This window comes from Lactuca virosa, chromosome 2 (genome assembly GCF_052849685.1).
Source record: "Lactuca virosa cultivar CGN04683 chromosome 2, Lactuca_virosa_CGN04683_v6, whole genome shotgun sequence".
In the NCBI taxonomy this organism is placed as follows: Eukaryota; Viridiplantae; Streptophyta; class Magnoliopsida; order Asterales; family Asteraceae; genus Lactuca; species Lactuca virosa.
In genome coordinates, this window is record NC_136427.1 from 189,352,419 (window position 1) to 189,424,507 (window position 72,089).

The 72,089-nt window shown below is 42.1% G+C and overlaps 1 protein-coding gene across 1 annotated transcript; it reads left to right on the forward strand.

The window, feature by feature from the left end:
* The first annotated feature begins 25,008 nt into the window (after positions 1–25,008).
* Positions 25,009–25,911, forward strand: LOC145158043 (uncharacterized). The gene has a single exon (XM_079077002.1). It carries the CDS (start codon positions 25,009–25,011, stop codon positions 25,909–25,911), a length of 903 nt encoding a protein of 300 aa, XP_078933128.1.
* The last annotated feature ends 46,178 nt before the right edge of the window (positions 25,912–72,089 follow it).

Sequence of the window (72,089 nt, forward strand, 5' to 3'; positions counted from 1 at the left end):
AGAGGTGTGGGGTGCAGTACTTATGCTGAGGGGGCATGTGATAGCATATGCATCAAGGCAGCTGAAGCCTCATGAGACGAGATATCCCACCCACGATCTGGAGTTGGGGGCAGTGGTGTTCGCCCTCAAGATATGGCGTCATTATTTGTATGGGGTTCGGTGTACCATATACACGGACCACAAGAGCTTGAAGTATTTGATGGATCAGCCCAATCTGAATATGCGTCAGAGGAGATGGTTGGACGTGGCAAAGGATTACGATTATGAGATCCTGTACCACCCGGGCAATGCTAATGTTGTAGCTGATGCGCTGAGTCGTAGGTCGGAGAGTGCCCCGATTCGAGGCACTTGTATGAGATTGACAGTGATGACTCCGGTGTTGGACACCATTCGGGAGGCCCAAGCAGAGGCTGTGATACCGGAGAACCGCAAGAGGGAGCGGGTGATCGGGCAGGTGCCCTAGTTCGTTACCGATAGTCGAGGGTTGATGACATTTCAAGGTCGGATTTGGGTGCCGTATGCAGGCGGGGCACGTACCATTCTGATGGAGGAGGCGCATAGATCGAGGTTCTTGATCCATCCCGGGGCCACGAAGATGTATTTGGACCTGAAGAAAGATTATTGGTGGCCCTGTATGAAGAGGGATGTCGCGTGGTTTGTCGAGAGGTGCTTGACCTGTCGCAAGGTGCAGCCGCTTGAGGTTCCCCAGTGGAAGTGGGAACAGATTTCCATGGATTTCATCACCAAATTGCCGAGGACCGCGAGGGGTGTCGATGCAATTTGGGTGATCGTCGACCGGCTGACGAAGAGCGCACACTTTCTTGCTACAGTGAGAGCTCTTCTGCTGAGAGGTTGGCAGAGTTGTATGTGAGGGAAGTGGTATCGCGTCATGGGGTACCGATCTCGATTGTGTCAGATCGAGATGTACGTTTCACTTCCAGATTCTGGAAGAAATTCCACGAGGAGTTGGGTATGAGGTTGCATTTCAGTACCTCCTACCACCCACAGACGGACGGGCAGAGTGAGCGGACGATTCAGACACTCGAGGACATGCTTCGAGCATGTGTGTTGGACTTCGGAGGAAGTTGGGACACGTACCTGCCGTTGGCTGAGTTTTCCTACAACAACAGCCACCATTCTAGTATTGGTATGCCTCCCTTCGAGTTGTTGTATGGGAGGAGGTGTCGGACTTCCATTTGTTGGGGAGAGGTAGGACAGCGCGTGATGGGTAGCACTGAGATAGTGCTTCAGACGACAGAGCAGATACAACAGGTTAGACAGAGGTTACTGACGGCTCAGAGTCGTCAGAAGAGTTATACGGATCGGCGGCGATCCGAGCTGGAGTTCCAGGTGGGGGACTTCGTACTCCTGAAAGTATCTCCTTGGAAAGGAGTGATCCGATTCAGGAAGAGGGGCAAGCTGGGGCCCCGGTACATCGGTCCGTTCAGGGTGACCGCGAGGGTGGGCAAGGTAGCATATCGGTTGGAGCTACCTGCGGAGTTGAGCCAGATTCATGATACCTTCCACGTATCTTAGTTGAGGAAGTGTATAGCCGACGAGTCGGCGGTGGTACCGCTGGAAGATATTCAGGTAGATGCGAGCCTGAATTATGCTGAGAGACCAATCGCGATCCGGGATCGGAAGATCAAGGTTCTGAGGAACAAGGAAGTGTCCCTGGTGCAGGTCCAGTGGCAACATCGGAAAGGGTTCGAGCTGACCTGGGAGCCGGAGTTGGAGATGCGGAAGCAGCATCCAGAGTTGTTTGCCGAGCAGGACTTCGAGGGCGAAGTCTGATTCTAGTGGGGGAGAATTGTAACATCCGGATTGCCAGGTATCTTATTTTAAGTATTTATATTGAATTTTAGAGAGGGACTCGGCGAGTAGGCGCTCAGACTCGCCGAGTGGGATCACGCATTTTTTGTCTGATTTAATGAAGGACTCGACGAGTCCATACGTGGACTCGGCGAGTCCGCGCTGTTTAGTGAAACCCTAATTCTCGGGGCCTGAGCCCTATTTAAGGACCTTTATAGCCACCATTTGCGGCTACCAGACCCTTGAGAGAAACCCTAAGAGTGCTTGAGCGTTTGTGAGAGGGAAGAAGCCATTATTGGATCTTTGTGGGTTGGTTTTGCAAGAAGAAGGTGATTCCAGCTTAGAGGAGGCCAAGGAGGTTGCATATCTGTGGATTTCAAGCAAAGGACATCATCCTTGAGGTAGCATATCGATCCTTTTCTGTTTTGTTAAAGAATCCATGGATCTAGGGTTTTCTATACCCTTTATTGGGTTGATTTGTTGGGAATATGGTCCCTTATCATGTTTAGACTTTAGATCTGGACCCATAGTGGTCCAGAGAACTTTATCTATCTTGCTTTATGATGAGTTATGGAAGGAATGGACTTAGGATGTGGTATTTGGGGCTAATTCATCAAATAGAGTTATTTGGACATTGCATGAGTATCAAGATCGAACCTTTATGTGTTTATTGAGCTTGGGAAGGTCAGATTTATGGATTAGAGGAACAGATCTGACCTCAGAAGGTCATTTGAGTATGAGCATGGTGGCAACTCGCCGAGTCCATAAGTGGACTCGATGAGTCGAGTCGGGGTTGCCCCGCGATTCGTGTCAGGTGTAACCCGTCGAGTGGAAGGATGACTCGACGAGTCAAGAGAGGCTGAAAGGATTCAGAGGACCCGTATGGACTCGCCGAGTCGCCCATGTGCACTCGACGAGTCGGGTCAAAGTTTGACCGTTGACTTTCGTTGACTTTAGGGTTCTGGTCAAGACTGATTCAGGAGAGTTCAGGGAAGGGTAGAATGGCCTTCTACCCAGTTTGTAGAGATGAGATCATGAGAGAATATTGATCAGGATGTTATTTGAATAATAGGAGGAGGCTAAGTTGGGACGTTGAGCACGAGAGTTTATCCGACTTCATTGAGGTGAGTCTTCTCACTATACTGTACCTGGAAGGGTACTTATGTGTGACCGGAAGGTCTTGTATGCTATGAGATGTATGTGCTATATGTGATTATGTGATATGTATGTGCTATGTATGTTATGTATGGAAGGGACCGGAAGGTCAAGATGATGTGGACCGGAAGGTCAAGATGATGTGGACCGGAAGGTCAAGAGGTTACGGACCGGAAGGTCGGCACGGGTAGGACCAGAAGGTCTACCGGGATTTGGGACGGAAGTCCCCTGAGACACATGGATCGGAAGATCCTATAGAGTTATGGCCTGGAAAGGCGTATGTGTGGTATGTGGTATTTTGGGGAACTCACTAAGCATTTATGCTTACAGTTGTTATGATATGTGTTTCAGGTACTAGCGAGGACCGTGGGAAGGCGCCGGCATGATCCGTACACACTTGTGGAGTTTATGTTATTGAGATTCTGGGACATGTTTTGTTATGACACAGTGATTACATTATGTTTTATGATTATCGTGTGAATGAAAGTATGTTTTAAAAATGAAAAATTGTTTTGGAAATTTACGTCGTTACATAAGGTAAGTGGTGCTTGGGGAATAAGTAACTTGGAGGGAATTTCCGTCCAACTTTTATGCTTCATATTCAAGGCCGATTTTGGATAAGATAAATACCGAATTAGCAAAAAGGCCATCTCACATAAATCGTAGGAAATTTCGTCTAGTTTTCAAAACATTTTGAATCTCATCAATCGGGCTTATGAGTCATCAGATATACCCACAACACCGAAGAGGGGTCAATCTGCCAGCAATATTCTTTTTGCGTCTTTTTATCTCATTTCTCCTCCTTTTGCATTCCAACTCCCATTTTAACTGTAATTGAACATTTCAAAGCGTATTAAGTATCTTTTAGTTCTGAATAACTTAAAACATAGTATAAAATAATAAGAAAACGTCAGAAATATATGCATAAAATAGACGTTATCAAAGTACCCCACACTAGTCTTTTGCTTGCCCTCAAGCAAAACTAATTTTTAATTTACCAATGTCACATAAAACAACCCATTTGAAACCCAACCATTATCCCAAGACTGTAATGCATGTATTTGTGTCTATAATTCCTAAAAACTTTCCATTCCTAAATACTCACAATCCTTATGAACCTTCACCCCTTAGTTTATACGACACTCATTTTTGAAACCCTCCGAATCCATCCTCAGAAATCTTTCTTAACCTCAAGGTATTTTTGGTTAATCTACCCAAGCATACATAATATCTAGAAAAATTACAAATTTGATACCACATTGGAGCTCTTGGAATTCTTCACTTCTTTGATATTTGCTTTTTGATTTCTTTGAATTCACCACCTTTTTGTTTGATTTTTGGTATCTTTAACTTTTTTTTGATTCTTCAGAATTTTTGATCTTTTGATCTTCATACTTTGATAGCTCCAAAATTCTTACACTTTTTGAGAATTTCTCTCTCTCTCTCTCTCACTCAAGTCCTACATGCTTAAGCAAGGGAGCTTAACTTCAACCTTTATTGGTTAGATGTATTAGTCTAAGTGCAATGACTACATAAGCTCTCCGGGATAGATTTCAAGTACAGGATGCAAAACATATTATGCCATATAAACTACTAGATTCTCTTTCATATCTCATGGCTTTTCACTAAGAAGGGGAAGCCACAAATATACTATAACATGTGTTGGCTTGGGTAAACATTTGGGATCTCATCAGATCATCCCACACAATACTAGCAAAATTTTTAATTATCATCACTATATTTTCCTAAATTAAACTATTATTTCAAGTTTATAAAATTTTAAATTTTCCTGATCTAACAATTTTTAATTTTACAATTTAAATTCTTTTTTTGACCCCCTACCCCACACATATTTCATACGATGCCCTCATATTATGCACAAAACTATTTAAGCACATACAAACAATAAAAATGGAGAAAAAAGAACAGACTCCCCTGGGGTAGTAGTGGCGAGATCGAATGAGGCTGCTAAAAGTTGCTTCATAAATTAGTTGGAAGGCTGGAAACTGGAATTGCTGCTTCAAGAACACTGACTTCTGAAATGTGGTGCAAAGGATTTCAAACTAATGCAATGTATAGTGACCATGACATGGGAAGTGTCGACCACGTCGTTTCGTCGAGTGAGGAAAAATTTGTATCGAAAATAACAGTGTGGCCACTACGTGGTAAGTGTCGACCACGTCATGGTATCTAGAATGGCAGCTTCCTTCTTGCGATGAAAAACTCCCCCACGACATAGGAAAGTGTCAACCATATCCTGGCAGCCGGGACAATAATTCAGCTTCGCGTCGAAATAAAACTCCATTGTATGGGAACAGCCCATCCATGTCATAGGAATCAATGTATAGTTAGAAACACCACTCTTTGAAAATAATAATCTCTCATGAAATCAACGCGCACCCCCACACTTATTGAAAGTCGCGATTCTCGATTGTCAACTTCAAACTCTCTCACGGTTTTTTTCTCTAGTGACAAGTCAACATTCGACCCTAATTGTTGAAATTTCTGAAAGCATCTGAAGGGAAATTTTTTTGCAAAGATCTGAAACATCAAGAGCATCAAAATAGAAAACAAAAATTAAATAAACTAAAAATAAAAACTCACTAAAATAACTAAGAAAATAGCAAACCAAAATAACTAAAAAGGATATCACGATCACTTGTCTTCGTCGAAATCAAGCTACAATTGTTGATTAAATCCTTTGCATGTAAGAGGTGGTTTGTGAAAACAAAAACTTTCGGGACCTGTCAGACTATTTCCTTTGTTTTCTTTGCACCATTAACTAATAAGTAGAACACGAGTTGACCCAACTAGTCATGAGTAGCAACAGTTCGGTCTTCCACTTAACCACCACGATACGCCTTGCTATACTACGCCTCGTTGATTAAGTTGGACAAATGACCAAAGTAGTAGACTAAACAAGTCAAGAATTCCCTAATCGCTTGCAATCTCGAAACCCATGCAAAAAGTAAAACAAAGCAATGCATATGATCACGAATTCCTGCACCAATAAAAACCTTCCCGACAAGTGACATGATATCAACGGAAATAAAATAAAAATAAAACTAAACATGAAAAAATAACGAATAATCAAATAAACTCAATTAATTGAAAACCGTTCCCCGGCAACGGCGCCAAAAACTTGATGTGTATTTTTATTGCACTAGTTTTTTTATTTATAATTCCTAGTTTATTATATCTAAACCACACCTTACAGGCAATGAACCCGATCGAGTATAATATAGCTTTGATAAGCAAGGGTGTCGAACACAAGGGGAACGGTAGTGAATTAATTTAGAATGTTTGATTATAGGTTACACAAAACACACGAAAGCAGTAAAGAAAGGTTTTTATGGAATTAAATCTCAAACAAACGAATAAATAGCAAATCTCGATAAACTGACCGAAGACAAATCTCTTTAGGTACTTTGGTTTAGAAAAAATACATCTTAAAATCATAGATAATTGCACACACAAATTTATTTATTCATGTTCACCGATTTCTAAAATGATTAGGTTCATGTTCACTATTACTAATCCTTTTAGCAAACAAGTCAATTCAAACAGTGGCCAATTGATTAAACTAACAAGTTTCCTAGTGTTCAGTTCGTATCAAGCAAGACTTGTAATATTAGTTAATTAAATTTGTAAATTCAATCAACTTATATGTGGTTGTTCATCACACATGCTCACAAATTAACTTACTTATTTTTCTAGTTAACCCTAGGTTCATGTTCACTAATAATAGGCATATAATCTTGCTTTCACAAAACTATATGATTCAAGCAATTAAGAAGATGTTCATACAACTCAATAAACTTGATTATTAATAGAAAATAATTATCATTAACACATAAGGATCTTTTAACAAGCTTAAAAAGATAAATTAAAAACAAATAAAACAATCCACATACAATTAATCCATAAATCAAGGTTTCATCTAATCAAAAACACAAAGCAAAGGGTAAACATGTTCACGTTAATAAAGTACATATAGAATCATAATGGAATGGTAAACATGTTCACGTTAATAAAGTACATGATTAACAACATGATATGCTCTCCAATCCTTCAGATCTTCGCTCCTGTCAGCTTAACGGCCTTCCAGCCGCCTTCTAGACCCTCAAAACGGCAGCTATGAAGTTTTCTTGTTGCACAAGTCGAAGTGGAATATCATAGATGATGAAAATGGTGGAATGATATGGGGTATTTATAGTTGAATGGAGATGGAATGAATATGGAATATTAGAGTTGGAATGGAATAAGGAAACTAATGGTGTCTTAGGGATTAAGCAAATAAAAATAAGGTAAGTGGTGCTTGGGGAATAAGTAACTTGGAGGGAATTTCCGTCCAACTTTTATGCTTCATATTCAAGGCCGATTTTGGATAAGATAAATGTCGAATTAGCAAAAAGGCCATATCACATAAATCGTAGGAAATTTCGTCTAGTTTTCAAAACATTTTGAATCTTGGGCTTATGAGTCATCAGATATACTCGAAACACTGAAGAGGGGTCAATCTGCCAGCACTATCCTTTTTGCGTCTTTTTAGCTCATTTCTCCTCCTATTGCATTCCAACTCCCATTTTAACTGTAATTGAACATTTCAAAGCGTATTAAGTATCATTTAGTTCTGAATAACATAAAACATATTATAAAATAATAAGAAAATGTCAGAAATATATGCCTAAAATAGACGTTATCAGCGATGTAGTCAAGCCGAGCTCTTCTCCTTGGAACCAGAAGCACCTGAAACATAAACTGAAAACCGTAGGCACAAAGCTTAGTGAGTTTCCTAAAATACCACATACCATACATAATAACATATAATGGGACCCGCCCTGTCATCGGGCCCCGCTCGGCATCGAGCCCCGCCCGGTAGACAGATTGGGCCCCGCCCAACATACATATAACATATAACATATATCGTGTAAACATATACACATGCAATAATCACAAAGATACATAGCATACAAAATGGTCATCGGGCCCTGCCTGGTAAGCATATAAGCACATAGCACATGCAAAAGTCACGCAGACAACTAGCATACTAACATAGCATAATCATGGGCCGACATTGGTGCCTTCGACCCGCTAAACCCAGTGAGGAAACTCACCTCGTACTGCTGAATCAAATAGATAATCCATGACTGTTGGTCCGATAAATCCCCAAGCTATCAATATCAAATAAAATCCAATTAACATTTAGGTTCCAATCATAACCATAAATCCATACTTAGGGTAAAAAGACTATTTTACCCCTGACCTAGATTGGTCTAGGACTAAGGCCCAATCTCACAATCTAAAAGGCCCAAAAGTCAATTAATCCACCAAGGCCCAAATATGGCCCAATTTCCAATTAGACCCAATCCTTTCTCATTGGCCTTAACCCAAAGCCCAATAATGATCTTGGCCCAAAACTCTCAAATTCAGATGGCCCAACTAAAACCCAACCTTCTAAGCCCAAAACATGGCCCAAACTCAAAGCCCAAAATCCAAAAGCCTCCTGACTGAGTACGCAGGGCGTACTCAGCTTGTATGCTAAGCGTACTGGCTCAAGGGCTTGTACATTACGCGTACGATCTTATATGGCTAAATGAAGTTCTTAAGCTCAAAGGAATATAGATCTGACTTCATTGAGCTGGATTACCATGTAAAGTTGCTAACTTTACGTCCATGCATGGCTAAATGAAGCTCTTAAGCTCAACAAGGACTTAGTAAGAGACTTAATGAATGTATGAGGCCCTATACTCCATAAAGTTGGCACCTTTATGCTTAAGTAGCCCATGATAAACCTAGATTTAAAAGGAGAAGTCCTTAGGACGTCTCAACTCAATAATGGACAAAAGCATGACAATCATCCTAAAAAGAGATCTAAACAACTAAAAGTCAAGATGAGAACTTGATACTTCAAAAGCTTTGCAAAAGGGGTGGTGATTCTGGATACAAGACCTTCTCTCCAAGCTAAACAACTTCAAGCTTCCCCAACTCCTTCAAAATGAACAAAATGAACACCAAATTCTCACCAAAGGATCAAACACTCAACAATGGAGGCCAAGACTCATTTTTAGGGTTTTGGGGCTTTAGAGGCTGATAAGGAGGCCAACCCTAATGAATAGGATGTTTATATAGGGTCAAAAACCCCCCAAATAGGGTTTCATTAAAGTCTACGTACGCCCAGTGTACGTGACCTGGCTCCCGACTCACCATCAACTCAGTACGCTAAGCGTGCCAAGTGGTACGCCCTGCGTACTACTTCAGGAACTAAAATGCACAATTCCAAAGAAAAGGACATAAGGTACATACCAGAGTATAAGTGTTACAATTCTCCCCCACTTGAATCAAACTTCGTCCTCGAAGTCCCCTGCTCCAAATAACTCTAGGTAATGCTCCCCCATATCATCTTCGGGCTCCCAAGTCCACTACGAAGCCTTGCGGTGCTGCCATTGCACCTTCACCAACTCAACTACCTTGTTCCTCAAGGTTTTCATTTTTCGATCCAGAATCGCCACCGGTCTCTCAATATAATTCAGGCGGTCATCCACCTGAATATCCTCCAATAGAACCACTGCGGAATCATCTACCAGGCACTTCCGTAGCTGAGAGACATGAAACGTGCTATGAATCTGACTGAGCTCGGCTGGAAGATCTAAATGATACGCAACCCGACCCACCCAATACAAAAGCTTGAAGGGACCAATATACCTGGGGTCCAACTTGCCCCGCTTCCTGAACCGGATGACACCTTTCCAAGGTGACCCCTTTAGGAGAACCATATCTCCCACCTGGAACTCTAAGTCTGCCCTGCGCCTGTCGGCATAAATCTTCTACCGACTCAGAGCTATCTGGAGCCTACTCCGAACCTGTTGAATCAGCTCAGTGGTCTTGAGTACCAACTCGATACTCCCCATAACCCGTTGACCGACCTCGCCCCAACAAATCAGGGTCCTCCATTTCCTCCTGTAGAGCATCTCAAAAGGAGTTCGATCAATGCTAGCATGATAACTGTTGTTATACGAAAATTATACTAACGGAAGATACGTATCCTAACTCCCACCAAAGTCTAGCACACAAGCACACAACATATCCTCGAGGGTCTGAATGGTCCACTCGGTCTGACCATCGGTCTGCAGATGGAATGTTGTACTGAAATGAAGACGAGTGCCCAGCTCGTCATGAAATCTCTTCCAGAACCTAGAAGTGAATCGGACATCCCTGTCAGAAACGACTGATACCGGCACCCCATGACGTGCCACCAACTCCCTGATATAAACCTCGGCCAACTTTTCTACAGAAATACACTCCTGGATCGGAATGAAATGCATGCTATTGGTCAAACGATCTATAATTACCCATATCGCATCTGCTCCACGCATGGTCCTGTGAAGGTTCGTGATAAAATCCATGGTGATGTCTTCCCATTTACATACAGGAATCTACAACGACTACATATTTCCGTGAGGACGCTGATGTTCGGCCTTGACCTTCTTGCAGGTCAAGCACCGCTCCACGTACCATGACACATCCCGCTTCATGTAGGGCCTCCAATAATCAGGACGAAGATCCCTATACATCTTCTTCGCCCCAGGATGGATGGAGAACCTCGACTTGTGAGCCTCCTCCATCAGTTGTTGGCGCACACCTCCCCAATACGGAACCCAGACTCGCTGATGCAGAGTCAACAAACCACGACTATCATAATCGAAGGAAGCCACCTGACCCACAATACGCTCTCTTTTACAGTGCTCTTCCTTCATAGCCTCAACCTGTGTCTCCCGAATCCACTCCAAAAGTGTAGTAATCACACTCATCCTCAAGCATATATTCCTTATCGGAGTCGCTACCGCCTTGCGGCTAAGAGCATCAACCACCACATTGACCTTTCCCGGGCGATAAAGGATTTTGCAATCATAGTCCTTTACCACATCCAACCACCGGTGCTTCCGCATATTTAGATTCAGCTGATCCATCAAATACCCCAGGCTCTTGTGGTCCGTGTAAATAGTACAACGTACCCCATAGAGGTAATGTGGCCAAATCTTGAGGGCAAAAACCACGACCCCCAACTCTAAGTCATGTGTCAGATAATTCACCTCATGAGGCTTCAGCTGCCTCGAGGCATAGGCGATCATGCGACCCCTCTGCATCAACACCGACCCTAATCCAGAGATCGAAGCATCACAATAAACCACGGAATCATCAACACCCTCCAACAGGTTCAAAATCGATGCCTCACACAACCGCTGTCTAAGAGTCTCAAAAGTTACTTGATGCTCAGTCCCCCATTGAAATGTAACCGTGTTCTTTTTCAGTAGTGTCAAAGGAACGACTATCTTGGAGAAATCCTGGATGAATTTCCGATAATAACCTGCCAAACCAAGAAAACTCCGAATCTCAGATGGAGACCTCGGAACCTCCCACTGCATCATGGCTCAACCTTGGCCAGATCGACCAGAATACCATCCTGGTTGACATGGTGCCAACCCATATTCACACTTGGAGAACTTTGTGAAAAGTCTCTCCCTCCTCAATGTCTCCAAAACTTCCCTCAAGTGCTCCTCGTGCTGCTCCTGAATCTTGGAATAAACCAAGATATCATCAATAAAAACAATCACAGACCGATCCAACATCGTTCTACACACACGGTTCATGAGATCCATGAACATAGTTGGATCATTAATGAGCCCAAAAGGCATCACCACAAACTCGTAATGACCATAACGAGTCCGGAAAGCTGTCTTCTGCACATCCTCATCCCTAACCTACATCTGATGATAACCCGATCGAAAATAAATCTTGGAGAACCAAGATGCACCCTGAAGCTGGTAAAAAAGATCATCAATCCTCGAGAGTAGATAACGGTTCTTTACCGTTACCTTGTTCAACTCCCGATAGCCAATACACATATGATGATACCTGTCCTTCTTCTTCACAAATAGAATTGGTGCTCCCCAAGGCGAACTGCTCGGCCGAATAAATACCTTGTCTAATAGCTCCTATAGCTGTGTAGACAACTCCTACATCTCGGGAGGAGCCAACCGATACGGTGCTTTAGCTATCGGAGCTGCACCTGGAACCAAATCGATTTTGAACTCAACCTGCCTCTCTGGAGGCACCCCGGGCAAAACCTCCGGGAATACATCTGGGTAATCCCGCACAATCGGCATATCATCCACGGTCGCCTTACCCTTATCCCGGGTATCCATGACATAGGCGACATAACCGAAGCAACCCTGTTGAAGATAACGTCTGACCCTCGCTGCAGAACACAAAATCGGCCCACGTTGCGGTCTCTCCCCATGAATCATCAACTCTCCCCCACTTAGGGTCCGAACCCGAACTACCTGATGCTCACAATTGATCCCTTTCCTATTAGGGCTCAATCAATCCATGTCCACAATGACCTTGTTCCCATGCAACATAATGGGAACCAACTCCACCAAATATTGTTTAGCGAACAACTAAAGAGTACACCCCAAATGAACCCTCGCAACTCAAACAATCCTATCATCACCAATCTCAACATCAAGAGGACAATCAGCTCCCCCGGAGCTCTAGCGAATCTCTTGCTCATCACAAGCGATACAAAGGATCGGGTATCCCCAAAATCGAACAATACCAAAGCATAAATACCGCTCACAAAGAACGATTTCGTCACCACATTGGGAGCTGCACGCGCCTCCACTGTCGTCAGCTAGAAAGCCCTTCTCTTCGCCACGGGCGCATCTGCCCGGCCTTGGCGGCCGTTAGTAATCTGAAGAGTTGTAGGAGCGGGTGCTGATACCGGTCCTGGTGCAGCTAAACTCGGACATTGGGCCTTCTTGTGGACCCTCTGATTGAAATGGAAGCAAATCAGATCAGATACCGGGGTGGTGGTGGTGGCAGTACAATCCCTGCTAATATGACTTGTCAGGTCGCACGTGAAGCAGCCAGAACCACCCACCCTGCACTCCCCCTCGTGCATCTTGAAGCACTTGCCACAATGGCTACGACCCTGATAGCCTCTCGGTCTAGAATCAGATACCCTGGGTCTCTTGCCCGAACCCTCAACACTCGGCACATACTCAGGCTTCCTCTTTGAAACATCCAAAGATTCAACAAAATTTAAACTTTTCAAAACACCCCTTTTACTAATAAAAATGTTTACAAAATTAGTGTTCTCAAAACACTATTTTAAAATCAGTGCCTCCCAAGATCAATGACATAAAATTAGGATGTGTACGGTTACGCCTTCGCCTTGCCACGATTCTCTGAAGTACCTGAAACCATAAACGAAAAACCACAAACTGTAAGCACAAAGCTTAGTGAGTTCCCCCAAAGTACCAACACAAAACAGATAACATATACAAACTAACAACATGCATACAGAGCCTTCAGCCTGACTAGAACACCCCAACCGGCCTACAGACTATCTGGACTGCTCACAGAACCTTCAGCATGACTGGGCAGCCTCACCGGGCCTTCATCATATCTGGACCATTCTCCAGGCCTTCGGCCTGACTGGTATGCCCCTCTGGCCTATAGTCTATCTGGGCCGCCCTGGGTATCTTGGCCTTCAGCACTCAGCAAGACCGCCTCAACCAAACACACCATCGCATATCAACATATACCATATAAAACACACATAAGCCCAGTAAACCATAACAACATATCGATATAAACATTACTGGGTTTGTTGACTGACAACACAAAGCAGTATAGTCTCAACCCACCCACACCACGGTGACATATACACAGCTAAACATATAACCATTCAACAGACAGTCAGGCAAATCCTACAGATCACTAAGCATTGCATCATCCTATCTATCAGGATACAGATCAAGCAGATCACTACAGTAATCAATCATACGATAAACTAGGATAACAATCCGAATGGCCGACCTTGGTGCCTTCGACTTGAAAGTACAGTGAGGATAACTCACCTCGCACTGCCAAAACATACAGACGATCCTTGTTACTGGCTGACAGATCTCTAAACTGTCAATATCAAGACAACACCCCATCAACAACTGATCCCATGAATAATCTCTGACTGCAGATCTGCTAAAACCTACGCTTTATCAAATACCACAATGACAACCTATCAACATCTAGCCCCTAACTCACACTAAGAGTCCAATTAGGGTAAACGACCTTTTTACCCTTCCTCAAGCTTGGCCCAACTAGATGACCAGAGGCCCAAAATCCAAAATAAGCATCTAAGGCCTAAACATGGCCTAATTTTCCAAATTGGGCCCAATTCCTTTCGTGGGCCTTTACCCAAGAAGGTCCAACAAATCACAACAGCCCAACCATATATGGCCCAACACAACCAAGCCCAAAACTGAAACCCAAAACGAAAGAGCCCAAGTCCGTCGAGTACGTGGGGTGTACCCAGCCTGTACGCTCAGCGTATAGCATGGAAGGCTTGTACGCGCAACGTACATACTTGTACACCCAACGTACTCACTAGCCATGGCCATCTTTCCAAATTATCACTTAATCCATTAAGACTTGGATCTAAACTCAGATCTAACTTCCCCAAGGTAGTTAATCACATAAAGTTGCCAACTTTATGTGCATGCATGGCTAAATGGGACTCTAGAGCTTAAATGAGCTTAATACCTGACTTAATACATGCATGGAACCAAAACCACCATAAAGTTTGCACCTTTATGCCCAAGGAAACCATAAAATATCCAGATCTACAATTTACAAGCTTCAAAACGACTTTAACTCCTAATCATCAACCAAAAGGGTCAAAATGACCAAAAATGAACTAATAAGAAGATCCATGAAATGAAAAAGCAAGGTTTGGACTTTATACCTCCCAAGACACCAAAAGGAGATGCTAATGATGGATCTCAAAGCTTTCCTTCAAAGAACAAATCTTCAAGCTTCTCCTTCTTCTTCCAGGTCCACAAAACCCTCCACAAAATCTCAGAAAAGCTCAAGATCACCAAACATGGGCTAAGGGTCGAATTAGGGTTTTTAGTGTAACGCCTGTTTCAGGTATCATTTAATTCTCTAAGTTTTTTGGGATTTATGCTAGGACTCGACGAGTTGGGGAGCTCCAACTCGTCGAGTAGAGATCATTTATGAGGACGCGGGATTTAGATCCTACTCGACGAGTCGGAAGGCCCCGACTCAACGAGTAGGCACTGTAAAGGAAAACCCTAATTTTCAGGGGTTTGTATCCTATTTAAAGAACTTATGGCTCATTTGTACCTCTTCCATCGTTCTTACAGTCCAGAGAGAAACCCTAGCCGCATTTTGGTGCTTTCTTGAGTGTGTGTGAGTGTTGGAGAGTGGATCTTGTGCTTTTTTTAGATGGAAACTTGAAGGTTGAAGAGATTGAAGTGAGGAGAAGGCTTTGGATCCGGCATCTACCTGTTGTTAGCATCCATTTAGAGGTAAAAAGTTGCTACCTTGATCGCTTTTTGCTTAGATCTCATCTTATGGAAGAATATGGTCACTTTTGGTGCAAAATGGTGTTATACTCGAATTTGGACTTGTCATGAGGATGTGGTTCCAAATCTGGACACCTCTAGGTCTTTCATGACATAAAATTGCTTCCTTTACCTAGTCTAAGCCCTTTTCTATGTCCTAAGTGTTGTTTGAACCCTAGTTGTAGTGTTTTAGCCTTGGGAGGCCTTGCATGCACGTAAAGTTTGCAACTTTATATGTTAACTACACCATAAGAGGTTGGATCTATAATTTGGAGCCTTGGATTCCACTGGAAAGGACTGAACACAAAAAGGACTGAAGGGACTTGACGAGTTGCTTAGCCAACACGACGATTCGGGTGGGTTTTACTCGTTTTCGAGATTCTGAGTGATTTCGGTGAAGGATTAGAGTTTTTGGTCTACATGAGTTTTCGGTCTTCTGGACATTAAGGAACTCAACGAGTTACTCAGGTAAATCGACGAGTTGATGAGTTACTCAGGTAACTCGGTGAGTTGCTGGATGCACTCGACGAGTTGGGGTCAACATGGACTGTTGACCTTGACTGTTGACCAGGGTTGACATTGAGGGTATTTATGGTATTTCGGGATTGTGACAAGTTAATCGCATGATGATTATTGGCAGTTGAGTTGGAGTTATGTGTTGGGACTTATCAGATCTTATCTCGTCAGTTCCACATTCACGAGAGGTGAGTCTCCTCACCATACCAATGGGTCGAAGGCACCAAGGCCGGCCCATTTTATGATATGTGGTATACTAGCTGATGTTATATTATGAGGCATGATAGTTGGTTATATGCTAGGAAGTATGCTAGTTATATTTGTGGTATGCTTGTATGGAAGACCATGGGAAAGCCCATGACACCTGGATGTAAGACCATGTGCAGAGCCCATGACTTTCCTACTAAAGACCATGGGAGAGCCCATGGAACCCAAATGTAAAACCATGTGGAGAGCCCATGGATTTCCTATTAAAGACCATAGGAGAGCCCATGACACTTAGGTGTAAGACCATGTGGCGAGCCCATGACATCCTGGAGTAAGACCCTAGGGACGAGCCCACGACATCCCTATATGTTGTATGCATGGCTTATTTGGTTTATGTAGCTTTTATAGCTAATATGATTATGTGAGTATGTGGGTTGTGTGGGGTATGCTCTGGGGAACTCACTAAGCATTAGCTTACAGTTTGTGGATTTGTTGCAGGTACATCTGAGCCTAAGGGCAAGGGCAAGGCTTGATGACGCGACATGCACTCTCTCTCAGGTGTTTTTATGGGACACTCTGATGTTTGGAATAATATTGTTGAATGTTATAAATATGAAAACAAATGTACCTGAGATTTATGGTTTATTGAAAATGCTTTTGACTATTTAAAAATGAAAATTTTCTTTTTGAAAATTGGGTCGTTACAAGTTGGTATCAGAGCCTTGGTTTGAGGGATTCGGGCACACTCTCAGGTGTGTCAGGACTTAAACTAAGGAAATGGTAAAATTGTTTTCAAAAATAAAAGTTAAAAACTTCTTAAACTGGAAAAGAGGAGAGTGCAATGCGCGTTATCGGCCGAGCGAAGTAAGTAGTTCCCCAATATGTTAGCCATGTTATACTGATATTTGAGTTATGATAATCGTATGGATCTTGCTATGTGTATGTTTTTAAAATTATATACGATTAGGAGCTTATAGCCTTAGAATGATTGATTGGCCTTAGTTCCCGTTTCTTGTCAGGTTGTGGTCCTAGGGTAGAATCTATTATTTGCATGCATAAAGGCAACCTGTTATGATTGGTTTGATGTGGGTAGAGCGAATCTTTGGGTAACCTAGGATTTGGGTTATGTTGTAGCATGTGAGATATGTTTTGTTCTGGGACGAGTTAGAGTTATCAGGTAGAACCTTTAGGAAGGTACAGGTAGGTGTGGAAGGTAGTATTGGGCCCGTACTACTAGAAGCATAGGACCTGTACCTAAACCAATTTTAGATCTGAAAGCTCTAAGGAGAACCGATGTGGGAAGAACCCCTCTTTGGACGTCCTGATCATCATGTTTTATGGTATTGCAGTACAGTATGGTGGTGACACGGCATGGAGCTGAGGGATTAGGATCAAGATTCGGATATAGGTCGGGTGACGATACCGAACCCATTGATGAGAGGCTTCATGAGCTCATTGCAGCTGAGGTTACTAGGGTCATCCTTGACGCTACCCTAGTGATTTTTGGGATGGTCAAGGAAGGGATGATGGAGATTATGGAGGAGAGGCTCAGGGCATTCAGAGCCGAGATTGCTGCGGGCCAAGTAGGGGCCCGAACTCCCTCGTTTCGGGAATTCAAGGCGTGTGGGGCGTCGGAGCACTTTGGGGTCAGGGACCCCATAGTTAGCCGACGTAGGGTAGCGGACATAGAGAACGCCCATCGCACGAGTTCTTACCCTGATGTGGCAAAGGTGGGGTTTGCTTCATGTATGCTGAGGGATCGAGCCCGATATTGGTGGGGGTGACTAGCCAGGTGGGAGCAGCCGGTGTTACTGGGATGACGCGGGTAGAGTTTGTTAGGCGATTTGATTTTGAGTTTGCACCAACAATCGAGGTGCAACGACTAGTGAGGGAGTTTCATGAGCTCCAGCAGACCACCGAGACTGTGGTGGAGATCACCGCCAAGTTTCAGGAACGAGCACTGTTGATCCCACAATATGCTACATACGAGGATATGAGGCGGACGAGTTGTCATTCCATGTTGATGGATGATATCCGGGAGTTTGTGAGCTTTACAGGGTGAAAACCCCTGAATGAGATGGTGGAGAAGGCCCGTGAGCGGGAGATGGAGTTGGACTTCCGCACCAAGCGGAAGCCTGAGCAGGCACATACAACAGTAGGTCAGGATAAAAATCCTAAGACCTCAGATTCTTCTAGTAGGGGCCAGCAGAGCCGTGGCAGGTGTGCTAAGTACGGTAAACCGCACAGTGGGGCTTGTCGGACAACATGCTTAGGATGCTACGCATGTGGCCAATCGGGCCACGTGATCAGGGATTGCCCCAAGAAGGGCTTGATTTGTTTTCACTGTAACCAGACCGAACACAAACGGGACGATTGTCCTAGGTTGTAGGGAGGGGGAGGAGCTGTGGCGGCGCCCGCGCCCGCCACCATGAGGATTACAGATGGCCGCCCTGCTAAGGCGGATGCTCCAGCGGTGAAGAGTCGTGCATTTCAATTGACTACCGAGGAGGCTCGGGCAGCGCCAGACGTCGTGGCTGGTACGTGTTTATTCTTTCCTGCTCTATATTTATTGCATTGCTTATGTGTATATTTATGCTCATGAATAGGGACCTTTTTGGTCAATGGTATGTCGGCTCACGTTCTATACGATTCGGGTGCTACCCGATCATTTGTATCTCTTGCGCTTAGCAAGAGGTTCTGGGATGCGTCGGGGATCTTAGATTTCCCGCTTGAAGTTGAGATTGCGGATGACCGCACTGTGAGTGCTGCGAGGGTATATCGGGATTATGTTCTGAATGTTCTTGGGGAGAGGTTTTGCGTGGATCTAGTTCCAATACTGTTACGATGACTAAAGGTGATCGTCGGGATGGACTGGTTGGGGGCTAATGGGGGCATGATTGATTGCGAGCGCCAGTTGGTGAGGGTTCGAACCCCAAGTGAGGGAGAACTGGTTATTCATGGAGAGAGGGCCTCGCAGGGGCCAACCCTCTATTCAGCTGTGAGGGCTATTAGACTTCTCCAGCAGGGTTGTTTGGGATTTTTGGCATATATCTCGGATACGACGGTTGAGACCATGACGGATTTGGGCAGTATACCGGTTGTACATGAGTTCCGAGATGTCTTTCCCGAGGAGTTACCGGGAGTGCCTCCGGAGAGACAGGTGGAGTTTCGCATTGATTTAGTGTCGGGTGCCGCTCCGATAGCCAAGGCACCGTACCGGATGGCTCCGACCGAGATGCAGGAGCTATCTACGCAGCTTCAGGAACTGCTAGACCGAGGGTTTATCCGTTTGAGCATTCCCCGTGGGGAGCACCGATTCCGTTCATGAAAAAGAAGGCCGGGTCACACAGAATGTGTATTGATTATCGAGAGCTGAACAAACTAATGGTAAAAAACCGTTATCCGCTACCGATGATCAATGATTTGTTTGATCAGCTCTAGGGTGCGACTTGTTTTTCCAAGATTGATCTTCGGTCGGGGTACCATCAGATGAGGATTTGAGATAAGGATATACCGAAGACAACTTTCAGGACTTGGTATGGGCACTATGACTTTGTGGTGATGCCATTCAGGCTCACCAATGCCCCAGCAGCGTTCATGGATCTCATGAACAGGGTGTGTAGACCGATGATGGATTGGTCGGTGATCATTTTTATTGATGGTATCCTGGTCTATTCTAAGACCAAGGATCAGCATGAGCAACATCTGAAGGAGGTATTGGAGACACTAAGAACGGAAAGGCTTTATGCCAAGTTCTCCAAGTGTGATTTCTGGCTGTGAGAGGTACAATATTTGGGGCACATCATCAACCAGGAGGGTATTTCGGTGGATCCAGCCAAGGTTGAGGTAGTGATGCGGTGGGAAGTACCGAAGAACGCATTCGAGATCTGTAGCTTCTTGGGTTTAGCGGGCTATTATCGGAGATTTATCCAGGATTTCTCCAAGATCGTTGTGCCTTTGACCCATTTGACCAAGAAGAATGTGACTTTCCGGTGGGGCCCGAACAGCAGTTGGCTTTCGAGACCCTGAGGCAGAAGTTATGTGAGGCACCGATTCTAGTGATACCGGAGAGGCTGGATGATTTGGTAGTGTATTGTGATGCATCGATCTCAGGGTTAGGGGCGGTACTGATGTAGAGGCGGCATGTGATTGCTTACGCCTCGAGGCAGTTGAAGCCTCATGAGGCGAATTACCCCACTCACGACCTGGAATTGGGGGCAGTGGTGTTTGCCCTCAAAATTTGGAGACACTTCTTGTATGGAGTACGGTGCACTATTTATACTGATCATAAGAGTTTGAAGTATTTGATGGACCATCAAAACCTCAACATGCGACAGAGGAGTTGGTTGGATGTGCTGAAATATTATAACTGTGACATCTTACACCATCCAGGGAAGGCCAACGTGGTGGCCGATGATTTGAGCCGCAAGACGGCAGGTTCCTCGATTGGGAACGTTTGCTTGAGGATGATGGTGATCTCTCAATTGTTAGATATGATCAAACAAGCTCAGGTCGAGGGTGTGAAGAAAGAGAATTGGAAGATAGAGCGGATTCGGGGTCAATATCCCTTGTTTGTTCGGGATAGCCGAGGTCTTCTGACACAGTGTGGCCGGGTGTGGGTTCTGGTGACTGGGGGAGTGAGACAGAAGATATTGGAGGAGGCACACAAGTCCAAGTTCTCTATACATACGAGGGCTACAGAAATGTATAGAGATCTGAGACTGAGCTATTGGTGGCCCTGCATGAAGCGAGAGATCGCTTGGTTCATGGAACAGTGCTTGACCTGCAGGAAGGTCAAGGCCGAACATCAGCGGCCGCATGGCAAGGTTCAGCCGCTACCTATTCCTATGTGGAAGTGGAAAGAGCTCACTATGGACTTCATCACGAAGTTACCGAGGACGGAGAGGGGCATAGACGCCATATGGGTTATTGTGGATAGGCTAACGAAGAGTACCCACTTTATTCCGATCTCCGAGAGCATCTCCGCTAAGAAATTGGTGGATATTTACGCGCGAGAGGTGGTGGCTAGGCACGGGGTGCCAGTGTCAGTAGTCTCTGACCGGGATGTCAGATTTACATCTAGATTCTGGAAGAATTTCCACGAGGAACTGGGCACTCAGTTACAATTCAGCACAGCGTACCACCCCCAGACAGACGGCCAAAGTGATAGGATGATCCAAACACTTGAGGATATGCTTCGGGATGCATGTTGGATTTTGGAGGGAGTTGGGATACATACCTCCCGCTAGCAGAGTTTTCAAATAACAATAGTTATCATGCTAGTATCGACCGACCACCGTTTGAGATGTTATATGGTCGGAGGTGTAGGACCCCAGTTTGTTGGGGTGAGGTTGAACACCGAGTCGTGGGGAGCACCGAGGTAGTGCTCAAGGTATGCGACCGACTACGAGTCGCATAGAGCCATCATAAAAGCTATGCTGACCTGCGCCGATCGGACATTGAGTTCCAGGTGGGGGATTTCGTCTTGTTGAAGGTGTCACCATGGAAGGGTGTCATTAGGTTCTGGAAGAAGGGAAAGTTAGGGCCTTGATACATTGGACCATTCAGGATTACTGCCTGGGTAGGCAAGGTGGCCTATCGCTTGGATCTTCCGGACGAGCTTAGTCAAATACACAACACCTTCCATGTGTCTCAGCTTCGGAAGTGTGTCATAGACGAGCCAGCGGTTGTTTCACTGGACGACATTCAGGTGGAAGAGAGCCTGAACTACATTGAGAGGCCCGTTCCGATTTTAGATAGGAAGACCAAGGCTCTTTGAAACAAGGAGGTGAAGTTAGTAAAGGTGAAATGGCAGCACCGAAGGGGCTCCGAATGGACATGGGAGCCGGAAGAGGAGATGCGAGATTACTACCCGGACTTATTTGCGTTAGCAGACTTCGAGGACAAAGTCTAGTTCAAGTGGGGGAGATTTGTAACGCCTGTTCCAGGTATCATTTAATTCTCTAAGTTTTAGGGTTTTGTGCTAGGACTCGACGAGTTGGGGAGCTCCAACTCGTCGAGTAGAGATCATTTATGAGGATGCAGGATTTAGATCCTACTCAACGAGTCGGAAGGCCCCGACTCGACGAGTAGGCACTGTAAAGGAAAACCCTAATTTTCAGGGGTTTGTACCCTATTTAAAGAACTTATGGCTCATTTGTAGCCTCTTTCATCGTTCTTACAGTCTAGAGAGAAACCCTAGCCGCATTTTGGTGCTTTCTTGAGTGTGTGTGAGCCTTGGAGAGTGGAACTTGTGCTTTTTTTAGAAGGAAACTTGAAGGTTGAAGAGATTGAAGTGAAGAGAAGGCTTTGAATCCAGCATCTACCTGTTGTTAGCATCCATTTAGAGGTACAAGTTTTCTACCTTGATCTCGTTTTTCTTAGATCTCATCTTATGTAAGAATATGGTCACTTTTGGTGCAAAATGGTGTTATAGTCGGATTTGGACTTGTCATGAGGATGTGGTTCCAAATCTGGACACCTCTAGGTCTTTCATGACATAAAGTTGCTTCCTTTACCTAGTCTAAGCCCTTTTCTATGTCCTAAGTGTTGTTTGAACCCTAGTTGTAGTGTTTTAGCCTTGGGAGGCCTTGCATGCACGTAAAGTTTGCAACTTTATATGTTAACTACACCATAAGAGGTTGGATCTATAATTTGGAGCCTTGGATTCCACTGGAAAGGACTGAAAACAAAAAGGACTGAAGGGACTCGACGAGTTTCTTAGCCAACTCGACAAGTCCGGTGGGGTTTACCCGTTTTCGAGATTCTGAGTGATTTCGGTGAAGGATTAGACTTTTTGGTCTACATGAGTTTTCGGTCTTCTGGACAGTAAGGAACTCGACGAGTTACTCAGGTAACTCGGTGAGTTGACGACTTACTCAGGTAACTCGGCAAGTTGCTGGATGCACTCGACGAGTTGGGGTCAACATGGACTGTTGACCTTGACTTTGACCAGGGTTGACCAGGGTTGACTTTGAGGGTATTTATGGTATTTCGGGATTGTGACAAGTTAATCACATGATGATTATAGGCAGTTGAGTTGGACCTGTGCGTTGGGACTTATCGGATCTTTTCTCGTCAGTTCAACATTCACGAGAGGTGAGTCTCCTCACCATATCAATGGGTCGAAGGCACCAAGGTCGACCCATTTTATGATATGTGGTACACTAGCTGAAGTTATATTATCAGGCATGATAGTTGGTTATGTGCTAGGAAGTATGCTAGTTGTATATGTGGTATGCTTGTATGGAAGACCATGGGTGAGCCCATGGCACCTGGATGTAAGAGCATGTGGAGAGCCCATGGCTTTCCTACTAAAGACCATGGGAGAGCCCATGGCACCTACATGTAAGACCATGTGGAGAGGCCATGGCTTTCCTATTAAAGAACATGGGAGAGCCCATGACACTTAGGTGTAAGACCATGTGGGGAGCCCATGGCATCCTGGAGTAAGACCGTGGGGACGAGCCCACGGCATCCCTATATGGTGTATGCATGGCTTATGTAGCTTTTATAGGTAATATGATTATGTGATTATGTGGGTTGTGTGGGGTATGCTCTAGGGAACTCACTAAGCATTAGCTTACAGTTTGTGGATTTGTTGTAGGTACATTTGAGCCTAAGAGCAAGGGCAAGGCTTGATGACGCGACATGTACTCTCTCTCAGGCGTTTTTATGGGACACTCTGATGTTTGGAATAATATTGTTGAATGTTATGAATCTGAAAACAAATGTACCTGAGATTTATGGTTTACTGAAAATGCTTTTGACAATTTAAAAATGTAAAATTTCTTTTGAAAATTGCTTCGTTACATTTAGAGTATGGAGGCTAGCTTAGAAATGAACCAAAGGGACTAAAATAAAGCATATATAGGGTGCAAACACGAAAATTAGGGTTTTCCATTTCCCTCCTTGTACGCCCAGCGTACTCCTCGTACGCCCAACGTACGAGGCTACTGACCCGCGAATCTTACGCACTAGTACGCTAAGCGTACACCAGAGGTATTCCCCGCGTACTAGCTTCTCAGCTAGTACGCCAAGCGTAATTTGTTGTACGCCCTGCGTACTAGGGTTCCCTCTTAAACCTTAAAACATTTCGAAGACCATAACTTCCTCGATCTAAGTCCCTTTCTGACGATCTTTATATCCACAGAAAGGTGACGAGAAGCCCTGCACTTCTAGCAACCCATCATAGCCTTAAAACTCCCCAAACCAAACCCAAAATTCATAAAGGGGTGAGTTAACAAATTATGATAATGCCCTTGGGCTCCGAAACACCATCGAACACTCGGTTCACTTAGAGTTTAACACCCTCATTCAAAAAAGGGCCAAATCCTTTCTTCCCCAAGATCCCAAGCCTTATGATAACTAATGATTGGGCAACAACCCCAAGTAATGAAGCGATTCGAAACCGGGTGTTACAAATCTCCCCCACTTAAATTCGATTTCGTCCTCGAAATTATTCCTTATCATCCCCAGCATACCCGAAAGCCTGAGGGACACAACCACAACCTTGAACATATAATTACCTTCCCAAGGCAACCGAACCCCACATAACTTTTCACCCGAACAAGACGAATCCATAACCCATGCAGAAACCCAACGTACTTTATCTGAAACCTAAAGTCTCGAATTCGTCTGACTCCCTGACAGACCGCCCATATTGAACCAATGCTAAATCCATGACACTTATCCATCAAACTATCTATTCAACTCCTGATGATAACAAATACATGAACACAATGATATACAAGATATAGATTTCCTTAACTGTCGGACCGATATGCTTCTGCTATAATCCTGAAGCCTCATCACTTGCCCGACCTTCACACAGGTAGACCCATCCCAGAGCACAGACACATAAGCTAAATCCGGAACCCTCCAGCTGATGCCTTTGACATACAGATTTGTTAACCCACATCTCTCTGAATACAGACCTTGCACGGATACACTCGCGATTCCCAACGCGAGTTTCCACCAAAAGCCCACTCGAAAATGGCCTCCGAATAACGGTGAAGCAATTGTTGATATTCCAGAAGATATTGTCATTACTAATCCACGTGATCCTATAGGTTCATTAATTAGTTTTGTATATCCTTCTATACTCGAAAACTTTAACATTGCTGATTATTTTCAAGAAAAAGCAATACGTGCTCCGAAGAATGAAGTTGTCCAAGAAATAAACAATCGTTTGTTGTCATTGTTTCCAGGAGAACCAACAGAATACTTAAGTTCAGATAGCCTATGCCGATCCAAGTTTCTTCATGGTCAGTTTGATACAAATTTATACTCACCTGATGTTTTAAATGGTCTTAAAGTCTCAGGTCTGCCAAACCATAAGCTCATTTTAAAAGTCGGTGTTCCAGTTATGTTATTGAGAAACATTGATCAGAAAAATGGCTTATGTAATGGGACTAGACTACAGGTTATATTTATGGGAAAACGTGTTATTGAGGCAGTTATCTTATCTGGAGGTAATATTGGAAACCAGACTATTATTCCAAGAATGTCTTTAACTCCTTCTGAAGACAAGATCCCGTTCAAATTCCAAAGAAGACAATTTCCATTGGATGTGTGTTTTGCAATGACAATTAATAAGATCCAAGGACAATCTTTATCGAAGGTTGGTTTGTTTCTCAAGGATCCTGTTTTGGAACATGATCAATTGTATGTTGCTTTATCTAGAGTTCAAAGTAGACAAGGATTAAAATTGTTGATTTTAGATAAAGATGGTAGACTAACAAATAAAACATCAAATGTTGTGTATAAAGAAGTTTTTAGAAATTTGTAAAAAACTTTGTACAGTTTTATTATTTATATAAATTTCAATATTTGTTTTAGTTAAAATTATATTTCATTTTATAAAATTATAACTATTTTGCATATCTACAAATACAAAATACCAATTGCATATTCAAACCACTAAAAGTTCGTAATTTCAACCAATAGTTATGTCATTATCATATTACTGCAAAACATTTACACTTTAATTAGTAAAGATTCTATTATCAATTACCAGTTTCAAATAAATAAGTTACAATTTAATTAAAAATAAATTTTAGTTTCTAACCCGTGGTGCCCACGGGTTAAAAACTAGTGTGTATGTATATATATATATATATATATATATATATATATATATATAGAGAGAGAGAGAGAGAGATAGAGAGAGAGAGAGTTAGGTTCAAATGTTTCTAACATCTATTGTGTTCTAGATTGCACTAATAAAAATTTAGTAAAAATTATATTATTAACTAATCAAAAAAAGATAGATATTAAATGATTTCCATAATTATATGTATGTTAAATGATTTCCATTGTTATAATTCCTTTTTTATGGAAACTAATTAAGTTTGTCATTAATATCTGCAATAATATTCTTTCAGAATAAATTTGCATTTAGTTTTTCATGTATGGGTTCGTATTTTGTTTCGTGACCCACACACTCAAAATACAATAATGTTTCCAAGAACATGGAGAACGAGAGTGTATCTAGTAGAATGAGAGTTTATTGTAGAAGAATGAGAGTATATTCCAACAGAATAATAGTGTATTCCATTAGAATACATTCTCGTTCTTCATATTCCATGCAACTTTGTTGTATTTTAAGTGAGAGGGTCCATAAACAAAACACAAACTCATACATGACAACTTAGATGCGAGTTTATTCTAAAAGAATGTTACCGTTGACATTAATAATGAATTTACACACACACACACACACACTAGCCATCTACCCACACAATCCGACGGGACATAAAATGTAATTATAAAAACAAGGTGTGTATTGTATTCATGGGTTAACTCATTCGTTTAATGGATTGAGATTATCATTGCTCATGTTTATACCGAAATAAATGAAAGAGCGAATTAGATAAATACATAAAAAATAGCAACTACATTTCATTTATTGATTTATTATAACTCCCCAATCTATTTTAATTTATCATTGTGTTTTTATCTTTTGTTCGTACTAAAACATAACATATTTAAAAACTTCCAAATGAAAATATCGTAGTATCATTCTATTATAGAAATGAAAAGTAAAGTTTCATTGTATTACATATTAGCTTCTTTTGAAGTAACTGGACCTAATGATGTCCTGATTAAATACAATGTTCACTTTCGGTTATTAATTATGTTGTGATTAGATGTTATGTTAAGTGTGGGTTATTAATCCTGATGCGTGGACTGTGGATATCAATTATAATTTTATACGTACTATTATAATTATGTCAAAGAAATTAAATAAACATATTAAAACATGCGATAAAACACCAAAATCAATATATGTTGTTAAAAAGTGGCCGTTTTTGTAAAAGCAATAGGAAAAACTCAAACGTAACCTTAAATACATTTCGACTAATAAGACTAATTGGGAGTTGATGACTTTATTGTTGACCTCTCTATATGCAAAATAGCCTTATGCTCTGGAAATGGAAACCGAACAACTTCAATTTGACTTGATCACACCGCATACGGTCGGCTAACCTAGACAGTATAAACTCTAGAAACTTAATCGCTACATTATCAATTTACACATTCACAAATTTGTGGATTTTATTTCTTTCAATGTATGAAAGGATTCAAAAAGTACATCACGTTTACTTTTTGATCTTCAATTAATATAAAATTGACCATGAACAGATACTAAACCAAGTTAATGTTGGTATTAAATCTTATTTTTATGATATATATATATATATATATATATATATATATATATATATATATATATATATATATATATATATATATCATTCATTGTTGAGAAGTATTTTTGTTAAAAAAATGGAACAACCAAGCAACATTATGGTGTAGTGAAATAGTTGAGATCTGAAGATTGAAATGTTCATGGACTTGATTTAAATTGTTCTTAAGTGACACTTGTCGCCACAAAATGATCCTACAACAAAGATCGAACAGATATATATATATATATATATATATATATATATATATATATATATATATATATATATATATATATATATATATATATATATATATATATATATATATATATATATATATATATATATATATATATATATATATCAGTTCATTGTTTTTTCTTGCACAAAAAAGGTACATGAGTTATGAATAAGTAGGAAATCGATACTTCATAAACAAAATATTATGAAAAAAAACTATGTATATATCTTTACACAAAAAACTTTAAACTCGCATGTTTAATCAACGACCAAATTGCTTATGTGCAACTATAACTTGCACCAAGTGTGACTCGTTGGTAGTTGAAATCGGGCTACTCCGAATGCAAATTGCCCTATCGATCTTACCGCCTTCCTCGCTCGTCAATGTTTTTTTAAATCAGTCATTAAATCAAGAAAAAACACAACACAATTTATTAACTTTAAAAGTTACCCACTTCAGTGCCTTAACCGGTGACCTAATCAGTTGAAACTGCAACCAATTTTGTACTTGTTAGTTTTATAGCAGCCCATCAAAAAGTGCTTTTGGCAATCCTGATGAAAGCGAACAACCAACATAGTGAAAATATAAACATTAATCAATGTAACGAATTCATATGATTTTTATTCTATTCCAAAGAACACCAATAAACAATGCTCCTACAATAGCATAAGAAAACTTAATTAGTGATGAACAAGTAAGGAGTCTAATATCACATAAAATGGACATATAAATGGTATTTGAGTAACTTCACCATTTAAGATGTCAAGAAACCAAAAGATACACAATATCAAGATTTGTTGGGTTAAATGTATTGAATGATAAATAAATGTATTAACATATTAGAACCAAGAGAAACCAATATGTATATTGGTTGACAACTGCCACTCATTTCATTAAACAATATGACGTTCATAACTAACTAACACAAACTGAAGAAAAAAAACATTGTTACTAAATTTCTTATTGTCTACCTGGTGAGATCAAGAAGCAAAGCCCACCCTTCGCAAATCAACCGAATGATTTTCTGAAAATGTAACAAGAATATGCTTTCTCCATGGAAAAGTAGCAAATCTGCTCATGGGTATGTTTGACCGATTAGAAAAACATAAATCGGAGAAAACAAAATTACAAAAACCCAAATTTGGGAAATTAAAATTGAGTAACCAGGATCATCCAAAAAGAGAGGAAGATAAAGGATAAGCATTGTTAGTATCTACCCGAGAATCCGGGATAAATCGTCCAAGCATGCAGAGCTCAGTCCTGTTGTTACAAAGGGGACTCACACCAAAAATCTTAATTAAGAAAATCTGATAGCTATAACAATGAACCGCTTACTAAATCTGTGACATCCCCATTTTCACGGTCAGAGAAGATCGATTTTGTTTATGCTTTATAAAAATCAGAGTACCTCTTTTAATAAAAATGTTGTGGAATTTGTTCCCAGTAAAACATGATAAATACGTTATCAAGGCTTTTCCGAAGAAAAGTATTTTTATTCATTTTAAAACATTTGGGATGTCATCGTTAATACAGAAACATTAGCATAAACAGAACTTACATTCATTATCACTACTGATTTATATCTCCTTAATCTCTCAGTGTAATGTGACTTCATATCAACACCTGTGATATAAATAAACTGAGTGGGTCAGGTTGGGAAACCTGGTGAGTACATAGGGTTTTCAACCCACAATAATATAATTATTATGTTTAATCATCAAACAGTTAACCCAATTACTCATCCCCATTATCTTCTTTACTCTTAAGGATCTACCCTAAGAATCAACTATTCCTCGTTCATTTATTCCTAAGGATTATCCTAAGGAATTGGCACGAAGTCCATCGTCACCGGGTTTAGGCACTAAGTCTGCATAGTCGCCAGGGTTTATACAACATGCACTAAGTCTGCATATTCGCCAGGGTTTAGGTACTAAGTCTGCATAGTCACTAGGGTTTAGGCATCAAGTCTGCATGATCGACAAGGTTTAGGCACTAAGTCTGCATAGTCGCCAACGTTTAGAGTACACCGGGTGAACACATCATTCAAAACACCTACAGGTTGCGAGCCTGCTAGTGTTCCACTGGACTGTCTAGAATAGTCTGTGGTTGTCATCCATACTCTGCTAGATGAAGGGTCCATCATTTGGGTAAAAGGCTTCTCTCATTGTTCACCTCTCACCCTTATCTCATGGTCTATACCACCTCTAATCTCATCATCCAACTCATATTTCATCTACCCATGTTTTACCCAACATATTATGTAGATATAAATACATATACAGTTTAAATCATATAAAACTTGTATAAAATCGTTCATCCAGCATAGATAGCAAGTATATAAATAATATGCACACATAGCACGTAGTTTATATAAAATACTTCATATCTATGTGTAAGATGAAAGGGACCATGCGCTCACTTGAAAAGGTGGTGACTCGGCACTCGGATGGCACTTCGTTACTCTTAACACAATTTTCCTTTGTCAAAACCTAGTATCATTACCACTAGAGTTTAGTCTAATATTCACCGAGACTAATTAATAGTCTTGCTATTATTACTATTATATAAGCACGAAACAATATTTCTCAACCACTATATACAAACAGGGGCCAGACATAAAACACCGAAGGGCAGGACCTTTTTGGCAAATAGCACTTCTGAAATCCAACAACCCTATGCGGCCCTTTAAACCAGATTCCCCGTACCGCGAGTGGTTAAAAGATATTATAACGAAACTTATATAACTCATAATAATAGCCCAAATACTTATTATAATGTCCTAATAACATTACTATATTAACAGATAAGATATACTAATGATAGGGTAGGCGTAGCTCACTTACAGCGGGTTCTTCGCAAAACCGGGCTTCGCTGGAGCAGCGTTCCCGAGCCAAAAAGCTCTTCTTCTCGGAGCCTTCTCGCGCTCCAGGACTTGCCTCTAGCACTTGGAAGTTGCTAGGGATTGGGGATGAGAGGTTTGGAGTATTGAGATAGAAAGAAGGGTGAAGGGGTGAGTTTTGGGTGTGATTTACGCCTCTATTTATAGGCTGAGTTCGGTCCGAACGCAGCGCGCTCCCTAGACGAATGCAGCTCGTTCGCGAACGCGGTGTGTTCCCTAAATGAACGCAGGGCGTTCGTTGCCACGTTTCGCCATCTTTTTCCAAGCCATGGGGAAGAAGGTGTGGCCCAGATTGCGTCACGTGTCACTCGCAGATTACCCCAAAAACTAATTATCTTCTAAAATCCGTAACTTTTGCATACGAGCTCCGTTTTTGACGTTATTTATATCCACGCGTAGGTAAAAACAAGATATACAACTTTCATTTAGACTCCGTCGACTAATTCTTGACCGATCTTAAATTTAACAGTGGGAGGAGATTATATTGTTAAATGTCCACGTAAAATTCATAACTTCTACATACGGACACCGTTTTTCGTCTTTTTATCGTTGAGTTCCTATTAATGAGATCTTCAACTCTCATTTAGGTCGCATAGGCCAAAAACCGCTCGATCTAAAATTTTAGTTTCGGGTCGTGCACTGCGATGCCAAATCTTAGAAAATTCATAACTTCCTCATACGAAGTCAGATTTGGGCGTTCTTTTTTTGTATGTTCTCGGTTTAACGTATACTACAACTTTTATTTAGATCACTAAGGCTAAAAATTCATCTATCGTAAATTCACTATTTACGTCTCCCGGTGCCGTGCCGGTTTTGCCGTAAAACTTCGACATGTCATAACTTGTTCGTTATAACTCGGATTTCGGCGTTCTTTATATGTACGGAAACCTTGTGACATATACTATAACTTGGTAAAGATTATTTATTCTAAATAATCTTCTATTAAAAAGTCATTTTTGACGCTTATCGTCTCTAAATTGACTAGCCTGAAGCTGCGGGCGTTACAATTATTTCCCCCTTAGGATGATTATGTCCCGGAATCATCAACGAAACAGGGCAGTATAATGACTCCATACATTATCACTTCATCCTAGGTAATAATCGTAACTTCTTTGTTCCTTCGAATGAGTATCTAACTCTTGGACTCCTGACTGCAGGCGGTGCCCGATCTTGGACCCGCTCTCTATCTCATGTTAGACTTCCAATCATGATCTTCATGTCACTATCTCGATCTTTATTGGAGACTCCTTCTTTAACAAACTTAAGATAAGTTTCTTCCTTCGATTATCGTAATAGACCGATGGGTCATGTTCTAATGACCTCTCATCGTATGATACATTGCTTGGACTCAGGTCTTTTAGAGTCAAATTCCAGAACATACTATACCTTCCTTCATGTTCTAATCACGTCTTAAAAGGTAGCATTTCTAGCTACAAGCAACCGTCGCGATACCTCTACTGATCGCTTTGATTAATTCTTCCGGCTTAAGTCAGGTGCTACATCGAACTTGGTTCTCGGAACCACGTAACATACTCGTCGTAGTCAGACTCAATTCGGTATGACCACTAGGGTCGGAATAACAACAATCTTCTTAGTCATTACCGAAACAATGGTAACGACATACTTGAATAAAATGGTATCAATTACTTGCTTCTTGGTAACCTTGTGACTTTCCCTGATCCAAGTGTGAGTCCTCTGTTTCCGGTAGTATAGGCCTCTACTACCTTTCACACCTACTCATACTCGTCCCAAGTATTGTCTCGCAATTCTCTAAGTCATTATCACATAAACAATTTGAACATATACAAATGTGTCCAAACAATCATATAATTTTCCTTAGACTCTACTAGGACTTCTTCCATGCATATCTTCAATCATCAATTCTGCTTCACTCGGTTGGTGATGGAAACGTCAGACGATGAGATAACTTCATGGATTATACCAAAAATCTTTCTTTCTGCTAATCGAACATGTACTTTTCCCGTACTAGACGTATTATTTATTAGACGCATTCTAAAGGCATGATATCACTCTTACGATATCTTCCGATAGGTACCATTCAGTATCGTAAGCCTTCTCATTTCCTCCATTCACTCAATTCACTATGAGTCTTCACCATGATGTTCTGCACACCAAAGCAGGCGTTCGGTGTATCGAGACGAGAATATAGATAGAGGAAGATTTAGACGCGTACTCCTCCTTATTACTCTGAAAAGTTACATGCCAGTTCTAACACCGTAATTAAACGTTTAGAAATCTGAACACATAAAATTTCCAGATCCGGTCGGCAACAGACCATAGATCTGATCAAACAATAGCATAAAGCATCACAAATCATTTAGCACATAAAATCATTTTAGGCATCTTCCATAATTAAGCTAGTGCTTGTGTTTATTCAGGTGTACTACCTAAAATATATTGGACACACTCCTCACGATCATCGCTTAGCATTCTAAGTTTAAGTCTAGAAATAAATCCTTATTCCTAGTTCGCTTAAACTAATGCTCTGATACCAACTGTGACATCCCCATTTTCACGGCCAGAAAAGACCGATTTTGTTTATGCTTTATAAAACGCAGATTACCTCTTTTAATAAAAATGTTGCAGAATTTGTTCCCAGTAAAACTTGATAAATACGTTATCAAGGCATTTCCAAAGAAAAGTATTTTTATTCATTTTAAAATATTTGGGATGTCATCGTTAATACAGAAACATAAGCATAAACAAAACTTACATTCATTATCACTAGTGATTTATATCTCCTTAATCTCTCAGTGTAGTGTGGCTTCATATCAACACCTGTGATATAAATAAACTGAGTGGGTCAGGTTGGGAAACCTGGTGAGTACATAGGGTTTTCAACCCACAATAATATAATTATTATGTTTAATCATCAAACAGTTAACCCAATTACCCATCCCCATTATCTTCTTTACTCTTAAGGATCTACCCTAAGAATAAGCTATTCCTCGTTCATTTATTCCTAAGGATTATGCTAAGGAATTGGCACGAAGTCCATCGTCACCGGGTTTAGGCACTAAGTCTGCATAGTCGCCAGGGTTTATACAACATGCACTAAGTCTGCATAGTCACCAGGGTTTAGGCATCAAGTCTGCATGATCGCCAAGGTTTAGGCACTAAGTCTGCATAGTCGCCAACGTTTAGAGTACACCGGGTGAACACATCGTTCACAACACCTACAGGTTGCGAGCCTGCTAGTGTTCCACTGGACTGTCTAGAATAGTCTGTGGTTGTCATCCATACTTTGCTAGATGGCAGGTCCATCATTTGGGTCAAAGACTTCTCTCATTGTTCACCTCTTACCCTTATCTCATGGTCTATATCACCTCTCATCTCATCATCCAACTCATATTTCATCTACCCATGTTTTACCCAACATATTATGTAGATATAAATACATATACAGTTTAAATCATATAAAACTTGTATAAAATCGTTCATCCAGCATAGATAGCAAGTATACAAATAATATGAACACATATCACGTAGTTTATATAAAATACTTCATATCTATGTGTAAGATGAAAGGGACCATGCACTCACTTGAAAAGGTGGTGACTCAGCACTCGGACGGCACTTCGTTACTCTTAACACAATTTTCCTTTGTCAAAACCTAGTATCATTACCCCTAGAGGTTAGTCTAATATTCACCGAGACTAATTAATATTCTTGCTATTATTACTATTATATAAGCACGAAACAATATTTCTCAACCACTATATACAGACAGGGGCCAGACATAAAACACCGGAGGGCAGGACCATTTTGGCAAATAGCACTTCTGAAATCCAACAACCCTATGTGGCCCTTTAAACCAGATTCCCCGTACCGCGAGTAGTTAAAAGATATTATAACGACACTTATATAAAACATAATAATAGCCCAAATACTTATTATAATGTCCTAATAACATTACTATATTAAAAGATATGATATACTAATGATAGGGTAGGCGTAGCTCACTTACAGCAGGTTTTTCGCAAAACCGGGCTTCGCTGGAGCAGCGTTCCCGAGCCAAAAAGCTCTTCTTCTCGGAGCCTTCTGGTGCTCCGAGACTTGCCTCTAGCACTTAGAAGTTGCTAGGGATTGGGGATGAGAGGTTTGGAGTATTGAGATAGAAAGAAGGGTGAAGGGGTGAGTTTTGGGAGTGATTTACGCCTCTATTTATAGGCTGAGTTCGGTCCGAACGCAGCGCGTCCCTAGACGAATGCAGCTCATTCGCGAACGCATTGTGTTCCCTAGACGAACGCAGGGCGTTCGTTGCCACATTTCGCCATCTTGTTCCAAGCCGTGGGGAAGAAGGTGTGGCCCAGATTGCGCCACGTGTCACTCGCAGAGTACCCCAAAAACTAATTATCTTCTAAAATCTGTAACTTTCGCATACGAGCTCCGTTTTTTACGTTATTTATATCCACACGTAGGTAAAAACAAGATATACAACTTTCATTTAGACTCCGTTGGCTAATTTTTGACCGATCTTAAATTTAACAGTGGGAGGAGATTATATTGTTAAATGTCCACGTAAAATTCATAACTTCTACATACGGACACCGTTTTTCGTCTTTTTATCGTTGAGTTCCTATTAATGAGATCTTCAACTCTCATTTAGGTCGCATAGGCCAAAAACCGCTCGATCTAAAATTCTAGTTTCGGGTCGTGCACTGCGATGCCAAATCTTAGAAAATTCATAACGTCCTCATACGAAGTCAGATTTGGGCGTTCTTTTTTTGTATGTTCTCGGTTTAACGTATACTACAACTTTTATTTAGATCACTGAGGCTAAAAAGTCCTCTATCATAAATTCACTATTTACGTCTTCCGGTGCCGTGCCAGTTTTGCCGTAAAACTTCGACATGTCATAACTTGTTCGTTATAACTCGGATTTCGGCGTTCTTTATATGTACGGAAACCTTGTGACATATACTATAACTTGGTAAGGATGATTACGTCCCGGAATCATCAATGAAACAGGGCAGTATAATGACTCCATACGTTATCACTTCATCCTAGGTAATAATCGTAACTTCTTTGTTCCTTCGAATAAGTATCTAACTCTTGGACTCCTGACTGCAGGCGGTGCCCGATCTTGGACGCGCTCTCTATCTGTAACATCCGGATTTCCAGGTATTATGTTATTCATTTATTTTAAGTTTTGAGGAGGGATTCGACGAGTTGACGCATAGACTCGTCGAGTAGGATCGCGTTTTGCTGACTGGATTAATGAGGGACGAGACGAGTCGATGCGTGGACTCGGCGAGTCCGCGCTGTAATTTGAAACCCTAATTCTTGGGGTCTGTGCCCTATTTAAAGGCCTTTATGGCCTCCATTTGCGGCCACCTTATCCCAGAGAAACCCTAGAGAGAGAGTATGAGAGTTTGAGAGCAAGAAGAGGTTAATACATCACTTTTGGTGTAGTTTTGCTAGAAGGAAGAAGGAAACACCCATCTAGAGTGTGAAGGGGGCTTGGATCTGGGCTAATCACCTTGAGACTTCATCTCTGGAGGTATAATCCTTTCTATTTCATGTTGATATGATAGATTTCATGATTTTAGGGTTTTTACCCCCATTTTATGTAAGATCTAGTGAGTATGAGGTCCCTTTTGTGTTAATAGCATCAGATATGGACCATGAGAGGTCCATAGAGTCACTATCCCTCAGCTTTATGCAAGCAAATGAAAGATTGGAGACTAGGTTGCCATTTCTAGAGTTATTTCTCCATTTATAACTTATTGTGGGTTGCATGCACGTAAAGGTTGCACCTTTACGTGACATTTGAACACTTGAAGGGTAGATCTGATAGTTAGGGAAGCAGATCTGACCTCAGGAGGTCATTTGAGAGATGTTATGGAGGCAACTCGTCGAGCCCATAAGGGACTCGATGAGTCGAGTCGGGTTGCCCCGCGACTCGCGACCTGTGTTAACCTGTTGAGGAAAGGGCTGACTCAGCGAGTCGAGTGAGATCTAGGGGCGAAGTAGACATGCATGTACTCGCTGAGTCGCACTAGTGCACTCGACGAGTCGGGTCAAAGTTTAACCGTTGACTTTCGTTGACTTTTAGGGTTTGGTCAATGTTAGGGCCTTTGAGCCATGAGAGGGGTAAAATGGTCTTTTACCCTTCTGAGGGATTGTAGAAAGGGACTTAATCTAGCATTTGAGAGCCAATATTTATTTGAGGATATTGTGTATGTGATTAGGCGGGGGCTAGATCAGTATATTCGTGTGCGAGATCAACCGAGATACCCGAGGTGAGTCTTCTCACTATACATTACCTAGAGTGGTATTTATGTGTAGACCAGAGGGTCTTGTATGCTATGTGTATAAATGAGTTTATGTGCATTGAGTTATATGTATGCTATGTGTGAACAGACCGGGCTGGAGGGCCCAACGATATAGACCGGGCCGAAGGGACCAACGATACAGACTGGACCGAAGGGTCCGACGAGCTATGACCGGACCAGAGGGTCCAACGAGCTACGGGACTGGGGGGGTCCCGCTGAGACACATCGACCGGAGGGTCGTATTATAGCCTCGAGTGGCGTATGTGTTGTATGTGGTATTTTGGGGAACTCACTAAGCGTTTATGCTTACAGTTGTTGTGTTATGTGTTTCAGGTACTAGTGAGGATCGCGGGAAGGCGCCGGCATGATCTGTACACACTCATGGAGATTATGTTTTTAGATTCTGGGATTTGTTATGTGATGATAACACTGGATATATTTTGTTTGGATATTGTTTTTGATGGTGAAAAGTATGATTTAAAAAAGAAAAATTGTTTTGAAAAGTTACGTTGTTACAAGTTGGTATCAGAGCCTTGGTTTGAGAGACTCGGATACACCTCCGGGTGTATCTGAACTCAAACTGAGGAATTGAGAGAAATTTTCATAAAAGAAACAATTTTTCCAAACGAGTAAAAGAATTTGAGAAAAGCAGAACGGAGCAGTGTGTACGATCAGCCAGCGCCCGAACGGTGATTTCCCAAAATACCCTTACATTATGTGTTATGAGATATTATGTGATATGTTATGCATGCTAGAGTAGGCTAAGTACTCCTATTAGGACTAGAGTGGCCTGATTTGTGATGCCTTAGCCTAGGGAGATTTCTTCTGCTATGAGATGCTTGAGAGTGAGTAGGTAGCAGTGAGGAGCTTATGGGAGGTCTACTGAAGGGTAGCCTATGAGATGTAGAGTACTTGTAATTTGGGATCAAAGGAGGAGGACTTGGGGTGAATGCTGATGCGGTGTGGTCGGTAGTATAGGGCTCGTACTACTGAAGACACCGGATCGGTGAGCAGTCCAAGTAAGAATCCTTAGGGTACTAAAGAGCAAGTAGGGTTGAGTATCGAGTGTGAGTATACTCGAGCGAGTCTCTGATTCCTTTTGTGTTGTATTTCAGAGACATCATGGTTGGGACGCGCCAACACCCAGGAGGCAGTGGTACCAGTGGTACCAGTGATGAGGAGATCCGTAGGTTGATTCATGAGGAGGTGGCTGCGGCCATCCGAGCTGAGATACCAGAGATGTTTGGGTCTATCAATACCACGTTGATCGATACTTTTGATGAGCGGTACGCCGCTCTTACTGAGGCTACTGTTGCTGTGGCCACCGCAGCTGTCGCTGCTGCCAGGCCGCAGGGAGGTGACCCGTTGCTGTACCGAGAGTTCAGCAACACGAAGCCACCAGAGTTTGATAGGACGCAGGACCCGATTGCTGCGATGAGGTGGATTTCTGATATCGAGGGATGCTTCTACACCTGCTCGTGTCCGGAGCATCTGAGGGTTAGGTTTGCGCTGAACCAGCTTCGCTTGAGAGCGAAGGACTAGTGGAAGTTTGTGACAGCAGACTTCACTACGGCAGAGCTTACTGCGGTGACCTGGGAGAGGTTCACCACGATGTTTCGAGATGAGTATGTTCTCCCTGTGGAGAGGGAACGTCTAGCCCAGGAGTTCTTGTCCCTCAAGCAGGGAACTGAGTCTGTGACGGTGATTACGAGGATGTTTCATGAGAGGGCATTGTTTTGCCCTGAGCACGTGTCGACTGAGCAGGCACGTATGAGTCGGTACTTGAGCATACTGAGGAGGGACATCTGTGAGTTCGTGGCGAACTCGTCATACCGGACATTTGCCGAGCTCCAGGCAAATGCCCGGAAGAGAGAGATTGAGTTGGAGACTCAGGTCAGGGAGGAGGTCGAGTCTCAGGGGAGGGACAGGCGATCGGCACAGGCACAACCGGCAGCCAAGTGGGCAAAGCCCGCCGATTCGAGATCTGGGGGTCCGAAGGGCCGCACTTGTGGAAAGTACGGCAAGAGCCACGAGGGAGTGTGCAGAGCTGGGGTGTGTTACAAGTGTGGGAAGGAGGGGCATTACGCGAGGGATTGCCCCAAGGGATTCTCGGTTTGCTTTCATTGCAACCAGATCGGCCATCGGAAGGCCGAGTGACCACAGCTGCTGCAGGGATCATCGCAGGGATTTGCACCTGCTGCTTGAGCTACTGAGACCCGGCCAACGAAGGCCGAGGCACCGAAGGATCGCGGGAGAGCCTTCCAGTTGACAGCGGAGGAGGTCCGCGCAGCGCCCGATGTCGTGGCTGGTATGTATTCTTTCATTTATTTATGCTGAGTTTGAGATATTGTGCTTATATAATGTTATGCGTAGGTACTTTTCTTGTGAGTTATGTACCTGCTTTGGTGTTATTTGACTCGGGTGCGAGTCGGTCTTTTGTGTCGTTAGCGTTTAGTCAGCACACCAGTATCCAGCGGGAGGCGTTAAGTCGACCTCTACGAGTTTCCATAGCTGACGAGCGAGCGGTATATGCTACGGATGTGATTCGGGGATGTGTACTCGAGATCTTCGGTGTTGAGTTTCGGATTGATCTGGTCCCGATTGCGATGGGGGACGTGTGCATTATAGTGGGTATGGATTGGTTGAGCCGTTTTGAGGCAGTTATAGACTGCGAGCGACAGTTGGTGACGATACGAGACCCTTGTGGGGGAGTTCTTACGGTGTACGGCGAGGGTACCCGTTCAGGTTCAACATTCTGTTCGGCTGCTAGAGCGAGGCAGAGTCTACAGCAGGGCTGTAGTGGGTTTGTGGCCTATGTGATGGACACACGAGTAGCAGCGGAGAGACCTAGTTCTGTTGATGATGTGCCGATAGTACGTGAGTTCCCAGACGTTTTCCCCGAGGAGTTGCCGGGTGTGCCTTCCGAGAGGCAGGTGGAGTTTCGCATCGATTTGGTTCCGGGAGCGGCGCCTATCGCCAAGGCGTCGTATCGCCTTGTGCCACCAGAGATGCATGAGTTATCCTCACAGCTTCAGGAGTTGTTGGGGAAAGGATTTATCAGACCGAGTAGCTCGTCGTGGGGAGCGCCGATCCTTTTTGTCAAGAAAAAGGATGGTTCACACCGGATGTGCATTGATTACCGGGAATTGAACAAGCTAACGGTCAAGAACCGTTACCCCTTACCGAGGATCGATGATTTGTTCGATCAGTTGCAGGGAGCGTCTTGGTTCTCCAAGATTGATCTGAGGTCGGGATATCATTAGATGAGAGTGCGTGATGAGGATATCCAGAAGACGGCATTCAGGACTCGTTATGGGCATTACGAGTTCGTGGTGATTCCCTTCGGGCTCACCAATGCACCGGCGGCGTTCATGGATCTCATGAACAGAGTATGCAGACCGATGTTGGATTGTTCGGTGATTGTGTTCATCGATGATATACTGGTGTATTCGAGGTCCAGAGAGCAGCATGAGGAGCACTTGAGGGAGATCCTCGGAGTTCTGAGATCGGAGAGGCTTTACGCCAAATTCTCCAAGTGTGATTTCTGGTTACGAGAGGTCCAGTTCCTGGGACATCTCGTTAACCAGAATGGGATATTGGTCGATCCGGCCAAGATTGAGGCAGTGATGATTTGGGAGGTGCCGAGATTTCCCACCGAGATCGGGAGTTTCCTGGGGTTGGCCGGCTATTATAGGAGATTTATTAAAGATTTCTCCAAGATTGTTGTTCCTCTCACCAGGTTGACCCGGAAGGGTGTGGCTTTCAGTTGGGGCCCGGAGCAGCAGGCCTCATTCGAGACACTTCGCCAGAGATTATGCGAAACCCCAGTGTTAGCCCTTCCGGAGGGAATGGAGGATTTTATGGTGTATTGTGACGCATCGATGTCGGGGTTGGGTGCGGTGCTGATGCAGAGGGGACACGTGATAGCATACGCATCGATGCAGCTGAAGCCTCATGAGACGAGGTATCCTACTCATGATCTGGAGTTGGGGGCTGTGGTGTTCGCTCTCAAGATCTGGCGTCACTATTTGTATGGGGTTCAGTGTACCATATACACGGACCACAAGAGCTTGAAGTATTTGATGGATCAGCCCAATCTGAATATGCGCCAGAGGAGATGGTTGGACGTGGTAAAGGATTACGATTGTGAGATCCTGTACCACCCGAGCAAAGCTAATGTTGTAGCTGATGCCCTGAGTCGCAGGGCGGAGACTGCCCCGATACGAGATGTTTGTTTGAGATTGACAGTGATGACTCCGGTGCTGGACACCATTCGGGAGGCCCAGGCAGAGGCCGTGAGACCGGAGAACCGCAAGAGAGAGCGGGTGATTGGACAGGTACCTGAGTTCGTTACCGATAGTCGTGGGCTTATGACCTTTCAGGGTCGGATTTGGGTGCCGTATGCAGGGGGGACCGCTCACCACTTTGATGGAGGAGGCGCACCAATCGAGGTTCTCGATCCATCCCGGGGCCACTAAGATGTATTTGGATCTGAAGAAAGATTACTGGTGGCCCTGTATGAAGAGGGATGTAGCATGGTTTGTTGAGAGGTGCTTGACCTGTCGAAGGGTTAAGGCTGAGCACCAGCGTCCGCACGGAAAGTTGCAGCCACTTGAGGTTCCCCAGTGGAAGTGGGAACATATTTCCATGGATTTTATCACCAAATTGCGAAGGACCGCGAGGGGTGTCGATGCGATTTGGGTGATTGTCGACCGGCTGACGAAGAGTGCTCACTTCCTTGCAATCAGTGAGAGCTCTTCTGCAGAGAGATTGGCAGAGTTTTATGTGAGGGAGGTGGTATCGCGGCATGGAGTACCGATCTCGATTGTGTCAGATCGAGATGTACGTTTCACTTCCAGGTTCTGGAAGAAGTTCCATGAGGAGTTGGGTACGAGGCTGCATTTCAGTACCGCTTACCACCCACAGACGGACGGACAGAGTGAGCGGACGATTCAGACGCTCGAGGACATGCTCCGAGCATGTGTGTTGGACTTCGGGGGAAGTTGGGACACGTATCTACCGTTGGCTGAGTTTTCTTATAACAACACCCACCATTTGAGTATTGGTATGCCTCCCTACGAGTTGTTATATGGGAGGAGATGTCGGACTCCCATTTGCTGGGGAGAGGTAGGGCAGCGTGTAATGGGTAGCACTGAGATAGTGCTTCAGACGACAGAGCAGATACAGCAGGTTAGACAGAGGTTATTGACGCTCAGAGTCGTCAGAAGAGTTATGCGGATAGGCGACGATCAGAGCTTGAGTTCCAGGTGGGAGACTTCGTACTCCTGAAAGTATCTCCCTGGATATGAGTGATTCGATTCAGGAAGAGGGGCAAGCTGGGGCCCCGATATATTAGACCGTTCAGGGTGACCGCGAGGGTAGGCAAGGTAGCATATCGGTTGGAGCTACCTGCGGAGTTGAGCCATATTCATGATACCTTCCACGTATCTCAGTTGAGGAAGTGTATAGCCGGCGAGTCGACAGTGGTTCCGCTGGAGGATATTCAGGTGGACGTGAGCCTGAATTATGCTGAGAGGCCAATCCCGATCCAGGATCGGAGGATCAAGGTTCTGAGGAACAAGCAAGTGTCCCTGGTGCAGGTCCAGTGGCAACATTGGAGAGGATCCGAGCTGACTTGGGAGCCGGAGTTGGAGATGCGGGAGCAGCATCCAGAGTTGTTTTTGGAGCAAGACTTCGAGGCCGAAGTCTGATTTTAGTGGGGGAGAATTGTAACATCCGGATTTCCAGGTATTATGTTATTCATTTATTTTGAGTTTTGAGGAGGGACTCGACGAGTTGACGCATGGACTCGTCGAGTAGGATCGCGTTTTGCTGACTGGATTAATGAGAGACTCGACGAGTCGATGCGTGGACTCGGCGAGTCTGCGCTGTAATTTAAAACCCTAACTCTCAGGGTTTGTGCCCTATTTAAAGGCCTTTATGGCCTCCATTTGCGGCCACCTTATCCCAGAGAAACCCTAGAGAGAGAGAGAGAGAGTAGGAGAGTTTGAGAGCAAGAAGAGGTTAATACATCACTTTTGGTGTAGTTTTGCTAGAAGGAAGAAGGAAACACCCATCTAGAGTGTGAAGGGGGCTTGGATCTGGGCTAATCACCTTGAGACTTCATCTCTAGAGGTATAATCCTTTCTATTTCATGTTGATATGATAGATTTCATGATTTTAGGGTTTTTACCCCCATTTTATGTAAGATCTAGTGAGTATGAGGTCCCCTTTGTGTTAATAGCATCAGATCTGGACCATGAGAGGTCCATAGAGTCACTATCCCTCAGCTTTATGCAAGCAAATGAAAGATTGGGGACTAGGTTGCCATTTCTAGAGTTATTTCTCCATTTATGACTTATTGTGGGTTGCATGCACGTAAAGGTTGCACCTTTACGTGACATTTGAACACTTGAAGGGTAGATCTGATAGTTAGGGAAGCAGATCTGACCTCAGGAGGTCATTTGAGAGATGTTATGGAGGCAACTCGTCGAGCCCATAAGGGACTCGACGAGTCGAGTCGGGTTGCCCCGCGACTCGCGACCTGTGTTAACCCGTTGAGGAAAGGGCTGACTCAGCGAGTCGAGTGAGATCTAGGGGCAAAGTAGACATGCATGTACTCGCCGAGTCGCACTAGTGCACTCGACGAGTCGGGTCAAAGTTTGACCGTTGACTTTCGTTGACTTTTAGGGTTTGGTCAATGTTAGGGCCTTTGAGCCATGAGAGGGGTAAAATGGTCTTTTACCCTTCCGAGGGATTGTAGAAGGGGACTTAATCTATCCTTTGAGAGCCAATATTTATTTGAGGATATTGTGTATGTGATTAGGCGGGGGCTAGATCAGTATATTCGTGTGCGAGATCATCCGAGATACCCGAGGTGAGTCTTCTCACTATACATTACCTAGAGTGGTATTTATGTGTAGACCAGAGGGTCTTGTATGCTATGTGTATATATGAGTTTATGTGCATTGAGTTATATGTATGCTATGTGTGAACAGACCGGGCTGGAGGGCCCAACGATATAGACCGGGCCGAAGGGCCCAACGATACAGACTGGACCGAAGGGTCCGACGAGCTATGACTGGACCAGAGAGTCCAACGAGCTACGGGACTGGGGGGTCCCACTGAGACACATCGACCGGAGGGTCGTATTATAGCCTCGAGTGGCGTATGTGTTGTATGTGGTATTTTGGGGAACTCACTAAGCGTTTATGCTTACAGTTGTTGTGTTATGTGTTTCAGGTACTAGTGAGGATCGCGGGAAGGCGCCGACATGATCCGTACACACTCATGGAGATTATGTTTTGAGATTCTGGGATTTGTTATGTGATGATAACACTGGATATATTTTGTTTGGATATTGTTTTTGATGGTGAAAAGTATGATTTAAAAAAGAAAAATTGTTTTGAAAAGTTACGTTGTTACACTATCTCATGTTAGACTTCCAATCATGATCTTCATGTCACGATATCGATCTTTATTGGAGACTCCTTATTTAACAAACTTGAGATAAGTTTCTTCCTTCGATTATCATAATAGACCGATGGGTCATGTTCTAATGACCTCTCATCGTATGATACATTGCTTGGACTCAGGTCTTTTAGAGTCAAATTCCAGAACAGACTATACCTTCCTTCATGTTCTAATCACATCTTAAAAGGTAGAATTTCTAGCTACAAGCAACCGTTGCGATACCTCTACTGATCGCTTTGATTAATTCTTCCGGCTTAAGTCAGGTGCTACATCGAACTTGGTTCTCGGAACCATGTAACATACTCGTCGTAGTCGGACTCAATTTGGTATGACCACTAGGTTCGGAATAACAACAATCTTCTTAGTCATTACCGAAACAATGGTAACGACATACTTAAATAAAATGGTATCAATTACTTGCTTCTTGGTAACCTTGTGACTTTCCCTGATCCAAGTGTGAGTCATGTGCTTCCGGTAGTATAGGCCTCTACTACCTTTCACATCTACTCATACTCGTCCCAAGTATTGTCTCGCAATTCTCTAAGTCATTATCACATAAACAATTTTAACATATACAAATGTGTCCAAACAATCATATAATTTTCCTTAGACTCTACTAGGACTTCTTCCATGCATATCTTCAATCATCAATTCTGCTTCACTCGGTTGGTGATGGAAACGTCAGACGATGAGATAACTTCATGGATTATACCAAAAATCTTTCTGTCTGCTAATCGAACATGTACTTCTCCCGTACTAGACGTATTATTTATTAGACGCATTCTAAAGGCATCATATCACTCTTACGATATCTTCCGATAGGTACCATTCAGTATCGTAAGCCTTCTCATTTCCTCCATTCACTCAATTCACTACGAGTCTTCACCATGATGTTCTGCACACCAAAGCAGGCGTTCGGTGTATCGAGATGAGAATATATATAGAGGAATATTTAGACGCGTATTCCTCCTTATTACTCCGAAAAGTTACATGCCAGTTCTAACACCGTAATTAAACGTTTAGAAATCTGAACACATAAAATTTCCAGATCCGGTCGGCAACAGACCATAGATCTGATCAAACAATAGCATAAAGCATCACAAATCATTTAGCACATAAAAGTATTTTAGGCATCTTCCATAATTAAGCTAGTGCTTGTGTTTATTCAGGTGTACTACCTAAAATATATTGGACACACTCCTCACGATCATCGCTTAGCATTCTAAGTTTAAGTCTAGAAATAAATCCTTATTCCTAGTTCGCTTAAACTAATGCTCTGATACCAACTGTGACATCCCCATTTTCACTGCCAGAAAAGACCGATTTTGTTTATGCTTTATAAAACACAGAGTACCTCTTTTCATAAAAATGTCGCGGAATTTGTTCCCAGTAAAACATGATAAATACGTTATCAAGGCATTTCCAAAGAAAAGTATTTTTATTCGTTTTAAATCATTTGGGATGTCATCGTTAATACAGAAACATAAGCATAAACAAAACTTACATTCATTATCACTAGTGATTTATACCTCCTTAATCTCTCAGTGTAGTGTGGCTTCATATCAACACCTGTGATATAAATAAACTGAGTGGGTCAGGTTGGGAAACCTGGTGAGTACATAGGGTTTTCAACCCACAATAATATAATTATTATGTTTAATCATCAAACAGTTAACCCAATTACCCATCCTCATTATCTTCTTTACTCTTAAGGATCTACCCTAAGAATCAGCTATTCCTGGTTCATTTATTCCTAAGGATTATCCTAAGGAATTGGCACGAAGTCCATCGTCACCGGGTTTAGCCACTAAGTCTGCATAGTCGTCAGGGTTTATACAACATGCACTAAGTCTGCATAGTCGCCAGGGTTTAGGTACTAAGTCTGCATAGTCACCAGGGTTTAGGCATCAAGTCTGCATGATCGCCAAGGTTTAGGCACTAAGTCTGCATAGTCGCCAAGGTTTAGAGTACACCGGGTGAACACATCGTTCACAACACCTACAGGTTGCGAGCCTGCTAGTATTCCACTGGACTGTCTAGAATAGTCTGTGGTTGTCATCCATACTTTGCTAGATGGCGGGTCCATCATTTGGGTCAAAGGCTTCTCTGATTGTTCACCTCTCACCCTTATCTCATGGTCTATATCACCTCTCATCTCATCATCCAACTCATATTTCATCTACCCATGTTTTACCCAACATATTATGTAGATATAAATACATATACAGTTTAAATCATATAAAACTTGTATAAAATCGTTCATCCAACATAGATAGCAAGTATACAAATAATATGCACACATAGCACGTAGTTTATATAAAATACTTCATATCTATGTGTAAGATGAAAGGGACCATGCACTCACTTGAAAAGGTGGTGACTCGGCACTCGGACGGGACTTCGTTACTCTTAACACAATTTTCCTTTGTCAAAACCTAGTATCATTACCACTAGAGTTTAGTCTAATATTCACCGAGACTAATTAATATTATTGCTATTATTACTATTATATAAGCACGAAACAATATTTCTCAACCACTATATACAGATTGGGGCCAGACATAAAACACCGGAGGGCAGGACCATTTTGGCATATAGCACTTCTGAAATCCAACAACCCTATGCGGCCCTTTAAACCAGATTCCCCATACCGCGAGTGGTTAAAAGATATTATAACGACACTTATATAACTCATAATAATAGCCCAAATACTTATTAAAATGTCCTAATAATATTACTATATTAAAACATAAGATATACTAACGATAGGGTAGGCGTAGCTTACTTACAGCGGGTTTTTCGCAAAACCGGGCTTCGCTTAAGCAGCGTTCCCGAGCCAAAAAGCTCTTCTTCTCGGAGCCTTCTGGCGCTCCGGGACTTGCCTCTAGCACTTGGAAGTTGCTAGGGATTGGGGATGAGAGGTTTGGAGTATTGAGTGAGAAAGAAGGGTGAAGGTGTGAGTTTTGGGAGTGATTTACGCCTCTATTTATAGGCTGAGTTCGGTCCGAACGCAACGTGTTCCCTAGACGAACGCACGCGTTCGCGAATGCGGTGTGTTCCCTAGACGAACGCACGGTGTTCGCTGCCACGTGTCGCCATCTTGTTCCAAGCCGTGGGGAAGAAGGTGTGGCCCAGATTGCGCCACGTGTCACTCGCAGATTACCCCAAAAACTAATTATATTCTAAAATCTGTAACATTCGTATACGAGCTCTGTTTTTTACGTTCTTTATATCCACGCGTAGATAAAAACAAGATCTACAACTTTCATTTAGACTCCGTCGGCTAATTCTTGACTGATATTAAATTTAACAGTAGAAGGAGATTATACTGTTAAATGTCCGCGTAAAATTCATAACTTCTACATACGAACTCCGTTTTCGTCTGTCTTTTCATCGTTGAGTTCCTATTAATGAGATCTTCAACTCTAATTTAGGTCGTGTAGGCCAAAAACCGCTCGATCTAAAATTCGACTTTCGGGTCGTGCACTTCTATGCCAAATCTTAGAAAATTCATAACTTCCTCATACGAAGTCAGATTTGGGCGTTCTTTTTTTGTATGTTCTCGGTTTAATGTATGCTACAACTTTTATTTAGATCAATAAGGCTAAAAAGTCCTCTATCGTAAATTCACTATTTACGTCTCCCGGTGTCGTGCCTGTTTTGTCGTAAAACTTCGACAGGTCATAACTTCTTCGTTATAACTCGGATTTCGGCGTTCTTTATATGTACGGAAACCTTGTGACATATACTATACCTTGGTAAAGATTATTTATTCTAATTAATCTGCTATTAAAAAGTCATTTTTGACGTTTATCGTCTCTAAATTGACTAGCCTGAAGTTGCGGGCGTTACAAAACCGATCTAGATGTCATCTCTAATCTTACCTTTAGGATGAAATTGTTACTGATTAATCACTAAAAAAGAAAATAAACTGGAATGGAACATAAGAGTATGAAAATAAAACCAAAAAGAAACAAAAGGTATACATGCCAAACAATGTTCAACAAATATGGTAAATTGGTGTGGTATGGTATTTTGACGATGTAGCAGATATGGTACATTAGTGATGATGTTGGCCGTGGCTGGTGGTTAAGGTTCGTAGACAGAAAGCTAAAAATTGAACAAAAACGAAAATTGAACAGACTATAATGGATTAGCAACAAAGCCCCTCTCAAGTTTATTCATGGAAGCAAAATTTGTGTCGAACAATGGGGAAGGTCGCGGATGGGAGGATAGAATAAGGAGAGGGGTGTTGTTGTTGATGACGGTTAGGGTTTAACCGAAAGCAAATAGATGTGATTCTATGACGCGTTGTAACATTAGGGAAGACGACCATAAATACTCATCAACAAGACTCGATCATCATAGAATATATTATTATTATATTCAATCTATTTTTAGAAATATTGAGATTTATTTTATATATATATATATATATATATATATATATATATATATATATATATATATATATATATATATATATATATATATATATATATATATATATATATATACGGAAGGAAGGGTTATATGGAAAACAAAAAAAACCCTAAAAAAAACCCTAAAAATCATAGAAATGCACAAAAAAATACTTAGACATCACAAATCTTTATTTTGACTTTATATTCTTAAAAAGCGTTGAAAAAAAATTAAAATATCTATTTTTAGTTTTTATTTTTATTTTTATTATTATTGTTTTTATTTTTTTAAATTTTTGGTTTTTTTTTCAAAAAAAATTTCAGCAAAATTATATAAAATGTTGCGATTTTTAAGAATATAAAGTCAAAAAAAAGATTTGTGATCTCTAATTATTTTTTATGCATTTTTAGGATTTTTAGGATTTTTTTTCATAGAATCTAAACCTTTATATATATATATATATATATATATATATATATATATATATATATATATATATATATATATATATATATATATATACAGAGAGAGAGAGAGAGAGAAAATATATATATATATATATATATATATATATATATATATATATATATATATATATATATATATATATATATATATATATATATATATATATATATAGAGAGAGAGAGAGAGAGAGAGAGAGAAAGAGCTAGGTTCAAATGTTTCCAGCAACTATTGTATGCATCTACGGACCAAAGAGAATTTTAAAAAAAAATAAATCATTAATAATAAATATAAGGGTATAATAGTAATCTATACTATAATTGTTTAGGTTAATAGTTTTACAACCCTATAACACCACCACTATTTCCCCATCTTTCTCTAAAAACCATCGTCCACAACCGTCATCATCTTATTGGCTACCGACCACCACCGTCATCATCTCCATTCGGAAACAGAAATAAGAAACTATGTGATCGAAGAAGACAGGAGGGTCAGAGCTAGACTCATTCGCCGACCATCACCATCAGACACCACCGATCCACCATCGTCGCCCAACATCGAAAAAGGCTTCAAAGATATTTAAAAAAATATGATTGTTCCACCGTCGACCTGTACATCTGCAAATTCCAATTTAAAACCTTCGATTTTGTTTTTTTACCGAGAGACAAACACACCCACGTGGAAAGAGGGCTCGAATAAATAAATAAGGGGAAGAAGGACCTGTGATTACTGACACAAAATCGGTTCGTTTCCGTTCATCGTTATTTTATTTTTCTTATATGTACTTACGTTTTAAGCTTTTTTCTAGAGTACTTTTCAATTATATATCAACTGGCTTATGGCTTTCCTCATCTATGAAAATGTATACACACGCAGTCACACACACTACTTAATCAAATATAATGAATACTTAATTACCTACAAACTCTTGATCCCTTTTAAGTCTAGATGATTGATTAGTCAAATCATTAAAATATCTTATGTTCCTTGCATCTGTTACTCAAATCATTGAAATATGTTGGAAGGTTTATGAGTTTTATCATTTTCGGGTGTTTAAAATTTTGATGAACTACTTTTCTGTAGCAATAATTTACACAATTTGTAGGTGCAAACAAAGGTGGTTTTTTACACCTGGTAGGATAGATACTATCTATTTGGATCTTTTTACCCTTGGAGGGTCTTCTTCCTACTTATTGTTCCCTTACTGTGTTCCATGTGGTTTGGATATTTGGTTTTTTTTTTCTTGTAACGGGATTTTTAATACATAAAGAGAAACTGAATAGGAATATAATGCATTTGGAATACATATAGGGAGTCTTCATCCTGGTGCTTTCATAGATCATCATTTTTCACAACTAAACACTTGTGAGCCGAAGATGGTTTATATATTCTAATTGTTTTTTTTTCTTAGTCACCTTTTGTGTTAACATGATTTTTTCATGCATTTATATTTCACATGATGTTTGTCTGACTCTTGCATAGGTTTTATGGATTATATGTTTACCGGGCGGGGACTCGATGACCGTTTTGTATGATATCTATCTTTGAAATTATTGCATGTGTTATGTATATGTATTTACCAGGCAAGACCCGATGTCGGGCGGGGCCCGATCACTATCATGCATCTTATTACCTTAGTGATTATTGTCTTTGATATATATTGTTATGTTTATATGCTTGTATGTATCACGGATGGGGATTGATGATTAACACATCTGTATACCGAGCTGGGCTCGATGCCAGGCAAGACCCGATGAAGGGTGCGAGCCCAATATATGTTTGATATGTGTGGTATGGAGTATTCTGTGAAACTCACTAAACTTTGTGCTTACGGTTTTCAGTTTATTTTTAAGGACTTATGGTGCTAAGGGTGAGTATGGTGCACACATGAGATTGTTCCGCATTTACATGACTACTCTGATATTTTATGATGTATCGATACACTTTGTCACACTTGAAATTTTATGATGATATTTGGAATACTGTTTTTATAAATTTAAAAAATGAAAATTTTAGGTCATATCGATACACGACGTTGCGCTCACGATTCTCGTCTTCGCCGACAGTGGGAACAGCGGCGGTTGCTCGATGGTGCAAGGCAGCGACAAGGTGAGGGCGGCGGATGGAGATATGGAGGGATAAGGGTGGAGGCTGCAACACAATTTAGGGTTAGGGTTTGTGGAGCCGTTTAAACTAAAGGCCGGGGTTACGGGTTTGAGCCCCTTCTCCTTTATTTCAAACTTATGTCCATTTTTAAAGTTTTAGTCCCTCCTTCCCAGATGGTTTTCAAATTAAATCCATAATTTACTCTATAGCCCCCTGCTTCCAAATATTCTTTCAATTAAAGTCCAAAAGTTACCAAAAAGCACCCAACTTCCACAAATCTATTCATAACTAGTCCAAAAGTTACACTTTATCCCTTGATTTCTAGAATTTATGACATTTAACTCCTTGCGCTAATACTGTGATAAATTATTACGGATTTGGAGCTAACATAATATAATACATCTTGGTGTTTTAGGTTTAATATTTATTTATTTATTTTACTTATTTTATTTATTTTATTTTAAATTAAACGGGATGTTACATCGGCCGAAAGGTTCTATAGCTGAGGGTTATGTTGCTGAAGAAGCTTTATCATTTTCTTCGATGGACCTTCGAGATGTGAAAAATCAATTCAATCGCCCGGAAAGAAATGAAGATGTCGTCGTTGAAAAAACAAAGGTTTGGATGTTTCAGTCTAAATGACGATCGACCATCGCAAATCTAATCAAAACTTTTAATTTAACGTAAATGCGTAACATGGAATGGCTTGTACTGAATAGCTGTGAAGAAGTCAGACAGTATATCAAGTAACTGTTCTTATCTTTAACTTTCATCCTCAATTTTTTTTCTTTTTATCTTTTTACATCTATGAATTCTATATCTTTTTTTCGTCAACGTAGGAAATTTAAATCTGAACATCCCCAAAGTGATGAAAAGAGCGAATTTACTAATTGGTTTCGTGAAAAGGTAAAACAAATTATGAAAGAAATTTGTTTCATTGATCTAAAGAATACATATTACATTTACTTTATATTTGTTAGGTTCATCAAATGAAAACATAAAACTCTATAGAATTCCACAAAGAGTTTTCGGCGCTTGCAATGGGTCCGCAAATGAATGCTTATACTTACACCACATGCATAGTCAACGGTATTAGGTTTATGGTACTTAGTCATGACACACAACGCACAACACAAAACTCTTGGGTTTAAAGGCAAATGAGAAAGGCGAGAAATATTATGGCCAATTAGAAGAGATTATAGAGTTGTGGAATACACATGATTATTCAACTGTACTATTTCGATGCAAGTGGTTTGATACTCAAACAAGAGTTATTTTTGTTGATAAATTCACCCGTATCAACACACGACGCGAAGCATACAATGATGATCAACTCATATATGCTTCAAAAGCCAAAAAAGTGTTCTACAATCGGTGTGTCGTCGAGCAATTTAATCATCAGAGTACTTGGGATCTACCATCGAATGATGATCGTGTCCAACTTGTTTACAATGACTATGTCTAAAATGTTGACAATGGATCACACGAAAATGTTGATAATGTCGACGTAGTTCAAAATATGTCATCATCCAATGCTCCACTTTTTATCGATTTCAACATATACTTTCAAAACATGCCTAGAGTCGTTGTTGATGTAGATAGTGCAACTTAAGTTCCTCCGCCAACTGGTAGAGTTAATGATGTTTCTGATTGTGAGACTGATTATGATGAGACTGGTTCTGATTATGATATCGAAGATGACACCGAAGGATATGAGGAAGATTATGATTATAATAGTTCTTATGTAATGCTTATTTTTAATAGAAACTTTATTTGGATTCCTAGTTTAAATAGAAATGTTTATTCCTATGTAATGTGTATTTGTAATAGAATTTGTATTTGTATGTCTTATAATTTTTTCAGGAAATGGCATCGATATGGCTCTTGTTTTTGTACACCATGGTTGCTGTTATGGGTCGTTGACATGGGGCGACGGAGCCCAGGTCCCACTTTTCCCAGGCGGTAGAGGTGTTGGTCATCATGAGCAGGATGATAAATCTTATTATGAATTTTTATTTACTTTTTTTATTTAGTTATTATAAAATACCATTTCTAGTAATTTTTTTCTTATATTTGTAGCTGTGTATGATGTGCCATACAGAAGAGTATGAGGAAAAGTGAATAACATTAAGCTCGAAAGAGCGCTCTTAAACAATAATGGCAAACTGCTTGACATAGACTATGATAGGGATATAGCATATGATCACGTAGGAGAGCCGAAGGACATGTTTGCACGCGAAGTTGGGAAAATCATGTGGGGGATGGTCCCTTTTGATAAGTCGACATGGAAAAAAGTTTCCCCCAATATAAATGATACAATAAAACAGTATTTAGGGGTACATTATTTATATAATAATATTTTATATGATTAATTATGACTGGTTTTTTACTTGGATAACTTCTTTTTTGTTGTTTTTGTAGACGAAGTTTGATTTGGATCGGATGTCCCGGGATCCAGATGCTACTATGTTGTTAAAGAGTTTTGAAGCGGCTTTGTTAAAAGGTTGGCGAGAGTGTAAAGCTGATGCAAAAGAATATTTTTTGAAAGTCGGAGGGTATGAGGATATCCCAAGAGCATTAACCACCCCATCCCCATGTGATATGGAGGTTGATAATTCGAGAAAAACATTTGAGTATTTCTAAACAACTTCTTAGGAAGGGAACAAAAAATCCGTGGACAGCAAACGACCGTGAACCGTGGGGGTTGAGCTCGTATAGCCGTACATGCTATAAAAAGGTAACGTACGATATGTAATTATTTTTTTAAAATATCTAATTTTTAATTTTTATTATTTATTTAAAATATAATCTAATTTGTCATGTTAAACATAACATGAAGAGAGTAGAAATGTTCTGCAAGGCTCATACCAATAAGAATGATGTATTTGTTAATGTCGAGGCAGAACAACAATACGTAAGCATTTTATTATATTTTTATCATATAATTAAGTGTGTATTTATACTTAATTGTTATTCACTTTTGGAAAACACAAAATCGGTTAGTGGAAGAGCTCTTAGAACAAACGGAAGGGCCAGAAGGAGAATGTGAGTTAACACCCGCCGAAGAAAGAGCTACTTTCGAGAGAGTATTACGTGAACGGCTTCGCCATATCACATGCATCGGCCGACAACCTGCTGCTATCCCGCCGACTGCACAACCATCACAGCCACCACCATAGTCATCACAGCCATCACAAGTAAAACAATATTATTTAATTTCAATAAATGCATGTTGATTTGGTAATTTTGGTTTGTGATGATTATTTGCTAAAAGCTTTGGTAATTGTTTTTTTTTTCTTAGTTTAAAAATATCAATGTATTTTGGCATCAATAAATGCATGTTGATTTAGTAATTGTGTTTTTGTCCAAAGTGCAAGAAATAGCAATGATTTTTTTAAGTATTTATTGTGTTTAAGTGCAAGAAATAGCAATGTAATTTGGTATTTCTTGTATTCAAGGTTCTTTAGCATAAAAAGAGTAGATTATTTAATTTCAAAGTCTCGTGTATCTATATAATGATCAATAAATGCATGTTGATTTGGTAATTGTGTTTGTAATTGTGTTTATGTTTTAAATGCAAGAAATAACAATGTACTTTGGTTTTTTGTCCCTAGTTTAAAAATAGCAATGTAGTTTGGCACAAATAAATTTATGTTGATTTGGTAATTGTGTTTTTGTCCCAAGTACAAGATATAGCAATGTACTTTTGGTATTTCTTGTATTTAAATGCAAGAAAATAGCAATGTAATTTGGTAGTTTTTGTTTATGTTTAATAATTTAACTTATAAGTTTAAATATGTTGTTATTTATTATGTAGTTGGAAAATCTACGGGAAATTCTCAACGACCCGACGTATAGGGAGGAACTTTATGCGTTTTTTCAATCGGGGAAAGATCAAGGATGAATCGATGGGAACAGAGATGATGGTTCGTCGGATAATTAGTTTGTGTTTTGTATGTTAGACTTGTGATGACACTTCGGTACTTGTTGGAATTATAAAACTTTGGTTGTTTATTTTGGTATGAAATTAATTATAACACTATTTTGTACCTAATCGGATGTTATTATGTAATATTTTCTGCATTTATTGTTATTATGTATCGGTTTTTTGGCACCCAAAATTGTTGATTTAAAAAGAAGTGTTATTACCGGCCACAGAAGGAATTACCGGTGACAAGAGCATTAGCGGCGACATAGGCTATTACCGGCTACAACAACATTAGCAGCGACATGGTTTTGCCGGCGTGATTTTAAGCAATAGCGACAAAGCAATACCGACGACTTTTTACCGGCAACTTGTCACCGCTATTGCCTTTAGCGGCGACTTTTGGCGCCGCTAATTCCATTTTTTCTCTTAGTGATTTACTCTATGGTCCTCTCTTGGCTAAATATTTTCACGATTAATTATAGCGGGTAATCTTTAGATCAATTGCTGATGATTTATCTTTTTTACTTCACGATTGATTGATGTTCCCAGATTCTTCAACAGAGATTACGATAACGATCTACCCTGGCCAAATATTTCGGAAATTCATCTTTCCATTATTTACTATTTGCTTTTTTTCGCATAATATTTACAGACATGGAAAACATCAAGATTATAAACTATAGGATGAACATTGAAGAATTGAAAAACCATAGGGGTTGATTGCAATGGTGAGCCTCAATCTAATTTAGGCTACAATTTTTTTCGTTAAGGTGGCCGTCCTCATCCAATAAGATTGGTGCACTGTATGAAATGCAAAATGTAACACCCGATTCCTGGTATGCCTTTAATTCAAGTATTCTTATGTTTTCTCTGGGACTCGACGAGTTGGAGGCCCAACTCGTCGAGTAGAGTCGTGATCCGCGGGAAGTTTAAGTAGTCTACTCGACGAGTCGGGAGACCGACTCGACGAGTAGATGCTGTTTGAGTGAAACCCTAAATTAAGGGTTTGCACCCTATTTAAACACATTATAACCCCTCAACTCAGCCCCCATCGTCCAGAGCAAACCCTAACTCGAAACCCTAGTCGTTTTTAGTGTGTTCTTGAGCCTTGTGGTGTTACTTTGTGTGATTGAAGCTTGAAAAGTAGAAGGAGGCTTGTGAGATCAAGGGGAAACAAGAAGATCTAGAGTTTTGAGCATATTTCCAGCTTATTAGAGGTATAAAGCTGAAACCTTGTCTATTCATTGTCTAGATCTTGATTTTGGAATTTTTCTTCATCTTTCTAAGCCCTAGTAAGGATGTATTCAGGATTGAGTATAAGAAGTGAGTTTGTGCTTCAGATCTAGGGTCATTGGGGGTGTTTTTGGCATAAAGGTGCCCACTTTGTCGCCATAAACACCCCATTCATCTTGTAGACCATCTTTTAAGCCTTTTTGAGCCAATGATCCCATGCATGTGCACCAAGCTTGAGGCTTTACGTGTAAAATGGACATTAGGAGGCCAGATCTATAGTTTTGATGTGTTAAGACCCATTTAAATCGACTGTATAGTAATGGTCAAGGATAGACTCGGTGAGTCGTTCTTAGGACTCGCCGAGTCGGGGTGTAATGACCACCAAATCCCTTATGTCGATGGACCAGATGAGAGTGTGTAAGGTCCATCAGTTGTTTGGGCTCTTAAGGGACCTAGGAATCATGGGACTCGACGAGTGCTAGAACAAACTCGGCGAGTCCAAGGCAATCTCCCAATCTTTGAAGATGGACTCAACGAGTTGTTCTTACAACTCGGCGAGTCATAGACTGGACGCACTCATTTGCTGAAGATGAACTCGACGAGTTCAAGGAAGAACTCGGCGAGTCGGTTGAAGATTGACTGAAGTGTTGTTGAAGGTGAACCCGTCGAGCTCTTGCTAGACTCGACGAGTGGGGACGGGTTTGTAGTATTCTGTGGACGAAGGGACTCGACGAGTTGGCGGACCAACTCGGCGAGTCTGGTCAACCAAAGAGTTGACTTGACCAGGGTTTGACTTTGACTTTGACCTGGATTCGAGTTGACCCTTGTAGGGGTTGTGAGTACAAGTTGATAACTTAGAGGGGTTGTCGTGTAGGGATTGAGGAGTCGAGGAGAGCCGACTTTCAAACCGAGGACAGTGCAGACACTACACGACTTGGAGGTGAGTTTCCTTCTAGTAGGGGTGGGTCTACGGCCACAATGCCGACCCACCGGCAAGGGCGTTGCGTAGATTATTGTCTTTGTGATAATCATCTAGGATTGATGTGCGATATGATTATTGTGCTTGATATGATCATTGCATTTGATATGCTTGTTGTGCTTGATATGTATTAGTAATAGCAGGGGTGGAATAGTCCCCGGATACCGGTTGAAAGATACTGAAGGGGAGGGTAGCTCCCGGATACTGGTTGAAAGATACCGAAGGGGAGGGTAGCTCCCGGTTACCGGTTGAAAGATACCGAAGGGGAGGGTAGTTTCTAGTTACCGGTTGAAAGATACCGAAGGGGAGGGTAGTTCCCAGTTACCGGTTGAAAGACACCGAAGGGGAGGATAGTTCCCAGTTACCGGTTGGAAGATACCGACGATTATGCATTATTTGGTATGGGTATGATGGTGGAACTCATTAAGCTTTGTGCTTACAGTTTCAGTTTATTTATCAGGTACCTCTTCGTCTAAGGGGAAGGAGTCGGCGCTGTAGCAGCGCATCACACACACATATGGTTTCTGCATGGAGATTTCTGGGATTGTACTCTGATTTTTATTACTTTTGATGAGATGGTTTTCAGACACGTTGTTATGTTTTTTATAAATTGATATGATATTGGCAATGTTTGGCAAACTATTTATGAATCTTGTAATAAAAAAAATGAAATTTTTGGCCTCGAATTTTGGGATGTTACAAGTTGGTATCAGAGCCTTGGTTTGAGGGATTCGGACACACCCTCGGGGGTGTCTGGACTCAAATCGAGAGCTTGAAGGATTTTTACAAGAAAATAATTTTTCTAAAATCTAAGTTAAAGAATTTTGAGAAAATACAAGGTGTGTGATGCGTGCGACCGGCCGAGCTCAAGTAAGTTTTCCCCAAGATACCCATACTTGTTATGTTATGATATATGATATGATCATGTGATCTGCATGCTAGATTAGGGCTAAGGATCTAGGAGGATGCCTTGTATGTCTGTTATGTGCTTATGAGAACTGCATGCTAGAATAGGGCTAAGGATGTAGGAAGGATTCCTTGTATGCATGTTGTAGGAGTTTATTCAGCGGTATATTAGAGCTGTTAGTCAGCATTATGGTAGCCTGAGTTGGTTATGCTTGATTTGGTTACTCGACGCACGAATGTTGCTTGCTTTGTTCTATAGGGGTTCTGGCTAGCTTTGACTAACTAGTAAGCGAATATGTATCAGTATTCGCAAGCTAGTTAGGGAAAGGTGGTTGGGACTCCTAGTGCAGCTGATGGCGGAGAGTAGGTCGGAGGGTGCCCTTAGAGAGCCTAGGATGAGAATAGTTGGAAAGCAGTGTCGGTAAAGGGACTTGGTGAAGTTGAAGCAATCCTTGAGGAAAGTACGGATAGATGTGGAAGGTAGTATGGGCCCGTACTACTGAAAGCAGAGGATCTGTAATCGAGTCAAGGAGGGCCAAGATGGAACCAGGAAACTTGGAGAATGTGCGAGGCCTCTCGAGATTATGTATGATCTTGACATTTATGTGTTTATTTTCAGTATGGCGATTACGCGACATGGAGCAGGAGGTTCAGGATCTGGGTCAGGATCAGGATCAGGCTCGGGTGCGGGATCCGAGCAGGTTGATGACAGCTTACGCGAGTTCATCGCGTCAGAGATCACTAGAGGTATCCTTGAGTCGACCCCTATCATCTTCGGGTTGATCAAGGAGGGGATTATCGAGTTGATGGAGGATCGCCTCCAGGCATTTCGGAGGGACTCGACGCCCAGCCAGTCGGGTACGCGCACCCTATCCTTCAAGGATTTCAGGGGAAGTGGTGCGCCGGACTTTCATGGGGTGAAGGACCCCATTGCTGCCAGGAGATGGATCGCAGACATTGAGTCTGCGCAGTTGATGAGCTTCTGCCCGGAGGGGTCGAAGGTATGCTTTGCTGCGGGATGTTTGAGGGATAGAGCTAGGGATTGGTGGGAGTCAGTTGGTGACTCGCTGGGAGCCCCAGCCATCGAGGCTATGACTTGATCGGATTTTGTGACCAGGTTCAGGGCTGAGTTTGCGCTAGCGGTGGAGCTTCAGCAGCTGGCTAGGGAGTTTCTTGATATGAGACAGACGACCGAGACAGTGGCGGAGATCACCGCTAAGTTACGGGAGAGGGCCTTGTTGGTACCTCAGTAAGTAGGGGATGAGGAGATATGGAAGACCCGTTATCATGATATGTTGAGGGCTGACATTCGGGAGCATGTCAGCTTATCTGCTTTCCCGACTCTGGATTCCATGATTGCCAGAGCGAAGGAGAGAGAGATTGATTTAGTGCACCTCAGGAAGAGGAAAGCGGAGACATGGCAGGTTGTTGGGGTTTCAGGGAAGAAACCCAAGGGATTCGACGCTAGGTCGAAGGGCCAGCAGGGTCGGGACCGCTGTGGGAAATGCGGTAGGTCACACGAGGGAGTCTGCCGCACTGGGTCGGGATCAGGCTGTTATAAGTGCGACAAGACTGGGCATTTTGGCAGGGATTGTACTACCCCTGCCCCCACTGTTCAGATGTCAGACCTGATTTGCTTCCATTGCAATCAGAGGGACCATAAAAAGGCCAACTACCCCAGGTTGACAGCAGCAGCAGCGCTAGTGGTGGCGCCAACTCCAGCGGCGACACGGGTTATGGATGGCCGGAAGGTCAAGCCAGAGGCTCCAGTGGTGAGGAGCCGAGCTTTCTAGTTGACAGCCGAGGAGGCACACGCCGCACCCGATGTGGTGACGGGTATGATTTCTTCCATTTAATCTTTTATGTTATGTCGCTATGATTTTGATATGTTATATGTGTGCTCTGTTTAGGATCGTTCCGTGTGAACGGTATCCCAGTTCAGGTGTTGTTTGATTCGGGTGCTACCCGATCGTTTGTCTCTCTTGCGCTTAGCAAGAGGTTTCCTGAGTCCTCGGGCATGTTAGATTGCCCTCTAGAGGTCGAGATTGCGGACGACCGGTCTTTGCGAGCATCAGAATTTTCAAGGACTATGTCTTGAGGTTGTACGAGGAGCGCTACTTGGTGTATTTGGTCCCCATACCTTTGCGGGGGAACAAGGTTATTATAGGTATGGATTTGCTAACCCCAATGGGGCGGTGATCGAATGCGCGCAGCAGTTGGTGCAGATTAGAACCCCATGTGGAGGAGAGCTGGTGATTCAGGGCGAGAGGCCACAACAAGGACCAGCCTTGTGCTCAGCAGCGAGGGCTAGGTGCTACCTCAAGCAGGGTTGTGCAGGATATGTCGCCTATGTTTTGGATACCCGGGAGGAGGGTAAGACGACGGTGGGCAATGTGCCAGTGGTATGAGAGTTCACGGATGTATTCCCAGAGGATTTGCCTGGGATACCTCCGGAGAGGTAGGTAGAGTTCAGGATCGACCTAGTCCCTGGTGCGGCCCCGATAGCCAAGGCACCATATCGGTTAGCTCCTCCTGAGATGCAGGAGTGGTCCACACAGCTGCAGGAGCTGTTAGAAAAGGGATTCATTAGACCGAGCAGTTCACCCTGGGGAGCCCCGATTTTATTTGTAAAGAAGAAGGACGGGTCGCATCGGATGTGTATAGATTATCGGGAGCTGAATAAGGTAACGGTGAAGAACCGTTACCCACTCCCGAGGATTGATGACCTCTTTGACCAGCTACAGAGAGCATCTTGGTTCTCCAAGATTGATTTGCGTTCAGGTTATCATCAGATAAGAGTCAGAGAGGAGGATGTGTAGAAGACTGCTTTTCAGATGCGTTATGGTCACTATGAGTTCGTGGTGATGCCTTTCAGGCTCACCAATGCTCCCGCCGCGTTCGTGGATCTCATGAACCGCATGTGCAGACCGATGTTGGATCGGTCTTTGATAGTTTTCATTGATGACATCTTGGTTTATTCCAAGATGCGAGAGCAGCATGAGGAGCACTTGTGGGAGGTTCTGGATACTCTGAGGAGGGAGAGGTTGTATGCTAAGTTCTCCAAGTGTGAGTTCTGGTTGCGCGAGGTGCAATTTCTTGGGCACCTTGTCAACCAGAACGGGATTTCGGTTGACCCGGCCAAGGTGGAGGCCGTGATGAGGTGGGAGGTTCCGAGGTCTCCATTAGAGATTCGGAGCTTTCTGGGACTGGCAGGCTACTATCGGAGATTCATTCACGACTTCTCCAAGATAGTCGTGCCCTTGACCCGGCTGACGAAGAAAGCCATGATCTTTCGCTAGGGGCCTGAGCAGCAGCCCGCGTTTGAGACGTTGAGACAGAGATTGTGCGAGGCGCCAATCTTAGCCCTGCCAGAGGGCATGGAGGATTTTGTAGTATATTGCGATGCGTCCATCTTAGGTTTGGGCGCGGTATTGATGCAGAGAGGGCATGTTATCGCTTACGCTTCGAGGCAGCTGAAGCCTCACGAGGCGAACTATCTGACGCACGACTTGAAGCTGGGGTCTGTTGTTTTTGCCCTCAAGATTTGGCACCATTACCTCTATGGGGTTCCTTGTACCATTTACACGGACCATAAGAGCCTGAGGTATCTCATGGACCAGCCAAATCTGAACATGAGGCAGCGTCGGTGACTTGATGTGGTAAAGGATTATGATTGTGAGATCCTCTACCACCCGGGGAAGGCCAATGTCATGGCCGACGCGATTAGCCGCAAGACGGCGCCGATCAGGGACATCTTTCTGAGGATGACAGCCGTGACTCCGCTGTTGGAGCAGATACGGGAGGCCCAGCAGGAGGCCATAAAGGAGGAACATCGGAAGAGCGAGCGAATTATGGAACAGGTTTCCTCCTTCGACTATGACGGTCGTGGATTGTTGACTCTTCACCGTAGGGTGTGGGTCCCATATCATGGAGGTGTGCGCCAGGTATTGATGGAGGAGGCGCACAAATCCAGGTTTTCTATCCATCCCGGTGCGACGAAGATGTACAGGGATCTTCGTCTGGATTATTGGTGGCCCTGTATGAAGAGGGGCGTAGCTTGGTTTGTGGAGAGGTGCCTGACCTGCAGGAAGGTCAAGGCTGAACACCAGAAACCTCACGTCAAGGTCCAACCATTGGATATCCCGCTGTGGAAGTGGGAGGATATTACTATGGATTTTATTACGAAGCTTCCCAGGACCGCGCGTGGAGTGGATTCAATTTGGGTAATCGTTGATCGATTGACCAAGAGAGCCCATTTTATTCTGATTCAGGAGAGCATTTCGGCCGAAAAGTTGGCCGACATCTATATCAGGGAGGTAGTGGCGTGGCACGGGGTGCCAGTTTCAGTGATTTCCGACAGGGATGTACGGTTCACTTCCTGGTTCTGGAAGAGGTTTCATGACGAGCTGGGTACTCGTCTGCACTTTAGCACCGCCTTTCACCCGCAGACGGATGGTCAGAGCAAGCGGACCATCCAGACTTTAGAGGATATACTGCGGGCGTGTGTTTTGGACTTCGGAGGTAGTTGGGATACTTACCTTCCACTGGCGTAGTTCTCCTATAATAACAGCTATCATGCGAGTATCGACCGTCCTCCTTTCGAGATGTTGTAAGGGAGGAAGAGTAGGACCCCGATATGTTGTGGTGAGGTGGGTCAGAGGGTCATGGGGAGTACCGAGGTGGTATTCAAGACGACGGAGAGGATCCAACAGGTTCGGACCAGGCTTCAGACTGCTCAGAGTCGGCAGAAAAGTTATGCCAACAAGCGTCGATCGGACCTGGAGTTCCAGGTCGGGGATATGGTGCTCCTGAAAGTGTCGCCTTGGAAGGGCTTCATTCGATTCAGGAAGCAGGGCAAGCTGGGCCCCAGATATATCGGACCCTTCATGGTTGTAGCCCGGGTGGGCAAGGTGTAATATAGGCTGGATCTGCCAGCCGAACTCAGTCAGATTCATAGCACTTTTCATGTTTCTCAGTTACGGAAGTGTCTGGTGGACGATTCGGCGGTGGTACCATTAGAGGATATTCAGGTGGATGACAGCCTGAATTACATCGAGCGGCCAGTGGCGATCCTTGACAGGAAATCGAAGAATCTGAGGAACAAGAGAGTGGAGCTGGTAAAGGTGTAGTGGCAGGACCGCAAGGGCTCGGAATGGACCTGGGAGCCGGAGGACGAGATGAGGGAGCATTACCCCAAGCTTTTTCGCGACCGAGCTGCAGACTTCGAGGACGAAGTCTAAGATAAGTGGGGGAGATTTGTAACACCCGATTCCTGGTATGCCTTTAATTCAAGTATTCTTAAGTTTCCTCTGGGACTCGACGAGTTGGAGGCCCAACTCGTCAAGTAGAGTCGTGATCCACGGGAAGTTTAAGTAGTCTACTCGACGAGTCGGGAGACCGACTCGGCGAGTAGACGCTGTTTGAGTGAAACCCTAAATTGAGGGTTTGCACCCTATTTAAACACATTATAACCCGTCAACTCAGCCCCCATCGTCCAGAGCAAACCCTAACTCGAAACCCTAGCCGTTTTTAGTGTGTTCTTGAGCCTTGTGGTGTTACTTTGTGTGATTGAAGCTTGAAGAATAGAAGGATGCTTGTGAGATCAAGGGGAAACAAGAAGATCCAGAGTTTTGAGCATATTTCCAGCTTATTAGAGGTGTAAAGCTGAAACCTTGTCTATTCATTGTCTAGATCTTTATTTTGGACTTTTTCTTCATCTTTCTAAGCCCTAATAAGGATGTATTTGGGATTGAGTATAAGAAGTGAGTTTGTGCTTCAGATCTAGGGTCATTGGGGGTGTTTTTGGCATAAAGGTGCCCACTTTGTCGCCATAAACACCCCATGCATCTTGTAGACCATATTTTATGGCTTTTTGAGCCAATGATCCCATGCATGTGCACAAAGCTTGAGGCTTTACGTGTAAAATGGACATTAGGAGGCCAGATCTATAGTTTTGATGTGTTAAGACCCATTTAAATCGACTGTATAGTAATGGTCAAGGATGGACTTGGCAAGTCGTTCTTAGGACTCGGCGAGTCGGGGTGTAATGACCACCAAATCCCTTCTGTCGATGGACCAGATGAGAGTGTGTAAGGTCCCTCAGTTGTTTGGGCTCTTAAGGGACCTGGGAATCATGGGACTCGACGAGTGCTAGAACAAACTCGGTGAGTCCAAGGCAATCTCCCAATCTTTGAAGATGGACTCGACGAGTTGTTCTTACAACTCGGCGAGTCATAGACTGGACGCACTCATTTGCTGAAGATGAACTCGACGAGTTCAAGGAAGAACTCGGCGAGTCGGTTGAAGATTGACTGAAGTGTTGTTGAAGGTGAACTCGTCGAGCTCTTTCTAGACTCGACGAGTGGGGACGGGTTTGTAGTATTCTGTAGACGAAGGGACTCGACGAGTTGGCTGACCAACTCGGCGAGTCTGGTCAACCAAAGAGTTGACTTGACCAGGGTTTGACTTTGACTTTGACTTTGACCTGGATTCGAGTTGACCCTTGTAGGGGTTGTGTGTAATGCCCGTGTTTCTAGGCTAGGCAAGGGAATTTCAGAATATCCTTGACGAAGCAAATAATAACGCTAGGAAGTAGAAGTAAAGACTTGATACCCGAAGATCAAGTTATGAAGTAGTAATGTGAATAGTAACAAGTGGTTTAGCCTATTAGAGGCATAGTATAGGGTAAACTTGAACCTCTGTGTAATCGTTTCAAGGAAATAATATAAACCCTGGTTTTGTCATCTGATGAATTGAATGACTATGTGAAATTCTTGTATGGTGATTTGGAGAACTGTGGGAGAATACTTGGTGCGAGTATGAGTAGGTGTGAATGGTAGTAGAGGCCTATACTACCGGAAGCACAGGACTCGTACTTGGATCAAGGAAAGTCACAAGGTTACCAAGGAGCCAGTAATTGATTATGTCTTATTTTAGTCTGTCGTTACCATCGTTTCGGTAATGACTAAGAAGATGATTGTTATTCTGACCCTAGAGGTCATATCGAATCGAGTCCGACTACAATGAGTTTATTATGTGGTTCAGAGAACCAAGTTCGATGTAGCATTTAACTTAAGCCAAAAGATTGAAGCTAAGATGATCAAAGCGATCGATAGAAGTATCGCGCTTATTGTTAAAGAAGTTGGTAGTTAGAAATGATACATGTTGAATTGTGATTGTATCACATTAGAACATGAAGGTAGGTATAGTTTGTTCCGAAATTTGTCCCTAGGAGATCTGAGTCTAAGTAGTGCATTATACAATGAGAGATCATTAAAACATGATCCATCGGTTTGTTACAATAAATGAAGGAAAGTACTTATTCTAAGAAGAAGAAGGAGCCCTCAATAAGGATTTATTTTGTAACTTGAAGGTTACGATTGAAAGTCCTACGAAGATCTGAAGCTTTTTAGGATTAGCTGGATATTACCGAAGGTTTATCCAAGGCTTTTCTTCGATCGCGACTCCATTAATAGCTTTGACCCACAAAGGAGCTGTTTATACTTGGAATGAGAAGCATAAGGAAGTTTTTGAGAAGTTAAAGAAGAAGTTGTGTGAAGCACCGATTCTTTCATTACCTGAAGGATTTGATGACTTCACAGTTTATAGTGATGCCTCTGGAGTTGGGTTAGGTTGTGTTCTGACCCAAAGGGATAAAGTGATAGCGTATGCATCGAGGCAATTGAAAGAGCATGAAAAGAACTACCCCACTAATGATCTAGAGTTGGCAGCGGTAGTATTCGCCTTAAAGATATGGAGGCACTATCTTTATGGTACTAAATGCAACTTTTCACTGATCATAAGAGTCTTCAATATCTCTTTGGTCAGAAGGAATTGAACATGAGGCAACGACGCTGGCTAGAATTACTCAAGGACTACGACTGTGAGATACTTTACCACCCTGTTAAAGCAAATGTTGTTGTTGATGCTCTCAGTCGGAAGGTAAATCTTGAAAAGAAAAGGCCAAGAGCGTTGAGAATTGAAGTTGTCTCGACAATTGTGGAAAGTATAAAGAAAGCTCAAGAGGAAGCTTTAGAGAAGAATGACCGAATAGAGGAACGTTTGGGAAAAACGTTGGTGTTTGATACAAACGGTCAAGGATTGAAGGTATTCAAAATTAGGATTTGGGTACCTAAGACGGGAGGAGTAACAGGTCTTCTGATGGAAGAAGCTCACAAAACCATGTACTTGATTCATCCCGGCAGTACAAAAATGTATAGGGATCTAAAACCCCATTACTGGTGGCCGACGATGAAGCTCGATGTTGCTAAGTATGTGGCCGAGTGTGTAACTTGTGCTAGGGTTAAGGCACAACATCATAAACTGTATGGGAGTTTAGAACCTTTACCTGTACCCATGGGTAAATGGGAGGACATTACCATGGATTTTGTGACTAAACTGCCCAGAACAAGGAACGGCCACGACATGATTTGGGTGGTCGTTGATCGCTTCACTAAGAGTGCACATTTCATATCCGCCAACGGGAAATGGTCTATGGATAAACTTGCGAATTCTTACGTGAAGAAAATTGTGAGGCTTCACGGTGTTCCGTTAACGATTGTATCTGATCGTGATAGCCGTTTTACCTCAAGGTTTTGGAGGAGTCTACAAAAGGAATTGGGTACCAAGTTGTGTTTGAATACAACTTACCATCCGCAAATCGATGGTCAGAGCGAACGAACAATTCAAACATGGGAGGATATGCTGAGAGCATGTACCCTGAAATTCCAAGGTAAGTGGGATGAACATTTACCTCTAATAGAATTTTCCTATAATAATAGTTTCCACTCAAGCATCAAGATGGCACCTTATCACGCTTTGTATGGGGAAAAGTGTCGAACGCCGTCATGTTGACTGGAAGCTGGGGAAAAGCAGTTTATGGGACTTGAAATAGTCCATCAGACTGCTGAAAAGTTGAAAGTGGTTAGGGAAAGGATGTTAGCTGCTCAAGAGAGATATGCTGACCATAAAAGACAACCGATATCATTCGAAGTTGGAGATTCAATTTTACTTAAAGTCTCGTCGTGGAAGGGACTTATAAGATTTGGTAGAAGGGGAAAGTTGAGTCCAAGGTTTATTGGACCGTTTAAAGTTCTTCAGAGGATCAGGAATCAAGCTTACAAGCTAGAATTACCGGAAGAACTGGAGGGTATTCATAATACCTTTCTTGTGTGTTAATTGAGAAAGTTCACGGGAGATGTGCCCGACATAATTCCCATTTCTGAATTAAGGTTGGATGAAAACAAGAGGTTAATGGAAGAACCTGAGGCAATCGTTGACCGTAAGACTAAAAAGTTGTGACGCAAGATGGTCGATTTAGTGCTTGTGCGTAGGAAACATACGAATGGGCCAAATCTCACTTGGGAAACGGAGAGTGACATGATGAGTCGTTACCCGTATTTGTTTGCTGATGTGTGATTCCGGGGACGGAATCATTCTAAGGGGGAGAGAATTGTAATGCCCGTGCTTCTAGGCTAGGCATTAATATCGACATAAAAGTCTAGGTTAACCTTTGTAATTCATTTTGAAGAAATGAAGGGGAATTATGTGATTATTATGTGTTTTATGCTTAATTATTAGGGTTTAATTAATTAAGAATAAAAATGAGCGTCGAAAATAAATATTAGATAAAGCCTATATTTATTAAGAAAGTTGTAGTGGTCGTGACAAGGATTACGGATATATAAAGAATGCCGAAATCCGAGCTATAACGAAGAAGTTATGACCTGTCGAAGTTTCGCGACAAACCGGCACGGTGCCGAATGTCGTAAAAAGTGAGTTTTTGATAAAATACTTTTTAGCCTTAGTGATCTAAACGAAACTCGTAGTGTTCGTTAAACCGAGAGTAGGTATAAAAAGAACGCCCAAATCTGACTTCGTATGAGGAAGTTATGATTTTTCGAAGTTTCAGCTTAGCAGTAGACAGCTAAAAACTCGAATTTTAGATCGAGTGATTTTTAGCCAACACGACCTAAACGAGAATCGAAGGTCTCGTCAATAGTAACACAACGGTAAAAAGACAGAAGAAAACAGACGTCGGATGAAGAAGTTATGAATTTTTAACGGATTTCCTGTCCCGGTCTGTTAAAAATAATAATATAAAAATTAAAGTCAATATTAGCCGACGAAGTCTAAACGAAAGTTGTAGAGCGTAACTTTACCTACGTGTGCATATAAAGAACGTCAAAAACGGAGCTCGTATGCGAAAGTTATGGATTTTAGAAGTTTTGGCGCGAAAATCGAGAAAAAATGTCAAAACCGGGAAATTTCGCATACGTGGACTTCGGCCACGTCACCTTCGCTGCATGAGTGCCACGTGTCCGAAATTGCTGTGTCATCAGAAGCGTGTCCGAACCGGAGAGTCATCCGAAGTGGTCCAATGAGAAACCGACGCGTGTGCCTCGGTGGCGAGCCTCGCATCCGACGTGTGTACAGTGACTCATCGCATCCGAGCTTCGCATGAGCCACGAGCCCCCCACCTCGGACCCAGACTTCGGTCCAATCAGGACCCTCCAGCGAGGCCCTCGCATGCGCAACCCACGTGTGAGCCAGATGCTGCCTCCTTCAGATCTGCTGCCGCGTGGCCTCCTCTCAACCGTCCGATCAGCAGCCTCCCCCTATAAATAGAAAGCAGCGAGCCTTCTCGGATACATTTGGAAATTTGCCACTTTTAGCCCCTTTCTTCATATTTCCTTCATTTTAACATCCCCCAAAGCCCTGGTATCAATTATAACCCCCGGAATACGCCACGAAGTGCCCGAGAAGCCCGAAAAAATTTATCGTTTCGGTTTTGAAGCCCGACCCTAGCAAAGCCCGGTTTCTGAATAAAACTCCCGGTTTTATTTGAAACGATCGTTTTAGGAAACGAATTGCTGCCCGGTTTTCATTAAATCAGGTGAGTGTGTGGTTACTTTCACCTTACACATACATATGAAGTATTTTACATAAAATATGTGATGTGTTAATATATATTGTTTGTTTATTTGAGATGAGTGTTGAAGGAATGATTTATACAGGTTTTTAAATAATTTAAACTGTATATGTATTTTTATCTACAAAAAAAAAATGTTGGGTAAAACATGGGTAGATGAAATAGTGAGTGTGATGAAAGGTGAATTGGATAAATGAGATGAACAGTAATATTGATCATGAGTTGAGGGTGAGTGGGGAAATTTGAGAGAATCACTTACCCAAAACGTTGGCCCCCGTCATTCAGCAGAGTATGGATGACAACAATGGACTATTCTAGACGGTCTGTGGAACACTAGCAGGCCCGCAACCTGTAGGTGTGTGAACTATATGTTCATCTGCTGTACTCTAAAAACCCATTGACATGTATTGTAGGGGGGGAATACCTGTGAATAATACTGTCGATAAATGAGAGCTATGGACTTAGCACATGTTGAATAAACCTTGGCAGCTATGGACTTAGTGCCTGTTGTATAAACCCTGGTGACGATGTGACTTCGTGCCTATTCCTTAGGATGAATCCTTAGGAAGGAGTGATAGTTGATTCTTAGGGTAAACCCTTAAGAAATAAATAAGATAATGGGGTTGGGGTAATTTGGTTGATTGTTGATGTTTAAGCATAATAAATTTATTTATTGTGGGTTGAAAACCCTATATGCTCACCAGGCTTCCAAGCCTGACCCACTCAGCTTTTTATATTACAGGTAGTGGACCCCGAGCATAGTCGGATGATGATGATGAGTGATTTTTGGATTATAGGCCAGTAGGTATAAATAACGGTTGTAAGGCTTATAATGTCTTGTTTATGCTTTTGATCTGTATCGGAACATGACACCCCGAGGTTTTGATATAAAAGGAATTTATATATTTCTTAAAGAAAGGTTTTGACAAACTTTTATCATGTTTTGTTTTGGGGACCAATTCCGCAACACCTTTTAAAAAGATTTATCTGATTTTATTTTAAAAAGCATAAATTAAATCGGTCTTTTCTGGCCGAGAAATTAGGGGATGTCACATTGTGAGTACAAGTTGATAACTTAGAGGGGTTGTCGTGTAGGGATTGAGGAGTCGAGGAGAGCCGACTTTCACACCGAGGACAGTGCAAACACTACACGACTTGGAGGTGAGTTTCCTTCTAGTAGGGGTGCGTCTACGGCCACAATGCCGACCCACCAGCAAGGGCGTTGCGTAGATGATTTTCTTTGTGATAATCATCTAGGATTGATGTGCGATATGATTATTGTGCTTGATATGATCATTGTATTTGATATGCTTGTTGTGCTTGATCTGTATTAGTAATAGCAGGGGTGGAATAGTCCCCGGATACCGGTTGAAAGATACCGAAGGGGAGGGTAGCTCCCAGTTACCGGTTGAAAGATACCGAAGGGGAGGGTAGTTCCCAGTTACCGGTTCAAAGATACCATACCGAAGGGGAGGGTAGCTCCCTGTTACCAGTTGAAAGATACCGAAGGGGAGGGTAGTTCCCAGTTACCGGTTCAAAGATACCGAAGGGGAGGGTAGTTCCCAGTTACCAGTTGAAACATATCGAAGGGGAGGATAGTTCCCAGTTACCGGTTGGAAGATACCGACGATTATGCATTATTTGGTATGGGTATGATGGGGGAACTCACTAAACTTTGTGCTTACAGTTTCAGTTTTGGTTTCAGGTACCTCTTCGTTTAAGGGGAAGGAGAAGGCGGTGTAGCAGTGCATCACACACACATATGGTTTCCGCATGTAGATTTCTGGGATTGTACTCTGATTTTTATTACTTTTGATGATATGGTTTTCAGACACGTTGTTATGGTTTTTATAAATTGATATGACATTGGCAATGTTTAGTAAACTATTTATGAATCTTGTATTAAAAAATAAATAAATAAATAAAATTGGCCTTGAAATTTGAGATGTTACACAAAATTTATGACCTTTTAATCTTTATTTCGTAATTAATGCATACACCAAAAACAAGATTATCCTACTTCACATACTTAGAATTCCCTTTTGGATGGCAGGAATTTAGATTTGGGGCTTAAGGGCGTTAATTTTTTCTTCTCTGCACAATTGACGTACTTTGAAATCTCATTTAACGATAGGCATGGGTTTGACTTCAATATTAAGGAATTTTTTAATTGAATTAAAATTTCCATGACAATGGTTTTGTTTTGTGGGTAGTGCCTAGTTACCGACCAGTACCATTTCTGAATTTTTTTTTCCATTGATGTAATATTTTTTGTAATAATTTCAATCTCTCGACATATATATTATTTATAAATTTGTAACAGTGTAGAAAGAAGATTGGTGATTAGGCCAAGTTATGTTTTAAATTTTGATGTTTGTATAACTATGAACTATC

What these genes read in the sequence shown, in the direction of transcription:
- LOC145158043 (XM_079077002.1), top strand. Translation starts at nt 25,009, where the DNA reads ATGCCTTTGACATACAGATTTGTTAACCCACATCTCTCTGAATACAGA.